This window comes from Emys orbicularis, chromosome 4, assembly GCF_028017835.1.
Source record: "Emys orbicularis isolate rEmyOrb1 chromosome 4, rEmyOrb1.hap1, whole genome shotgun sequence".
Classification (NCBI taxonomy): domain Eukaryota; kingdom Metazoa; phylum Chordata; order Testudines; family Emydidae; genus Emys; species Emys orbicularis.
The window spans coordinates 23,106,436-23,173,572 of record NC_088686.1 but is presented as its reverse complement, the minus strand read 5'-3'; the positions used below and the strand labels follow the sequence as shown (position 1 = coordinate 23,173,572).

The 67,137-nt window shown below is 42.9% G+C and overlaps 1 protein-coding gene across 1 annotated transcript; it reads left to right on the top strand.

Moving 5' to 3' along the window:
• Window positions 1–16,934: 16,934 nt before the first annotated feature.
• On the top strand, window positions 16,935–62,484 carry WDR20 (WD repeat domain 20). The gene is made up of 3 exons (XM_065402911.1): window positions 16,935–17,198; window positions 53,392–53,574; window positions 61,114–62,484. The coding sequence occupies exons 1-3, from the start codon at window positions 16,935–16,937 to the stop codon at window positions 62,410–62,412; spliced, it is 1,746 nt and encodes a 581-aa protein (XP_065258983.1). The 3' UTR covers window positions 62,413–62,484.
• The last annotated feature ends 4,653 nt before the right edge of the window (window positions 62,485–67,137 follow it).

The window sequence follows — 67,137 nt, the reverse complement described above, 5'->3', positions numbered from 1 at the left end:
CATCAACCGAAAGGGATACTTTTCCATGGTGCTGCAAGCACTGGTGGACCATCGGGGACGTTTTACTAATATCAACGTTGGATGGCCTGGCAAGGTTCATGACGCTCGGGTTTTCAGGAACTCTGGTCTGTTTAGACGGCTGCAGGAAGGTCTTTACTTCCCGGACCACAAAGTAACTGTTGGGGATGTGGAGATGCCTACAGTCATCCTCGGGGACCCTGCATACCCGCTAATGCCCTGGCTCATGAAGCCCTACACTGGCGCACTGGACTCAGGGAAAGAACTATTCAACTACCGGCTCAGCAAGTGCAGAATGGTGGTGGAGTGTGCTTTTGGCCGTCTCAAGGGGAGATGGAGAAGCCTACTCACTCGCTGTGATCTCAGCGAGACCAATATCCCCATTGTGATAGCTGCTTGCTGTGTGCTCCACAATTTGTGTGAGAGCAAGGGGGAGACCTTTATGGCGGGGTGGGAGGTTGAGGCAAATAGCCTGGCTTCTGATTACGCCCAGCCAGACAGCCGGGCGATTAGAAGATCCCAGCGGGACGCGCTGTGCATCAGGAAGGCTTTGAAAGCCAGGTTCCTGACTGAGCAGGGTCTCCAGTGACTGTTTACTTTGTGGACACAGATGCTGAACCTGCCCCCGTTTCTTTACCCAGTTACTGTTGACTATCCTTCCAAGTTACATACCCCCTTCCCCACCTTCCCAACAAATAAAATCTGTTCCGTTTTGTTAATGAACAAAGTTCTCTTTCTTACTGTTTTCGCGGGAATGTTTTAAACCGGGGACGCAGACTGTGGCGGGGGGCGGGTTTAGTGTTCTGATGCAAATGATGCTTCTAAACTCCGGGAATGACAGGCTCCGCAGTGCTGGATTGGTTGTTTCAACGCAGCCTGCCAGCAGTCCTGGGCGGGACTGCGTGTATGTGTCGGCCAAGTGACTTTCTGGCAGGGGGCGGAGGGTAACAGACCCCCTGCTGCGTGGCTCTGTGATCCAGGATAAGGACCGCGGCATAAGATCTCTAACTGCCCTCCCCCGCCACAAAGTCACAGATCAACCCCCTCGCACCCCAGAACATGAAAACCGCCTCCCAGACTGACCAGGGTAACTGGTGACTGCACTGTGTATGTGTCCTGATGCTGGACCTGCCCCCGCCTCTGTAGCCTGCTACAGGTGACTGTCCTGTCCAAGTAACAAACCCCTTCCCCCCCTTCAGACAGAATCCCCTCTAAAAGACACTCTCGGAAACAGTACTTAACAGAAACAGATGTTTTATTATGAACCGCACATGAAAAGGGGGGGGAGGAAACTTGGACGTGGGCTAGTGTGAGATGGGTAGGAAAGGACTTTTCAAACTTTGTGGAACGAGAGCCTTCCAGTGCTGCAGCAGTGTGCAGGGGCCGACTGAAAGTTTTAACGGCCCTTGCCGCCCCTCCTTCTTTGGACTTTTGGTGAGGGGGGTGTGGGACTTGGTGGCGGGGGAGGGCGGTTAGAGATAGACAGCAGCAGGGCTCTGTCCTCCTGCCTCCGGTCTTGCAGAACATCCACTAGGCGCCGGAGCGTCTCCGTTTGCTCCCTCATTAGTCCAAGCAGGGTTTGAGTAGCCTGCTGGTCCTCCTGGCGCCACCTCTCCTCCCGTTCCATGACTGCTCGGTGCATTTGTGACAAGTTCTCCCTCCACTGTGTCGTCTGGGCTGCCTGCTCTCGTGAGCAGTCCATAAGTTCATAAAACATGTCTTCACGCGTCTTCCTCTTCCTTCTCCTAATCTGCGCTAGCCTCTGGGAGTGTGATGCCAGGCTGGGTTGGGAGACAGTCGCAGATGTGTCTGTGGGAATGGGAAAAAGGGAGTGAATTCCTGAGACAGATAAATGAAGTTGCTAACAAAGAACATAGTCTTTCTCTGTGAACAACACCATGCACTGGACCTTTCACATGCGCACTCAGGACAAGGTCGAATTTTCGGCCCTCGCCTTCAGTGCCTGGGGTCCTGCAGTTGCGATCAGAGAAGCGTGGCAGGACACCTCTACTTCTGTTGCAGGAAAACATGGTAAGCCGTAGACTTGTGGCAGCTTCAAAATGTAATAGTAGCACTGGGCTCCTTTCGCACTGAATGCAAGGCCACTCTCTGCTGGCAGCAATCAGGGAAGCATGAGCTCTGCCCCTGTCCCACCACCTCGCGGCTGTCCCCGGGAAAGCTCCCTGTATGCTGCCCCTCTGCCGCCTCCACCGCGTGGCTGCAAAGCAGTCCCAATACTAACATTCCCCTCCCTAATTTAAAGCAGGGCGTCATGTGTGATATTACTCTGATGAGGATCTCGGAGACCGAGAGGGGAAGGATGCTTCGGGAGACCATGCAGAGGCCAGGACCGTATGCCGCCATGCTGTGCCGTGCCATGATCCCGGACTACCTAATGGACTCATGGCGTGGGAATGTGTGTTACCACGGTGGACCGAACAAGATCGCCCTGCCGCGGAACCTGATGCGCATGCTTGAGCGGTACCTCCAGGAGAGCTATGCCGAGCTATCCCAGGAGGACTCTCTGTCCATTCCCGGGCACATTGACCGTCTTTTCCTTTAAGTGCAGCATAAGGGACTACAGAGTGGAGCGTCCTGTGGTGGCCTAATCATGAATATCCGGACATTATTTGATTTTTTATACATAGTTAGGACTAAATAGTTGACTAAGCCAAATAAATCATGAACACCAAATTGCTAATAGAGTTAATATTCCTGTTTTGTTATAAATAAAAGTTTCTATGTTTAAATGAGTGAATGAAAAGCCCATTCTTAACAATATAAATATTCCAGTTATGTTAAAATTAAATGTTTAGATGTTTAAAGCACTCACTGCTTGATCCTTCCCCTGATTCGGTGTCCGGGTAACGGCTGTGGACGGTTGGTAGGGGATCTCGGTAAGGGTGATGAAGAGCTCCTGGCTGTCGGGGAAATCAGCGGTGCAAGCGCTGTCGACTGCCTCGTCCTCCTCATCTCCTTCCTCATCTTCCCCGTCAGCTAACATTTCCGACGAGGAACCGGCCGTGGACAATATCCCATCCTCGGAGTCCACGGTCACTGGTGGGGTAGTGGTGGCGGCCGCACCTAGGATGGAATGCAGTGCCTCGTAGAAACGTGATGTGTGGGGCTGGGATCCGGAGCGTCGGTTTGCCTCTTTGGTTTTTTGGTAGCCTTGTCTCAGCTCCTTGATTTTCACGCGGCACTGCGTTGCATCCCGGCTGTATCCTCTCTCTGCCATGGCTTTAGAGATCTTCTCGTAGATCTTTGCATTCCTTCTTTTGGAGCGCAGCTCTGAAAGCACGGACTCATCGCCCCACACAGCGATGAGATCCAAGACTTCCCGATCAGTCCATGCTGGGGCCCTCTTTCTATTAGATTGCACGCCCATCTCTGCTGGAGAGCTCTGCATCGTTGCCAGTGCTGCTGAGCTCTCCACGCTGTCCAAACAGCAAATGAGATTCAAACTGCCCAGACAGGAAAAGGAATTCAAATTTTCCCGGGGCTTTTCCTGTGTGGCTGGTCAGAGCATCCGAGCTCGAAGTGCTGTCCAGAGCGTCAACAGAGTGGTGCACTGTGGGATAGCTCCTGGAGCTATTACCGTCGATTTCCATCCACACCTAGCCTAATTCGATATTGCCATTTCGAATTTAGCGCTACTCCTCTCGTTTTCGAGGAGTACAGAAGTCGAATTTAAAAGAGCTCTATGTCGAACTAAATAGCTTCGTGGTGTGGACGGGTGCAGGGTTAATTCGATGTAACGGCGCTAAATTCGATATAAACTCCTAGTGTAGACCAGGCCTTAGAGATAGAAGGGTAGATGTTTGCTCAGGTCTTGTGATGTAAGCAAACAAGTCTTGTCTATTGCTATAGCTTTGATTCAAAGATCAAAAAAGGAATATTAACATTTAGGAAGATACTTGAGTGAAATAGTATTATTGTCTATATGTTTCTTTGAAGGTTGTGGTAAACTGTATCTGAACTGTTTAATGGATAAATTACCCTGTGCTAATTGCCAGGATGTTTGGAAGAAGGAGAGTTAAGCCTATTGTTTTCTCAGGCCAAAAGGCTGCTGGAAATGTATAAGAACCCTGGGACACGATCCTTCTGCATCTCAGATCTGCTTTGGGTTTCAAGAGGGGGAAACCTTAAGCCATAAGGATTGAGATCCCCAGTCATTGACTGGAGCCACCCTGAATATGGACATTGAACTATAACCTATGCACTATTTCTAAAAGGACTTTTGGCAACTACAAACTCATCTCTCATATGTATCTGAACCTCAAGAATTGAATTCAAGTCTGTATGTATATTGATCTTTTAAACAACACTCTCTCTCTTTTCTTTTTTAGTAAATTTTAGCTTAGTTAATAAGAATTGGCTATAAGCGTGTATTTTGGGTAAGATCTAAGTTATAATTGGACCTGGGTATGTGGCTGATCCTTTGGGATTGGGAGAACCTTTTCTTTTATATGATGAGATAAGATTCTCAGTAATCATCATCATATCTGACATGTGTGTCTGGATGGAGGCCTGAGGCTGGGTACTTTAAGGAAACTGCGTTGTTTGGACTTCTAAGTAACCAGTGAGGTACTATAGAAGCTGTTTTGTGCTGGCTTGGTAAATCTAAGTATTGGAATAACCACCAGCGTTTGGGGTTTGTCTGGCCCATTTTGTTTGCAGTTCACCCTAATTGAGTGACCTCAGCTGGCTCCCACGGGCAGCACCGTCACAGATGGTAAATTCATTCTTCATATATGTGCCTTTAATGTGGAACTGGAAGACCTATTTTTAAATAGGAATGATGCATATACTAGTTTAGAGACAAATAAGAATGGTCCTCCCTCTATTTACAGGTGCTTCTTTGCAATACCTGGCTCTGCCTTTTGATTTATGGGCATTGTAAGAGAATTATTACCATACATTTCCTGTAATCCTTGTTCTCTGAAGTTAGATCTGCGCTCTTGGGTCTGTGCTTCTACTATGGAACCAGAATGCAACTCACACAGCTATAGGTTCGTAGAGTAGCACATTCACTAATGGCAATAACCTGTTTCCATCAGTCCCTTTTCTTAAGCAAAATGACAGACAAACAAACCAACCAACCAACATAAACACATATCCTAACTCTTTGGGGAAGATAGGCAACATGTAAGACAAGAAGTTTCTTCCAAATATATACCTTTGGGTAATTATTTTTCTCTTCATAGGCACCAGTTGTAGTAGATCCACTCTGGGAGATAACAAAACTCAGGAATGCTCCCCAAGAGAAGTATGTTTCAACTGAGGGAGAAATTTGCAAGTGGAAATCTCAGATAATACATCAGAAAGAGTGCATTTGTGGTTAAATTGCTGAAGTGAACATCAACATCTATGGAGACTTCCACTTTCAAAATCTGTATAATTTCAAGGGAAGAGCATTTAAGAAAGTGAGCAAAAGTTACATTTTATGCCAAGACATAGATGCCACATTTTTAAACGGGCATGATCGCCTATCAAGGTATTTGCATACCTAATAGTGTGTACATGTGTTTTAGATTTGGTCAGAGTGCAGTGGAACATGTCAGGGCAGTGCAAAGATGGCTCTGATTCCCTGAGTTGAATCAGTGTCAGTAGTGGTTTACGATTCTGCTTCAACTGTCCAGTGAGGTGTTGATATGTTTTCCTCTGTCTCTAGATCTTCTATTTCAGACACAGGACAGGGTTATCTGCAGTCCCTTTTCCTGACAGCTTGGGCAATTATACTTTGTCTACACTTGACCAGTCATGTTACTTGTCAGTGCAAAGTTCATTTGGCAGCTACCTCATGTTACCATATTTTGGTTGATAGTAATTCACTGATTGTGTATAACACGGTTAAGAAGTTTATGAAACTATGTCCATCGACTGCGTTTGTAATGCCTTGCTTACAACATTTACTTGGAACAGGATTGTGGCATTCTGTACCTCAAAAAAGCACCCTGGAACCTCCATATTCCCCCCTGTCATAATTATGATGATATATTTCATACAAAACATGCCATGTAAGACACCATATGAAAAATCATAATCAGATGAAACCCATTGTTCTGTCAAAATATGTATATTGTTAGTGTGTATAAAGTTATGAGATTTTGCTATATGTTTGTTACTGAAATAAGCTGTAAATTTAAGAGTCATCCACTAGTTCTCCAGTGACAACAAAGGAGATGATCCACCTCTAGGAGGGTGTTAAACGACCATTAATCAGCAGAGGAGTTATAAACAAGGGATTTACAATTCTGTAAGAGAGCTGTGCAAGTATCACACAATGGGGGATTGCTCAACTCTGTGACTCAGCAAAGCCCACCAGGACATTGCTTGGCTACTGATTTCCAGGTGCATGGACTGAGGGTATACAATAGGAGACAGTGGCATCACGCTTTTGCCTTACTCTTCCCCCACCTATGCTGGAAGCAACAAGAATGCTGGGAAAACAAAGACTTGAACTGAGGAGACTGGTCCCAGGCTTAAAGGGGAATCCTGTGTATTAAGAACTGTAACCTACCTGCAACATCTAGTGGGGTGAGAAAAACTGCTTGATCCAAATACTGCCTAGTCTGATAAGATTCAGGATTTAGACTGCATGCTTACTTTTTATGTTCTTTGGTAACTATCTCTGACCTTTTATGCCTACCACTTATAATAATTTAAAATCTATCTTTCTGTAGTTAATAAATCTGTTTTATACTTTAGCTAAAATAGTGTGTTTTGACTGAAGTGCTTGGGAAATCTCAGCTCAGTTTACAAAGGCTAGTGTGTGTCCTCTTCACATCAAGGGAAGAGCGGACTAGGTAATGAACTTACACTAGTTAGGTTTCTGACCAGGGCAAGACAATACTGTTCTGGGATGCAAAGCTGGGGGCTTGGGAAATTTGCTGGTGCCTTTCTCTGTGTGATTCGTGAGTGGCTTAGGGAGCATTCATGCAATTTAGCAGGGTATGGGGTTCCATATGCTGTTGTGCTGAGCCAGAGGGGTTTGGTGCTTGTCACTAGCAAAGCATTGTGAAAGACAACCCAGGCTGGAGAGTTAAGGGGACACAGCGGTACCCCAGTTCCAGGTTGTACCCGGGGGATCCCGTCACAAGTATATTGTGCCAAACCACAATTAAGTCAGTGATCTGGTTTGCCAGGCTTTGCACCTCAGCTTTCCGGCCTCAGATTTACTCAACTGCGCCAGTTCCATCAGGGCGTCATACACCTCAGTCACTTGGTACCTCACTGGCCTTACACTGTCAATGCGACTCTCCCAGCAAGTGCCACTTAGTGGCTTCATGGTCAGATTTGTAACATTTATCCATGAGGTTCTTACACCTGATAGTTAATGCTGAAAACAAGACGTATATCTTTTGCAGTACTCCGAAGAGAGGTACTGAATCTGAAGAAGATGACATTGCATCTGACATAACCAGGTTGAAGGAATGGCAGCCACAAGGCACGAAGAAAGTTCTTGGATTCAGTCATGGGTGGCCGGTGACCTGGCCATTGCGGGAGGCTAGCCCCCGGCCCCAACATCAAGACTAAACTATCCAGAAGATTTATTTTGCTTTCCACTAGCATGCCCGGTAAGTGAGAGTGAAGGTCAATTCCCTACTCCTGCAAGAGTCCCAAGCTCTGCAGGCAAGGATTCCCCTCCTGCTGAGCCAGAGCTCTTGAAGTGCCTCAGGTACTGCTGCTACATCTTACCAGTTGTGATGAGTGATGTTTAACTTCTATTTTGCAATCAGGTATGTCAAAGGATATTCTTAATCCGTTATCAATATGTATGAGACAAGGTGAGTGAGGTAATATCTTTTATTGGACCAACTTCTGTTTATTAGAGACAAGTTTTCAAGCACCACAGAGCTCTTCTTATCCTGGGACCAATATGACTACAACACTGTAAACATTTATGTCAAAGCAATGCTGCTTTCCTTCATTGTAAAAACCAAGCCAAGTTTAAGACCTACAATTTTTACTTTGCAAGTAAAAGACAGGCCAGGTGTGTAAATTGTAACAGTGTCATCTTCACTATGAAATTAAAGCAGTGTTTCATTATGTGATATAGCACATGGACAGGCATATCTGACCTTCAGTTGCTGGTGGCAGACATCTTTTTAGATCTCTCTCCTTGGGTCAAGAATAGTCAGACACCCAAAGCACACAACTGAAGTAGGATCCATTGGTCTTGTCAGCTATTTAGACTTTAGATGTGAGTCCTACTACTTTCACTGCTAAGTGGTCTTCCCAGTCATTGGTCAGACTCTTGTAGAATTCTCCATATTCCTCATTGTCATCTGCGTTCCCAGTACAGATTGACCAGGAAGAGGTCAATAAAACCAAGCCAATTTTCTTTTTCTTGTCCCCATCTCTCTTTTCCTCCTCTTCACCAGAGCCAACATCCTTAATCTCTGGTTTGTCTTCTATCTTTTCTTCCTTTTCCTCTGCCTCACACTTCCTTATCCTGTTCTTTCTCCATCTGTCAATGTTATTAGAAGTTTAAGTGGAAGATGGACATTAATCATAGCATGGAATACATGAGTCAAAGCCCCTGGTAATAAGTTTTAAGGGTATACCAGTGTCCTCAACTGACAGTTTTGGGCTTGGTTTTCAAAGTGATCTTGTATACCTTATATACTGCAGCAGCCAAGTTCTCTCCCCTGACCCTTTCTAACTTCTTAAACATTTAGTGGGGAGATGTGCTAAAAGAAGGGGAAAATTTATTTGACGGTAGCCCCAATCTTTAAATAGTTATTTGGTTTTCTGTTACATAGCACCCCACTATTTAAGCATACTAGAATGAACTGAAGGCAGTAGGACAGCATAATTCTAAATAGCTAGATGTAGATTGCAGTAAAGAGTCAAGTACCTTTGAGAGACTTTAATATTTTGTCATTTGAAGACATTTTACAAAGTGCTCTATAAAGAGATTGAAGTTTATTGAAACCATTAGGTTTATGTCAAGTGAACAGTATCCCCTTAATGAGACTTATGCCACTCACTGCCAATCTTGTGTAGATTATAAATCATCATACATGAAATCACAGAATGGATTAGGAGAACCAAGGTCTGACAGCACTGTTGATTATCATAGGAGTTCCCACTAGCAGGGCAAGGGGTGGAAGAGATGATTCTTAAGCAAGAGTTTTAATGTATTTGAAGTACATAATTCAAGTCAGCCTTAATATATTAATTTAGTCTATGGTATTAGTAAACAGCATCTTTGGAATAGAATTTCTGTACTATGATTAAATTATCTATTGTACCACTAAATTGTAATATACTGTCATTTTAAAATGATTTAAAAATTAGTCTAATTACTATTAACATTCCAAGATGAACACTTACAAAGAGTGTAATTGGATAGCCAATGAACTGCGAGTGCTTCTTCACAATTTCCTTGATTCGTCTTTCCTCCAATTACTCTGTCTGGTCTTCCTTAAGATGAAAGATAACCTTTGTACCACGGCCCAGAGGTTCCCCTAGAATTAAATTTGAGAGTTTTACTGTCAGCACCAGTTAGAGCTGATTTGGTAAGGTACTAGTTTAAAAGATTCAGGTTTTTACATCTTGATCAGAAATAAAATTATGCCAATTAATGTTTAAATATCTTCAAGTTACATGTTTAAGTTTATCCACATGAACTCTATGTCCCCAATTCATTTAGGAAAAATGATGTTTCATATATACCCATCTCTAAAAATATAGTACTTTTGTACTTATTTCCTTGTGTCAGGTAGGTTATCTCAATTCATCAAATGACTGTAGTGAGAGGGTATATTTTGAAAATAATGGATTAAGCCATCATTTAGATCACATGATCGCCAAAAGAAAATTAGGTCCCTACTACACTCCCTAACTACAATCCCTGCAGCATACAAACTATTTAAACAAGATGACATGTTTTTATCTTTTGTGAAATAACTTAATAGTAATGTACCTTCCAAGGATGAAGTGTTTAGAGATAGATGTTCAAGGAGGATATATAAATTTGTTGTGGGGGGTGGGGGCTGTTGAGGAGGGCAGGTAACAAGAAACTGAAGAAGCAAGAGTCTAGGCTAAGTAGTAGGAAAGTGTCCCAGGAGAGATTTGTGGAATAGGTGGGGGCAGATGGATGTCTGTTGGTAGTGGGAGGGGTAGTGTCTGGAGTGTATTGTGCTCCTGCAATAGCCCATTGGACATGGGGGTGCAAGTTAGGATAGCTTCAGGGCTGCCCTAGCCTGTACCATGGGCCACACTGTTCTCTGGCAGCCCGTGAATAGGGGAGGCATAAACCACCAATGGTGGAAGGATCATCTAATAGTTAAGGTACTAGCCTGCAACTGTGGAGGGCTGGGTTCAATATCCTCATCTGCCATGGGTTTCCTTTGTGACTATGGGCAAGTTACTTATTCTCTCTGTGGATATTAGTACTCCATACTTTGCAAGATAAATACAGTACATTAGAGATTATGAGATACTCAACTACTATGGTAATGGGGGGCACTATAGATAGATAGAAAACACCTCCCTTCAGTACTTGCCCTGTTGCTATTGTGGGCACAGAGAAGAATCTAGGTTGCTGTCTCAAAGTGTGTGCAACTGCCTCTTAAAAGTAAAGAGGCTGAACAAAGTAATTCAGTATGAAGTCTTCCTAGTTTGCAATGCAATAAAAATTCACTAGATGGAGCTAAAACAGTAAATAAAGAAATTCTGAGGTATAAAAATAATTCTACTGTACAAAAGCATACCGCATCAGTTTCTTCACCATTTTAATGATGTATTTCTGTTTAAAAAATATTTTTCTGGTGAACCATTACAGCAAGTTCTTGTTTGGATAGTTCTATATTAGTTAAATTCATAATTATACAACAACATTCCCATGCAAAAGTTTTTTATTCTGTCCACCCGAGCCTGCTTAACTTCCCACAGCTCCTCTGATGTTCGTATTTCTGTGTGTCAGCAGCCATCTGAGCAATTCTTTAAACTATGTTAAGCATCTTTAGTCTCAGTTGTTGTTGTTTTTTTCATTTTTGCTCCGTGAAACATTAGATTTAAATAAAAACTGACAAACTGAGAAGCATGCAAGTCTTTTCTCATCTCTAGTTATGATGCTTTTTTCTCTCTTGAAATTAAGATCTAATTGACAGTTTTAAAAACTAATTTATCTTTATATGGTTGTTCAAGTGTGTATGGTTTCCCTTCTTCATATAGTACATAGGTAATCCTGTCTCTTCCTATTCTAGCCTCTGTCTTAACTGGTTTTAGTCCATAATACTGAACCTGCTTTGCAAAACACCTGCGGCTTCCCGACTCCTTTGTCCCACTCAGTTCCCCTTTCAGGATGACAGAGTGGCAAATATAGCAGTGTGCTCCTCCATGAACTGGCTTCCCTGAAAGATCCCACTGGGGTTTGCCACCCCGAAGAGCCAGCAGCCTTGCCGAGCCCCGCATTAGGGATTTGTCCCTAAGAGCACCATGTGCTGGGACTCACAGCATGGAGCTCCATCAGTCCTCTGCACCAGTTGGACTCTGCCCCACCTCATCCTGAGGAAAGAAACCCCTCTGTCGATCTGAGGGGCCCCTTAAGCTGCAGAGGGAGCTGCCCCAAGCTGGAGCCTGGGGCCCAACATGAGGCTGGGGTGGGGGGTGGGGGGGGTGGGAGAGGGCCAAGCAATTCATGGGTTGAACAATGAGGGGATAATACAGGGAGACTGGAATCTGGACACAGGGTGGGGATGGGGGCCTGGACACAGGAGGAGATCAGGACACACGGGATAGGTGAGGTGGGGTTTAGGTTGCAGTGGGAGACAAATGGGGTTGGAGGAGACTAGGACATGGTGGGGGCAGATGCGGGGGCTAGGAAAACAGGAGGCAGGGAGCAGATCACGGGGGCAGATGGTGTGGGGGGAATAGGACATGGGTACAGATGAGGCAGGATGCTAGAGAAGGGGGTCGATGGCATGGGGCGACAGGACTATGGGAGCAGATAGGGTGGGGGGCAGAACATGGAGGGGCAGGACCCTGGATGGTGGGAGAACTGGGGAAAGGGGCAGACCCCAGAGGCCAGATGAGTTGTAAGATAGATGGGGAGGCAGGAGTCAGATGGTCTAAGACACAGGAGGAAATTCAGAGGAAGGAAGATTAGAACAGAGGATTTAGGACATGGGGAAAAATTGGGGGGCTTGGCTGGGCCCCAGGGGATGGGGCAACTGGGGGGGGGTAGGTCATGGGGGCAGGAGAATTAGGGCAGGGAGTGCTACTTACCTGGTCATAGCCCGCCCCAGGGGGCCCCTCATCCTCGGGTTTATCCAGGGAGAGGCCGCCAGGCCTTGGGCTCTCCTCAGTGTTTTAATAGCATGAAATGCAAAGAGCCGCAGGAGACACATTCTTCTTAGCATATGCACAACGTTCCTCAGATGGCACGTGACCAGGATTCATCACCAAATTTGGTCCGCTGGGTTGGACAGCTTGCCCGGGTCGGGTATTGACAAGGAGACATTGAAGAGCCATTTGTGGCTTGCGAGCCTCAGTCTGAGTATCACTGCCTTGGGGTCATACTTATTAACACTAACTACATTTTGCAGCATCTTCACTAAGGGCTACCACGATTGCTACTACTGGTGGAGCTGAAAAGGTGTTAGCAACAGTCAGGAATGTTTGAAATCTACTGTACACATGGCCCATGTTTTGATTTTTAATGGATATAGCTGTTTGTTTAAAATTCGGGCTGTCAAGCAATAAAAAATTAATCGCGATTAATCGTACTGTTAAACAATAATTGAATACCATTTATTTAAATATTTTTGGATGTTTTCTACATTTTCTAATATATTGATTTCAATTACAACACAGAATACAAAGTGTACAGTGCTCACTTTATATTTATTTTTATTACAAATATTTGCACTGTAAAAAACAAAAGAAATGGTATTTTTCAATTCACCTAATACAGGGGTTCTCAAACTGGGGGTTGGGACCCCTCAGGGGGTTGCGAGGTTATTACATGTGGGTCATGGGCTGTCAGCCTCAACCCCAAGCCCCGCTTTGCATCCAGCATTTATACTGGTGTTAAATATATAAAAAAGTGTTTTTAATTTATAAGGGGGGTCACACTCAGAGGCTTGCTATGTGAAAGGGGTCACCAGTACAAAAGTTTGAGAACCACTGACCTAATACAAATACTGTAGTGCAATCTCTGTATCATGAAAATTGAACTTACAAAGGTAGAATTATATACAAAAAAAACCCTGCATTCAAAAATAAAACAATGTAAAACTTTAGAGCCCACAAGTCCACTCAGTCATATTTCTTGTTCAGCCAATTGCTCACACAAACAAGTTTGTTTATATTTCCAGGAGATAATCCTGCCCACTTCTTGTTTACAATGTCATCTGAAAGTGAGAACAGGCATTTGCATGGCACTGTTGTAGCCGGCATCGCAAGATATTTACGTGTCAGATGTGCTAAAGATTCATATGTCCCTTCATGCTTCAACCACCATTCCAGGGGACATCTGTCCATGCTGATGACGGGTTCTGCTCAATAACAATCCAAAGCAGTGTGGACCAACGCATGTTCATTTTCATTATCTGTGTCAGATGCCACCAGCAGAAGGTTGATTTTCTTTTTTGGTGGTTTGGGTTCTGCAGTTTCTGCATCAGAGTGTTGCTCTTTTAAGACTTCTGAAAGCATGCTCCACTCCTCGTCACTCTCAGATTTTGAAAGGCACTCAGATTCTTAAACCTTCAGTCGAGTATTGTAGCTATGTTTAGAAATCTCACATTGGTACCTTATTTGCGTTTTGTCAAATCTGCAGTGAAAGTGTTCTTAAAATAAACAACATGTGCTGGGTCATCATCCGAGATTGCTATAACATGAAATATATGGCAGAATGCGGGTAAAACAGAGCAGGGGACATACAATTCTCCCCCAAAGAGTTCAGTCACAAATTTAATTAGCACATTTTTTTAACGAGCGTCATCAGCATGGAAGCATGTTCTCTGGAATGGTGGCCAAAGCATGAAGGGATAGACGAATGTTTAGCATATCTGGCACATAAATACCTTGCAATGCTGGCTATAAAAGTGCCATGCAAATACCTGTTCTCACTTTCTGGTGACATTGTAAATAAGAAGAGGGCAGCATTCTCTTCTGTAAATGTAAACAAACTTGTTTGTCTTAGTGATTGGCTGAACAAGAAGTAGGACTGTGTGGACTTGTAGGCTCTGAAGTTTTACATTGTTTTGTTTTTGAGTACAGTTATGTCACACACAAAAATCTACCTTTGTAAATTGCACTTTCACAACAAAGAGATTGCACTACAGTACCTGTATGAGGTGAATTGAAAAATACTATTTCTTTTGTTTATCATTTTTACAGTGCAAATATTTGTAATAAAAAATAACATACACTTTGATTTCAATTACAACACAGAATACAATGTATATGAAAATGTAGAAAAACATCCAAAATATTTAATAAATTTCAAGTGGTATTCTATTGTTTAACTGTGTGATTAAAACTGCAATTAATCGTGATCAATTTTTTAAATTGTGATTAATTTTTTGAGTTAATTGTGCGAGTTAACTGCGATTAATCGACAGCCCTATTTAAAATGCAATACAAATTAATTGTATGCAAAACTGTACATCAGCTGGTACTTAACTCAAATCACTGATAAACATTGGGAAGTGAATCATGGTAATTCTGTGATACCAACACTCAGCCCTAGAAAGATGGAGGCTAGGGAGGAGGAGTATCACGTGCTTGTGCAGAACAGCACTGTGGCATACACATACTAAGTGCATGCACAACTGGAGTGTTCCATGCACACACATGGACGCTCTCTTCTGTGAGATGCTATTGGTTAACTACAGGGCTAGTTTAGTCACTTCATGTTGGCTATACCAGAACGGAGGACCCAGCACCAACATTTTATGTAGAGAGTTGGGGAATCTGAGTCCAATTAAGATAATTTTGTAAAATGGTTCCTAGAGAAACACTTCTTTTAAGATTTTTTTGTTTTGTTTTGGCAGGTTTCAGTTGTAACTTGTTACTTCTGTAACCTACCAATAAAAGACGACTAAACAAATCTTTGAAAGTTTAAAATAATAGTTTTCTTACCAAACAAATTGTGTGAAATCTTAGATTGCTTTCCCTATGTACCATATAAGAAGATGTTATATTAATCACTTATACCTTCACAACAGTGTTATTTTTAAACCTACCATCCAAGCAGAGCTAACATGTAGGGGCAAGATCAGTACAATACTATTATCAAAAAAGGGTGATGAGAGGAGTAATTCAGATGCTGTGATAGCACTGGGAGCACTAGTGCAGCAGAACTGTGAAAAAGGATGCTGCCTTAGCAATATATTATCAACCAATCCACTTTCCATTTTTAAGATTCTACAAAATTTTATAACCCATTGGGAATGTTTTCATAAAGATATCCTCTAATTCACAAAAATAATCTCATTGTTTGTTATAAATGTTGGAGTTTATCATGGAACTTAAATAATAATCCTATAACCTTCTACGGTGCCTTTCATTTGAGGATCTCAAAGCATTTGACGCATCAGTTTGGGTTCACTGTATATTAAAACTGGTGGATTTTCTGTTTAGAATTTTTGGCCTTAATTCTCAGTTCATTTCTGCACTTAGCATTCATGCACCTTTGTGATCCTAGGCTCTGAATCTGGGTTTTGCCAGCAGAGAGGAGCCATGAAGCTGGCAAAACCAGACACTTGAGGATCCCTCAGCATAAGGGGGTTTACCCCAGTGGCATAGGGCCAGTGGAACAGCCCTACACTGCCCTTCTTTGCAGACCATGGCATAGGTGTGTACTCAGGATCAACAGAGGGAGTGTCAGTGGTGGGAGGAGGCATGACTGGAGCATACCGTGGCCCAGCTATTTAGGGCTGTTGCAAAAGTGAATATTAAAACCATCTGGCAGTGCTCTAATTTATGCCAGGAACTAGACCTGGGTGGCTCCAGAATCCAGGATGTGCAGAGATGAACCAGGACTGGGAGAGAAAGTGGCATAGAACCATTCCATCAGTCCTGTGCTGGCTGCGAACTTGACCCAAGGGCCACTCCTACCCAGTTTAAGGCACCTTTATACATGCTGCTGGAGTGACAACAGAGGGCTGTAGGGCAAATGAGAATCCCTTTGCTTGTTATTTGATTAGATGCCTATTGATAAGGTGTAAATTTATTCGATAAATAATTATGCCTAACATCACCCCTCTGAGGTAGGTGAGAACGATTATAGTCAGCAGGTGAATTTAGGCCCAGAGACATGAAGTAATTGTCCATGTTCACAGACAAGAGTCCCAAGACTCCTCCTGACTCTCACAGCTGACAATTTTCGGAGGTGGGAACAAAAACTGTGCATGGTGATAACAAGTTACCTGGGGGTGCGACACTGGCACCTCATAGTGCCGCAGGATGCTGTTAAAAAACCCTGCCCTGAACAATTAAATCGCCCTTCCCCTCGCCCTGCAGAGTCCCAAGCCCATGGCATTAAGCACTACCCACCCCCTCCCCGTGGGCTTTGATCCCCCTGTCTCCCCGCAGCACCCCCTAGCCTTAAGACACTGTGCTGCTGGCCCTCCGCCCCAGAGGTCTGACACCCGTCTGACGACCACCCCTTGTAAAAGCACTGGGTGCGCGAGCCCCGCTCTACCCCCTGAGCAGCACCGCCATCCGCTCGCTCGCCTGGGGGCCACCCCTGGCCCTGCCTCTCCCAAGAGAAGGCTCCTCCCCCTCCCTCACTAGGGGCCGCACAGATTTCAGGCAAGCTGGCACATGCGCAGAGGCGCAGTAAACAAGCGAGCCAGCTCCTCCCCCTTACGGCCTTTGCGTGCTGCTCTCGGGTAGAGAGAGCGAGCGGTGGCGGCTGCGCAGTGGGGGCACATCCGGGCACTGGGGCAGGATGAATGCTCCTTTCCAAGATGGCGGCGGAGGGAGGAGGGAAGGAGATGAACGAGATTAAGACCCAGTTCACCACCCGGGAGGGGCTGTACAAGCTGCTGAGCCACTCGGAGTACAGCCGGCCCAACCGGGTGCCCTTCAACTCGCAGGGCTCCAACCCAGTCCGCGTCTCCTTCGTCAACGTCAACGACCAGAGCGGCAACGGCGACCGGCTCTGCTTCAATGTGGGCCGGGAGCTCTACTTCTACATCTACAAGGGGGTCCGCAAGGTACCGGGGCAGCCGGGGGGAGGGAGAGACCAGGGCCCAGACCTGCTCGGAGCACGAGGGGCGTGCCAGGGGCGAGCTGCTTGGCTTCAGTGTGGTCCGGGAGCCCTACCTGCGAAGGCCGGAGGCCAGGCCAGGGGAGTGGGCTTTGCCCTACTGTGAGCTCAGCACTCTTCAGGGGGGCGGGATCCCTCTAGGCGAAGGGTGGGGGAGTCGCTCTGTGGCCGGGAACTGTACCTGCTCACAGAGCCACGGGGCTTGCATGGTGTCGGACCGTGTGGAGGGGGTGTAGAGGGTAGAGGTGTGAGGGGGAGAGCCCTGAGAGAGAGGAGGACTAGTGTTGGGGGTTACCTAAAGGATATAGGACTGGAAGTGACTTCTTGGGTTGTAGAGTCTAATCCCCTGCTGTGGTGGGCAACTCTGTCCTATAAGCCCATTCATACATTTATAAAGCTACATTTAAAAACTAGTTAAGTTAAACAACCCAGAGAGTCCTCACCAGTAGCTAAAGTATGTTCCTGTGCAGCCCTTTCTTTGGCTCGTTTGGGCAGGTTTGGTAATGGCATAGTAACTCTGGGCCTGTCTCACCTGCTGCTACAGGCTGAAGATTATGGGACTCTCTCCGAGGAGTGTTTGGTGTTCGCATGGGGCTGCCAAATCTCTGACAGGGTGGGGTTTTAAGGTTATTATTATTAGGGTTAACCTTATTTGGAGAAATTTTTTCACACCTAGAGTGAAAAATTAGAGGTCTAACGTTATAAAGTGTGAACTAACCCGGACTGTCTCCAGATGTGTCCAGTACAGTGAGCTGAATCCTCTAAAGGCTCTGAGACTTTAAATTTCTAATTATAACAGCAAAAGCTTTTATCACGAGAGAAGTACTAATGCAAAATAAGGCTCCCAACCTGTGAATGATATTTGGTGGTGCAGGTCTAATAGCTTGTGCATTAAATGGCTAGTATACTATATTAATGGGCAAATTGTACCTACATAAATATATGTAATTGCTGTTTTGACTTTTTGGTACTACTTGGTGCCTTACTTCCTGGTGTTTAGTGAGGCATTCTGATAATTTGCATCACCAAGTGAACAGATGTTACTTTTAATATATGTAAGCATAGGCATAACCAATCTCAAAGTTTTATTGAGATATTATCTGTTTATCTTGGGTACATATGAACCCCCCTCCCAATTACTAGAGTATGTGAGCACCTTACAATATTTAATGTATATATTCTCTGACAACCTTGAGATGTAGGGAAGAGTTGTTATTCCCACTTTACAAATAGGATTTGAGGCACAGAGAAACTTACTGACCTGCCCAAGGTCACATGGGAAGTTTGTAGCATAGCAAGGAATTGGACCTGGGTTTACACAGTTCCAGGTGAATGAATGTCCAAACCACTCTTTCTCTTGCTTGATAATTCATGTAAAATGTAAGCACTAGCTAATTGCTGAGGAAAGTTAAGCCTAGTAAGGATCAGTTGGTAATGACTAGCAACCGAACAGATGCAACTTGTGTTGTCTAATTGTATGCATTTGTTTCATACACACATTTGAATTGACATTTACATAATTTAACTTAATCATGTGATGAGTCTTGATAATTTGGGGATGTTTTAAGTAATTGTGAATTAAATTTAAATATTAACTTGGTATTTAAGCACTTAGAATGATTGATGTTATTGAACAGTTATCTGTCTACTCATGTTAACAAATAATATTTGTAATACTTCCATTTTATAATCCATAGTGGCCTTTTCTACATAGGAGTCAGTGTAGATGATAATTCATATGGTTAAAATCTGTCCATCTTCCAACCCTTGTAACTGCTAGGAGTCTATCATCTTTGACTTAGTTTTCAGTACTAATAATTGCAAACTTCTGCAACTGTTTTATTTAGAGCAGCTCTTAATGCAGCCCGGTTACAGGACATGTGACTCTTACCAATCTTTTTTAGTCATTTGTTATCACACTTAAAGTAAAGAAAAATCTAGAGGCTGAAAATATGCCATGAAAATAGGGAACTGAGGAATTTTTAAGTGCCAACTTACAACTTGTAAGTCTTATTTGCATTCTTCTAATAGCTTTTCCAATATCTTCAGTAAAACAGTATTTAACTTTGTATTTGTGGGCGTAGCAGCAGTTGAAAATCCTACTGTACCTACCTGCTGGATGTTTGTTTTGGGTTTTGAGACATACTATAAATGTTCTAAATATACTATTCTTACTTCAAATAATACAGTAAAATATACTAGAAGTTTAGAATAGAATTTGTGTTGGTCAAAGCAAAGCAATCCAATCTTATCAATGACCTTCAGAACAGATACTTTTAATACCATAATTACTAACTTCAGTTTAAAAAGCCTTAAAGTAACAGCTGAAATATATTAAACGTATCCAAATGAAAGAAAATATTATAGATGAGAGACTAGGGAAGTTGATCTGCCATACATTTGGAATATTGTATTCATTATGAATGTATCTAGAAATATTGATGAGCTTGAAATCATTATGGCCTGTGATTCTGTAGATTGGGGCCTATGGCTTTGGTTCTCTTTGTCTGTGTAGAAAATTGGCACTAGCATAGGGAAGATTGTCAGCTGACAGTTACAGCTGTCAGAATTGTTAACATAATTTTCATAAAGAGAAATGCTGTTTGTTATAAAATTTGCTACTGTTTCTTGATATGGTGTATAAAATAGGTGAAAGAAGGAGAGCTCAATGATAGATTAAACTAGAAGTGTAAAACACTGTCTTAAAATGAATAAATATAAACTGCTGTAAACTTCACATACAGCATGTTTCTAAAGTTGTCTCTAGACTAGAGAACATTTAGCCAACACTAGCTAGCTAAGACTGATTAAACTTGGCTACTTAGCTTGTGTCTATGCCAGGAAAACACCCTTAACTCAGTTTTAGCAGGTTGAGCTGTAGTCTAGCTTCTGCTAGTGAACAGTGTTACTCTGAATTTACACCTGGAAGCGAGGCTTGGTTTTGTTTGTATGTAGTTTGGCTTGTGTTATGTAAGCCTGACTTAAACTTTTTCTCCTGATCAATTTAGCTAGATTAGACCAGTGATGATAGTTCAGGTACTTTAAAATGTTAACTACAGCAAATGCAGGTTTGTATTTTAAAGCTGCAGTATAACTTAGGTTAAAAATAAATTGTTAATTTTATTACCTCTTCCTGCCTGTTAAGCAGTCTTTAAAAAGCCTTGTTCCATTAGGTTCTGTTCCTGTTGAAGTTAGAGAAGGAATTGCCATTATCTTAAGAAAAAGCAGGGTCTTATTCCTCAGTTTTAAGTAACTACCTGCAGTAGGAACTTTTGCAGGTAAAGAACTTTTATTTGGTATGTACCATGCTTTATTTAACCATGAAAGAGCTAGCAAAGTAAACAGATACTGCAACGGCACACAATATCTTTAGGGGAACATATCGTAATAAGTTTATGTTATTGTGGGCCAAGCATATGTGCGACTGTGCTCTACTCCATGGGAGAGGGTTCCACAACTCCTTCAGGAACTAAAACTTTGATTACAATATGATTTATTCACCTTAAACACCTCCAAAGAGGTACCATCCCCTGCAAAGGTACATATATACTGGTTCAAAGTGAGTTTCCACACACGAGGAAAACAAAGAATATTTGGCTTTAAAAGGCTACATGTAAACTGTCTCAAGGCTGCCTTTCTGATCCAACAAATGGATAAGATCTTCTGTCCTAGAGCCTCAACTCTTGCGGAAGAGTTGAAAAGACTTTGGCCTATCAGAGCCCCATAAGACTGATGGATGACTTCTGGTAAGCCTTTAGTGTGCATATAGGCACTCTTATTGATTTTAATGTTTTCTCTGTAATGCTTTTGCCTTAAGAATAAAGGTGCTTGCTTAGAAAGAACTGTGTGGTAACTTGTAACTGCTGGAAATACACTGTTTATATCCCTCAGAGAGAAAGCAAAGCACAGGCGCTGGCCATTCGGTGACTGGCTTGCTGGGGATATCACAGTGTAAGGCACGGAGTCATGCAGCCTTAAAATTCTGGTCTTGAGGGAGAGATGCAGGTCTCCACCCAAGAGAAGTGATGGCTGGGAGCCGGAAACTTTAAATGCGTGCCCTTGAGTGACCAAGGAGGGGGAATACAGGTGCAATTACTGTGAAACTGTGACAACTGTCTGCACTGGGAACTTCTGCAGGTTATGAACTTTTGGTATGTACTATATTTAATTCAGCCGTGGAAGAACTTGGAAATAGTTAAAATGTTTTGAAATCCCAATCTGAATGAGTCCAAATCACATTCCTAAAGGGTATTTATTCCTTTAGGTTACTTTTCTTTATCTGGCTGCTTCCACATCCCAAATCAGTTTTGTCTGCCATTTCTGTTTTGTGAATTAATCTTTAGTTGTAAGTCTCTTTACCCAGGCCACTGAATTGTTTGTGTTGCTTTAGAGATGAAACCTATATAAGGATTGGTATTCCTTGTGACACTGTGATGCTTTCTTAACCTGGTTTCTTGAGGGTAGAATCAGGAGTTGGGTCCAGTGTCTAAGATGATGTAAAAGCTTGGAATGCTGAGATAGAGAAAGTTTGGAAGAACCTACTTGTTCGCTATGAAAAGCCTCCAAGGCAGTTTGAAGGATTTTTTCCCCCCAGACTGAAAGTCTCTATCACAATATGTTTAGAAGTGAACTTGAGGAAGGTAGCAGGAAAGAATGAAATACTGGAAACTTGAGAAGAGCAGATGAGTTATATGCCAGCTATTTGACGTAATGAGGCTTTTATGCAGTATTTTCTGTCCCGTTACAACAATCCAAAGCTCAAAAAAACCTGTTAGTAGATTCTAACCTTGTCTTAAATTTAGATCCAATGGACAGGGGAGTGATACTGTATGTTAGTAAGGAGAAGTTAGGGTTGTGATGCAATGAGGTGTGGCCATTTTAATGAAATACTTGGCTAGTTAAGTATTCTTGGGAGTGCTGGTATGTTCCTGTGGTTTTTGTTTTCACCTCAGCTTCTGGACTGAGTGAGGCTAGTTATGTAGAACAATCTCCTGTTAAGGTGAAAGCTTTGCTGGAGGTGAAGTCCAGAGTTGTTTTGAGAGTGATCCCCTCTTTGGGTGGGGAGTGCTATCTGAGGCTCACTTGGGAGTGCTCTGGGTTGTATGTTTCAATCTTCAGAATAAATTTCTGTCCAAAAGATGACCTTTCTCCTGGAGGTCCATACTTGTGAACTTAGCTGCTGCAGTAGTTATGACCTTTCAATGGTTGCTATGGTAGTGTGACAAAGGGTTAAATAGTGTGTGGGTTCTGGTTGGATTGGCAAGTTCCTTTGTACCTTTATGGTGAGCATGGGAAGACTAAGCAAGATATAATTTTTCAAGTATAGACCAGGTAACTAAGACTTGCCATCAGATACATCTTGTTTGTGGACCACAGGGCATTCTTTGATAAAAATGTTGTTCGGTTCATGTTTACAAGGTCAGAGGTGAATGAAATTAATGCCATATATGATCTAATCATAGATGAACTCTCCTGGCTTTGTACATATTACCAAGTTATAACTGAATTTAGCTAGGCCTTAAAGGCTAGACTTAAGCATTGCATCACCTAACCCTGCTGCTCAGTGGAATCCTCAGCTCTGAGTTAGGCTCCCTATACAATAATGGGGAGAGTAAGGTGCCTAAGAAAAAGATTCACAAAAGCCAGCAAGCTCAGTCGTCAGATGCCTAAACTAGCCAGTGGGAAATGTTGAAGAGAGTGGCATGGCCTAAGCCCTACCATCCAAAGGAAATTAAGTGCCTAACTCGAGGCCAGAGGGAGGCCTTGGATTGGGGTTCACAGCTGTGAACCCCCTTCTGGAGTTAGGCACCTAAGCAAGATTAGCCCTTTCTCATGAAGAGACCCCTTCCCCCACCTCCTTATAGCCAGTAGTCCAGTGGTCAGGGCACATGCCTGTGATGTGGAAGACTGATTTTTCAAATTCTTGCTTTGCCTGATTTGGAGAAGGAATTTGACTTGGGTCTTCCATGTCCCAGTAAATGCCTTAACCACCAAGAATCTGTCTCTCTCTCTTTGGCACAATAAATATTTAATTATACTAAGTGGAGCAGTTGCAACAAGAGAGATTAAGATCTATCACAGAATACCCAATAGCTTGGTGGTTAGGGCAGTCGCTTGGCATGGGGGAGACCTGAGTACAAGTCCCTGCTTCAGATCAGGTAGAGCAAGGATTTGAAAATGGGTATCCCACATCTCAAGTGCCTTAACTACTGAGCTACGGGGTATTCTGAACAAACATGTCACAGTTTCAGGGTAACTGCACCAGTTTTTCCTCTTCTGGGTGCTTGCTGTTGGTGGACCATGCATAAGGGTTTCCAGCTCCCAGCCATCACCTCTCCTGGGTAGAGTTCTGCATCTCACTCCCTTCTGATGTGAATTTTTAAGGCTGTACGGCTCCCTGATTTACACTGTGATTCCCCGCAAGTTGGATTGCCTAAACAGTCTTTGCTTTGCTTTCTCTCTAAAGACTATGACCAATGTATTGCCCACAGTTACGTGTTACCCCACAGCTTCTTCTAAGTTAGCACATTTATTCCTAAGGTAAATTCATTAGAGAAAACATCTTAAATCAATAAAAGAACCTACATGCATGTTAGAAAGCTTACCAAAGGTAACCCCCAATTTTGACCTAGAGCTCTGTTAGGTTTTAGACTTTAGTCATTGAGTTTAAAGCCAGTAGGGACCATTAGATCATCTAGTCTGATTTCCTGTATATCACAAGACACTTGCACACTAAACCCAACAACCGAAGTGAGGCCAAAGTATTACAGCCTACAGGAGACTAGGCTATTATGTGCCACAAGAAGAGAAAAGGAGAGACTGAAGTGCACCGTCAGAACCCACAACTGGGTTTTCCCTGTGGTTACAAGTTTATCTGCCTTAAATTCAGAACCAAAACAGAGGCTGGGAAGATTACCCATTTCTTTATACAGCCCAGGCCTTTGATCTTGGCCTTCTGTAACAGGTAATCAACAGACCGGGTTACCCAACGAAATTAATAGGCAACAGGTTTAAAACAAACAAAAGGAAGTACTTAACACAACGCAGAGTCAACGTGTGGAACATATTCCCAGGAGGAGATGTGAAGGCCAAAAGTATAACTGGGTTCAAAAAAGAATTGGATAAGTTCATGGAGGCCATTGATGGACCTAACATAGTCAGGGACACAACCCTATGCTTTGGATGTTCCTCAGCCTCTTGACTGCCAGATGCTGGGATTAGACAAAAGGGAATGGGTCACTTGATAAATGCCCTGTTTTGTTCATTCCCTCTGAAGCAGTTGGCACTGGCCACTGTTGGAAGACAGGATCCTGGGCTAGATGGACTATTGCTCTGCCCAGTTTGGCCGTTCTTATGTTCTCTCCTTGGGGGAGTAACTATAAAAGACTGGGGTTTTGTATAACCGGAGTTGGGTAATTTGCATTAATGTCTCCTTAGTGATTACCCAGAAAGTCCACTTAACACTACTTATCCCAAAAGTCCATACTTGTCTGGCACATATTCTGTATAGTCTTTTGAACTTCCAGGTCTCACATCTCCTCCCTCGAGAGGTTACATACAATCTTGGCCCACCATAATAGATTAACTTAACTTCCAAGGACATTGCAGGAAATGGCCGTATCTGTCACAACACACACATCAATCACCCCCAAAATTCTGAAACTGGTGACCCCAACTATCTTGTGTGGGTTAGGTGTGCTCAGTCTTCTGAGCTGACTTTTGTCGTAGCATATCTACAGTACAATTTTTTTTTAAATGGTTGTACTTGTACTTAAGAAACAGTGGGTTCATGTTAAATGTTAAAAATGCTTAAATTAACAATTGGCAAGCTTCAGAACTGTTTCAAGGTTGGGAAGTGTATGTTGGAAATACTTTAAAATCTGTTGAAATGTTGCATAAGTATCTCAATTACTGTAGTTATACTGTTTGTTATGGTTTAGGATGATAGCCAACATAGTGAAAACAGATACTGACTTGAAACTCTTGTGCAGAAATGGTTTTAGAAGCAGATAGGTTAGGGATCTTACTCCCAGTTGTAACGTAGGACAAAAGTTGTGGAAGAACAGAATTTACTGTGCAGTTGAAATGTAATTGACATAGTGTGAGTTATCGGAAAGAATGCTCTTTCATTATGCAAGAAAGCAGTTCAAGAGGGAGTTAAATTACAAACCTAAAAGGTACAAGTTTCTAGACTTTCTGCAAATCTGTCTCGGTTTTGACTGTCCAGGTCGAAATTAGACTGACATTTTTCAAATTGGACTTAACCATTTTGTCTTGACCAGTGTGTCCTCTTGACAATGTAAATCCTAATGTTCGAGGTTGTATGGTGTTGAAGAGTTCAGTAAGGGCCACATGACACAGTTCTTGGCTTACTGATATCTAATTTTAAGTATTTGGGTTCACCGGTGAATGAAAAGATACAATATAATGCCAAATGCTATTCTGAACAAGAGCGTCAACTTCTTAAAATGTACCGCAGTGTACAAATTGCATGGGATTTACTGTGTGTGGCAGAATATAGACCTACCTTATTAAGCAAGAGGCGATGTCCCTGAAGATTCTCCAGACACAGAGCATGATTCTTACCCACTTCTATTAGGAGATCACTTTCATTAAGCTACCAAGTTATGAGAGTCTCTTGGGACATGTTTCACTTTGTAAAACTTTGAGAAGTTAGATGTCCTTTTATATCAATGTTCTGTTATTACTGCTAGTTCTTCACTAGAAGATGCTAATAAGGGCTCCACATACTGAATGTCTTTAAAAAAAAAATTCATGAGTCATTTGTGGATTTTTAAATTCATGTAATAATGCCTTAAGGATACGTTGGCCTGCAACAAACAATATAAAGAAATACTCTTACTCAGTAAATCTGTTAAGTTATTATCTTGTACTAGAAAACATGGTGAGAGACAAATCAAAGTACAAGGAATTTTAAATGTCAGATTGTGTTGAAGGTCAAGTTTTTATTCTTTAGAAAATTGGTTTTGTTTTGTTTCTGTGTAAGATTAGTGCATACTGAAGTTTTCCCAATAAATTCAAATGTTTTTTTTTTTAAAGATAGTTCTATAAAACACTAGCTGTACATAGAAGCCACATAACCTTTCTGATTAAGAGTAGTGTTTATGTATATTCATACTACCATGAAGTTAGTGTTTTACTGCTATAGCGGGGTGCCAAACTAGTCCAGCGGGACAAGGGCCAAAGGTAAGATGCATCAGAGGCTGGGAGAACTGCATGACTTCAGATCTGCCCTGCCCCACAGCTCTAGGACCATAAATAGGGCCCTACCAAATTCATGGGCATGAAAAAGGCTTCACAGACCGTGAAATCTGGTCTTTTGGGTGCTTTTATTGTATTAAATTAAATTAAAATTAATGGAGATATCCCATCTCCTAGAACTGGAAGGGACCTTGAAAGGTCATCGAGTCCAGCCCCCTGCCTTCACTAGCAGGACCAAGTACTGATTTTGCCCCAGATCCCTAAGTGGCCCCCTCAAGGATTGAACTCACAACCCTGGGTTTAGCAGGCCAATGCTCAAACCACTGAGCTATCCCTCCCCCCAATGTATACTATATGGATTTCATGGGGGAGACCAGCATTTCTCAAATTGTGGGCCCTGACCCAAAAGGGAGTTGCAGGGGGGTCTCAAGGTTATTTTAGGGGGATCACAGTATTGCCATCCTTCCTTCTGCGCTGCCTTCAGAGCTGGGTGGCCAGAGAGTGGTGGCTGTTCGCCGGGCAGCCAGCTCTGAAGGCAGCGCCCCCCTCCCCCTCCCCATCAGCAGCGCAGAGGTAAGAGGTAATACCATACTGTGCTACCCTTATTTCTGCGCTGCTGCCTTCAGAGCTGGGCGGCCAAAGAGTGGCAGCTGCTTACTGAGGGCCCAGCTCTGCAGGCAGCAGCGCAGAAGTAAGGGTGGCAATACCATAGCACTAGAACTCTGCATGGAAACAAATTTATACCTGTGGGTGCAGATATCTGCGAATATAAATCAGTATCCATGGAACTGCAGGGCTCTCCTGGGAACTGCAGTGGCAAAAGGAGCAGAACGTTGGGCTGTTGCTCCCAGGAACCAGCACGCTGCACTGGCAGCTCCATTGGCATGGCTGTACTGCCCCCGACCCTGTCCATTGGGCGGGCACCATGCTCATCGCATCTGTCTCTGGTTGCGATAGTGTGTGCAAGTGGCACACGTGCCCAGACAGGAGCCACAGACAGTTGCATGGCAGGGCTGGGGGCGGTACAGCCAGGCCGGAGAAGTTGCCGGTGTAGGGCACTGGCTCCTGTGAGCGGTGACCCCACGTTTTGCTCCTTTCGCTGCTGCAGTTCCTAGGAGAGCCCTGCATCTGCGGGTATACATTTGTATCCACACAGGGCTCTACATACCACAACTTCTGCGCTGCTGCTGGCGGCGGTTCTGCCTTCAGAGCTGGACTCCTGGCCAGCAGCCACTGCTCTCCAGCTGCCCAGCAGCAGCGCAGAAGTAAGGGTAGCAGTACTGCAACCCCCACTACAATATTTTGGGTCAGGACTCCTGCAATTACAACACAATGAAATTTCAGATTTAAATAGCTGAAATCATGAAATTTACGATTTTAAAAATCCTATGACTGTAAAATTGACCAAAATGGACTGTGAATTTGTTAGGGCCCTAAGCATAAACAACTGATAACTTTTCTAGCAACAGCCTACTTTCCCTGTCTGCTCCTGTGGAGGGCACTCAGCCACAGGTATAGCTCAAAAGTACAGCTCTATAACTTCTTATAATCAAGTTCATTAGAAACACCTGCTCACTCAGGGCTAGTAGCAATCTGTAGGGGCCTGAGTGGGACTGGGAACTGCTGTATTCTTTCCCAGAGAGGAGGTGAGATCAGGGGAGCAAAACACCTGATGCAACTACTTTTTTCTGCAGGAGAGAGAAGCCAGGTACAGGGTAATTGGAGCTACTACTGTTTATCCTAGGGGGCAGGGTGTAACTGTAGTTGGGAGAGAGTAAGACTGAGAGCATAAAGTAAAAACACATGTCTGAAAGCTTAAGAGGAAGGAGGTAAAAATGTATTGGGGGGGGGGAAGTTAATGTTAAGGGTGGGGGGAGAGAAAGGAAAGAATATACAATGAAAACACAATATTGATCATCTAGGATAGAAAAAAAGTGCAGTGCAGGCAGGAGTGGAAAGGTATCAAAAGCACAGGAGACATAGGCCTGGTCCCCACTAACCCCCCACTTCGGACTAAGGTACGCAAATTCAGCTACGTTATTAACGTAGCTGAATTCGAAGTACCTTAGTCCGAACTTACCGCGGGTCCAGACGCGGCAGGCAGGCTCCCCCGTCGATGCCGCGTACTCCTCTCGCCGAGCTGGAGTACCGGCGTCGACGGCGAGCACTTCCGGGATCGATTTATCGCGTCTAAACCAGACGCGATAAATCGATCCCAGAACAACGATTGCCTGCCGCCGGACCCTCCGGTAAGTGTAGACGTACCCTTTGTAAAATACATTTAAAAATACTGAGATTGCCTATAGGGCAGTGTTCCCTCTAATTTTTCCCACATATGTGCAGAATGAATTTTATGTGCACCAATATGGAGGTGATGTGAGACACATCACCTCCATATTGATGCACATAATAAAACTCATGTGGTGGGGGTGGGGCCGAGGGGTTTGGAGTGTGGGAGAGGGCTCAGGACTGGGGCAGAGGGTTGGTGTGCAGGGGTATGAGGGCTCCGGCTGGAGGCGTGGGCTCGGGGGGGGGGGGGGGGTTGGGAATGAGGGGCTTAGGGCTGGGACAGAGGGTTGGGGTGTAGACTCTGGGGTGGGGTCCAGGGTGATGGCTCCGGATGGAGGTGCGGGCCCTGGGGCTACGGTGGGGAGAGAGGACTCCCCATTGGGGATCTGCAGGTCCCCACACTGCCTGACGTGGGGCTGCTGCGCAGGGGCTAGGAGCCACCTGCAGCAGCTGGGAGCTGTGGGGTACCCCAGCTGCCTGCATCTCTGGGGGTCCCCCCTTTGCCCATAGGGGCTGAGAGCTGTGGGGTGCCCCCGCCTCACCTGTCAGCCACAGTGACCGGGAGCTTGGGGGGGTTCCGCTGCGGCAGCTGGGAGCTGTGGGGTACCCCTGCTGCCCACAGCTTGGGGGTTCCCCCATGGTGGCAGGTGCCTCCAGAGGCGGCAGGGGTACCCCATAGCTCCTGACCACCACAGGCTGAAGTCACAGAAGTCACTGGAAGTCATGGATTCTGTGACTTCCGCGACCTCTGTGACTAAATCGTAGCCTTAACCATGAATACAACAAAAGCTCCATCTTTTTCACTTCCATGACAAATGTGACTTAATTTTTCATAAATCATGGTCTTTGTAATCTACTGAGCAAGATTCCCATGAATTGTAAAAGTCTGGTTCTAAATGTCCAGGTGCATGTAGGAGAGTTACCTTTAAGTTTTAAACTTTTAGTTTGAAACCATTTTTATAGTCTCTGTTTTGCAGTAAGTTATCTAGCTGAAAATGTGACCTTGTGACTGCATTTTTCTATACATGTTTTCACTTTGCCAGTATTTTGCCTTAACTTTTGCATTATGGACACTAGTCCTCTAAAGATGTGCTAAATAACTTTAAAAATTTTATTGCAACCTCATGCATATGTTTCAAGCAAGTGTTCAGTTACATAATGCAGTGATCTGAATGCTTTCAGGGGTTCTCGAACTGGGGTTCGTGACTTCTTGGGGTCATGAGGTTATTACGTGGGGGTCACGAGCTGTCAGCCTCCACCACAAACCCTGCGTCAGCTCCAGCATTTAGAATAGTGTTAAATATAAAAAAATGTTTTTAATTTATAAGGAGGGATCACACTCAGAGGCTTGCCGTGTGAAAGGGGTCACCAATACAGAAGTTTGAGTACCACTGTGTTTAACAGCTTGGTTTACTAGGGTAATTATTAACTATAAAAATAAATTAAACATTACAAAAGTATTACAGCTCTACATGTGTTGCTAGACTGCCTCTTTCAGATTAGGACAGAAGTTTATTAGAATGAACATAGATGGATTTGTTATATTTTACTAACCGTTTCTAAGACTTCATTTTGCAGTTGTAGAATTTTTTGAGTACATGGAGCCTTTTCTGATGATGAGATGAGCCAAAGCACTGAAGTAGGAAGTTACTTACACCCTGACAAAATGAAAGGTGCATGCCAGAAAAGGTTATATTCAAGAATCAGGCCCCATTGGGATTCACAAAACCCCTGGTCAGCTACCCCTGAATTTTGTAGATGCATAAACTTGCTCAGCACTTAATTATTTTCCAGTAAAAGTTCCATAGGCACCTATGTTTCAGCCTCTAAGCATGTGTGCTGCAGCCCCATGCCAGGCATTTGGATGGCTGAGCCCCAGAGTGATACACAGGGCATTCCTTTGCCTGTGGGGTTCCAATCCAGTAAGTATACTCAGACTTTGCCTACTGGATTGGGTCCCTATAGCAGAGCTTACACCAAATGGCCAGGGGAGGAAATCCTCCCTCATAACTTCTAGCCAAGTGCTTAGGATTCTCACCTGAATTGTGGGAGACCCCTGGTCCAAGTCCCCCTCTGCCTGAGAAAGAAAGATTTGAACAGAGATCTGCCACCTCTTCAGGGAGTGTCCAAAACACTGGGCTATAAGCTATTCTGATATCGGGCTTTCTCAGTCTCTCCTGTTGAAACCGTTGCACTGTAGATAATAGATAAATTATAAAATTCACTGGAACAGGGGACTTTATCCTGGGTCTCTTACCTTTCAGGTGAGTACCCTAGCCTGAGCAAACTATGGTGTACACTTTTTCAAACCTTCTAGGGAAGAGGACAATGATGCTGAGCATAGGGGTGAGTGAAAGCACATGTGAGGTTGTAAGGCTAACTTACCATTCCCACTTATTGCTCTAGCAACTGCATTGATGCATACAGATTTTTAGGTAGGTAATACCTGTTTGAAGTTAGATGGCGGTACTCTATAGCAATGGAGTATTTGTCAATCCTATTCCATGTATGATGTGGCCTGGAGCCGCCTTATGTCATGTATCAAAATATTACTTTGTAGTCTTTACATCTGTATAAACTTTTTAAAGGGGTTTTGTTTTTAGTATGGTACCAGTAAATATTGTGGGTCTGGTGGCACCTTAAAGACTAACAGATGTATTTGAGCATAAGCTTTCGTGGGTAAAAACCTCACTTCTTCAGATGCATAGAGTGAAAGTTACAGATGCAGGCATTATATACTGACACATGGAGAGCAGGGAGTTACTTCGCAAGTGGAGAACCAGTGTTGACAGGGCCAATTCAATCAGGGTGGATGTAGTCCACTCCCAATAATAGATGAGGAGGTGTCAATTCCAGGAGAGGAAAAGCTGCTTCTGTAATGAGCCAGCCACTCCCAGTCCCTATTCAAGCCCAGATTAATGGTGTTAAATTTGCAAATGAATTTTAGTTCTGCTGTTTCTCTTTGAAGTCTGTTTCTGAAGTTTTTTTGTTCAATGATAGTGACTTTTAAATCTGTAATAGAATGACCAGAGAGATTGAAGTGTTCACTTACTGGCTTATGTATGTTACTATTCCTGATGTCCGATTTGTGTCCATTTATTCTTTTGCGGAGGGACTGTCCGGTTTGGCCAATGTACATGGCAGAGGGGCCTTGCTGGCACATGATGGCATATATAACATTAGTGGATGTGCAGGTGAATGAGCCCTTGATGGTGTGGCTGATGTGGTTGGGTCCTCTGATGGTGTCGCCAGAGTAGATATGGGGACAGAGTAGGCAACGAGGTTTGCTACAGGGATTGGTTCCTGGGTTGGTGTTTCTGTGGTGTGGTGTGTAGTTGCTGGTGAGTATTTGCTTCAGGTTGGGGGGTTGTCTGTAAGCGAGGACTGGCCTGCCTCCCAAGGTCTGTGAGAGTGAGGGATCATTTTCCAGGATAGGTTGTAGATCGTGGATAATGCGCTGGAGAGGTTTTAGCTGGGGGCTGTATGTGATGGCCAGTGGTGTTCTGTTATTGTCCTTGTTGGGCCTGTCCTGTAGTAGGTGATTTCTGGGTACCCGTCTTGCTCTGTCAATCTGTTTCCTCACTTCCCGAGGTGGGTATTGTAGTTTTACGAATGCTTGATAAAGATCTTGTAGGTGTTGTCTCTGTCTGAGGGGTTGGAGCAAATTCGGTTGTATCTTAGGGCTTGGCTGTAGACAATGGATCGTGTGATGTGTCTTGGATGGAAGCTGGAGGCATGTAGGTACGTATAGCGGTCAGTAGGTTTCCGGTATAGGGTGGTGTTTATGTGACCATCACTTATTTGCACTGTAGTGTCCAGGAAGTGGATCTCTTGTGTGGACTGGTCCAGGCTGAGGTTGATGGTGGGGTGGAAATTGTTGAAGTCCAGGTGGAATTCTTCAAGGGCCTCCTTTCCGTGGGTCCATATGATGAAGATGTCATCAATGTAGCGCAAGTAGAGGAGGGGCGCTAGGGGACGAGAGCTGAGGAAGCGTTGTTCTAAGTCAGCCATAAAAATGTTGGCATACTGTGGGGCCATGCGGGTACCCATAGCAGTGCCACTGACTTGAAGGTATAAGTTGTCCCCAAATCTGAAATGGTTGTGGGTGAGGACAAAGTCACAAAGCTCAGCCACCAGGTGTGCTGTGACCTCATTAGGGATACTGTTCCTGACAACTTGTAGTCCATCCTCATGTGGAATATTGGTGTAAAGTTCTTCTACATCCATGGTGGCCAGGATGGTGTTTTCAGGAAGAACACCAATGCATTGTAGTTTCCTCAGGAAGTCGGTGGTGTCTCGAAGATAGCTGGGAGTGCTGGTAGCGTAGGGTCTGAGGAGAGAGTCCAAATAGCCAGATAATCCTGCTGTAAGAGTGCCAATGCCTGAGATGATGGGGCGTCCAGGGTTTCCAGGTTTATGGATCTTGGGTAGCAGATAGAATACCCCTGGTCGGGGTTCTGGGGATGTGTCCATGTAGATTTGTTCCCGTACTGTAGCTGGGAATTTCTTGAGCAGATGGTGTAGTTTCTTTTGGTATTCCTCAGTGGGCTCAGAGGATAGTGGCCTGTAGAATGTGGTCTTGGAGAGTTGCCTGGCAGCCTCCTGTTCATAATCCGACCTGTTCATTATGACTACAGCACCTCCTTTGTCAGCCCCTTTGATGGTAATGTCAGAGTTGTTTCTGAGGCTGTGAATGGCATTGCGTTCTGTACGGCTGAGGTTATGGGACAAGTGATGTTGTTTGTCCACAATTTCAGCCTGTGCACGTCTGCGGAAGCACTCTATGTAGAGGTCCAGTCTGTCATTTCGACCGTCAGGAGGAGTCCACGCAGAGTTCTTCTTCTTGTAGTGTTGGTAGGAGGGTTTCTGTGGGTCAGTGCACTGTTCACTGGTGCGTTGAAAATATTCCTTGAGTCGGAGACGACAAAAGTAGGCTTCCAGATCACCGCAGAACTGTATCGTGTTCGTTGGGATGGTGGGACAGAAAGAGAGTCCCCGAGATAGGACAGACTCTTCTGCTGGGCTAAGTGTGTGGTTGGAAAGATTGACAATGTTGTTAGATGAGTTGAGGGTACCACTGTTGTAGCCCCCTGTGGCAGGTAGGAGTTTAGATAGCTTACTGTCCTTTTTCCTCTGTAGAGAAGTGAAGTGTGCATTGTAAATGGCTTGTCTCATTTTTGTAAAGTCCAGCCACGTGGAAGTTTGTGTGGAAGGTTGGTATTGTATGAGAGTCTCCAGTTCTGAGAGCTCATTCTTGATCTTCTCCTGTCTGCTGTACAGGATGCTGATCAGGTGGTTCCTCCGTTTCTTTGAGAAACTGATAGTAAATATTGTGTGGCTGTAGAATTCAACTGCTCACTCGCTACTAAGTTTTAATGCTTACTTACGAAAGGTGATATGGGTCAGATCAATGGTTCTCAACCTATTTATCATTGGGGGCTGCATATGCAGCTCTCTGTTATGTAGGCCACATCCACACACTATATATACTTGTACATCTACCCCCCCCAAAAAAAGTTAACTATTTGTTATATGACGACAATACAATTCAAATCAATATAGCACCTTTCATTTCAACACTGGCAAATGTCTAAGAGCATTTTAAATTAGCCAAATAAGTCAAAACATTACCTGCTAAAATTAATTTACTATAAGGGTGGCATGGTATGGTGTACTGCCACCCTCACTTCCGTGCTGCTGTTGGCAGGGCGGCTGGAGTGAGCACCCAAAGAGCATGGGTGCGGAGCCCCAGGGACTGCCACCCAGCACTCAACCCCCCCATCCAGGGACTGTGCCCCAATATCTACTCCCATCCAGGGACTGCCACCAGTGTGTCCCCCATGCATCAGCTGTACCCCCTTGGCAGCCTGCCCTGCCCACCTGCCGCTGTGGTCCTAGTGCCGAGGAGCCTGCTCCAGCCAGGGTTACTGGACTTGCGATCCTGTGGTGTTGGGAGGAGCTGAGCACCCTGGTCTCCTGCTGATGCTTCGGGGCCCGATCCTGTGCCACCCTATTCTCCCCCCACTGGCTCTGTGCTGGGGCAGGTGCCCCTCCTGCCCCACCCTAATTACAGCCCTGAGGATGTCACATGAGCCACAGCTGGGTGCTGATTAGGTCACAAGTGTCCCATGGTTTGAGAACCACTGGGTCAGATGAATACTTAAGAAATTACCATTCTGTAATTGTTTAGTATTAGCTCTGTATCTCAACAAGAGACTTTAATACAAACAGCTAGAATTTCCCTAAATGTTTTTTTCTTATGTTCAAATGCAAAAACCATCTACTTATATCCACATCAAATTAGCATATTATGCTAACCTGCTTTTCGTAACTTCATCAGCTGAATTTTGACTCTTGAACAAATTTGCATATACCCGGATGAAGCAAAATGTGTATGCTAAAAAGGCTCTTCATTTGAAGTAGTGACTTGTGGGTGCAGGCGTTAAAAATTCACTTACCTGGGGCAAGTAGGAAGCTTTCCCAGATGAGTTAGACAAGAGTTAAGTCTTTCACATCCATTTTCCTAACATGGGTTGCAAAACTGGGGCCTCTGCCTAGTTTTAAAAAAAACCATTAACAGGTTCTTTTCCCAATCCTGATGATGTATGCCAGAAGCTTCTAGACATATCTTCTAATTAACACATGTCCGTCCACCCTTGTATCTGGTATTAGGTCAACCTTAGTTCTGGCTGGAGGTCTTTGAACACTGCTTCCTTTATAATAGCTTCTTGCTAATCTTGAGTTGGTTAGAGGGTTTAGTACAAATCATTGTAAAGTGGAGTGAAGGAGGCTGCTAGTGAGATCTGTCAGTGCTCTGAGAAGTCTAGTCCCCTGCCATCATAAAGTGCTGGAAAAGGTGAGGCTACTTTAGTGTCTACTCATGTGCTGTCTCTTAGTCTTGCTTTGGAGCTCCATTAAAAATTTTATTTTGTTTGTTTGGTTTTTGTGCATTAGCCCACATTTAGTGTTTGACAGATTTTAAGCTCCATGTCCAAATTGCTGGAAGGAGAAGGATCTTGGGCCTAAGTCTACACTAGAAACTTTTGCTGGCATAGTAATGTCGGTTATGAGTGTGATTCTTTTTGGCAGTCTTTCTGTGCTGGCAAAAATCATAGTGCAAATGATTATACTGGTATAAAAGTGCTTTTGCTGGTATAAAGGAAAGATGGTTCGGTGATTAGGGCACTAGCATTGGACTTGGGAGACCTGCATTCAATTCCCTTCTCTGCCACAGACTTCCTGTGTGACCATGGGCAAATCACTTAGCTGCTCTGTTTTCCCAGCTGTAAAATAGGGATAATGTTCGTTACCCCCTTTGTAAAGTGCGTTGATATCTACTGATAAATGTGATAAGAGCTGGATATTAATTTCACTCAGCTGCTGTTTGGCAAAGCTATGAGACGCCGCAGAGGTACTGGAGCAGTTGGCTTGCAGAATTGGGAAGACAACACTGCTTTGTGTACGTGCAGTTCTTATTCAAAAGACTTTCTTGAAGGACTAAACTTCATTTTTAAAGCTTTAATTTTGCAGATGTTGGCTTAGCCTCTCCCCACATTTCCCAGGAAAACCTTCCAGCTTATTAATGTGGGCAAATGGATTTGTTAGGCACTAAGTACATAACCATTGGGGGAGGAATAATTCCAGTGCCATCTTTTGTTATCTTGTAAATAGAAATATAAAATTATGCTTTCTGCTGCTCTTGTAAATTGCAAAGCAGCAGACAACTTATTTAACTGGAATGCAGTTCTGGCTTTGATTACAAGTAACAAACATGTTGGGTGAAAGTAAAGTAACAGTTCTGTATGTTGGGAGACCTGAATTGTACTTGAGTGAGACTTTCTGCCTTCCACTCCTAGAACTTCTAAAATAAGATTTAGGCTTCCAGTTTAGATGAAGTGCTTGGTCTGTCCGACATGGTAGCATAGCTCAGATATATGGTTAGTCCCATCTACTCTACAGGATGAATGTGTATTGCAGCCAGGTCCTCAGTACATGTTTTTGCAGGTAGTTTTTGTCTGCCTCAGGTTCCTGCTTGTAAAATGAGAATATTTACTTGCCACACAGGGATGTTAAGAGAGCCTTTTGAGAGACATGGAAGGAAAATGCTAGAAGTGTGAAGTAACATCAATACAGCAATTGGCAGTGTACAATATTGCATCTTTTCTGACTATGACCAGATATGGCTTGGAGTAAAAGCATAAACCAGTTGGGCCTATTTTTGGTATTGAAGTAGTGGCTCCTCCTTGGCAGATATTTTATTTATTCAAACTACTATCATCAGACTGTTTTAGACTTCTAGAATAACAGGGAATTAAAGTTTGTTTATAGAATATTAGTAATAATCCGATTTTTACACTTGTATTTTTTTTAACATGCTGCAACATGATGGAATTATTTGGGTTGGTTATGTGTAAGATAACACCAAAATTCCCTGGTATTCCTGTGAGCCAGTAAGACCTAACAGTCCGAAAAGATCCATATTTACAGTATAGTAATTGGTTCAAAATCAGAAATTGACTCATACTGAGCTTTGTAATGAAGAGAATATAACGTGATTATCAAGCACTGTTACAGTGAAATAAGTTTCTATAGCAACATCAGATGCAATACAGGGTGCAGTTATGCTGACTGCTTTGTAACAGAATTTTCCCCTCACAAATATCAAATGTACACTGTCAGATTAAAATGCTATATTTTATTATAGCAACAAATGATACTGAAATCTTGAGTGCTGGTTTTTCTGGTAAATTTCTGTTGTGTATTCCCTTTTTTTAAATCATATCTCAAAGTTTGATACCTAAACTGTGAGCTCTTTGTGGTAGGGACTGTCTTTACTGAATGTCTGTACAGTGCTTAGTACAATGGGGCCTTGATCTTTGATTGCTATTAGGTATTTCTTCAGTACAAATACATAGTTCAGTTCCAACTGTGGGGAGTTAAAATTGGTCTGATTTGAAAAGGAATATGATCTTCCAGTCAGTTTGCAGATTCCCATTAGTATGAGGCTACTGGAATGTATTTTTAGTGAACTGTATAGCTTTGTTTATGCTGGCTGATATAATGAATTAATATGGCTTTAAAAATGTTAATTACACACAATGCTTAATTACTTTTTTCTGAAATGTCAGGATATCCTTAAAGAGGGAAATATTCTTATTCATTAGGCTGCTCAGTTTCTTAACATTTTAAAAATTTCAGATGAACTGCAATTTTGTTTGTCACAGATACTTTAAAGAACTACAGACCAGTAGAGTATTTCTAATATCTGGATAGATTTAAAATTAGAGCAAAAGAAGTCTTCTAACACCAAAATTGCATTCTAGCATGCTTACATTGTTCCTTAACAAATTATCTTAATTTTGTGTAATATGTAACTAAAAAAAAACTATTTTGCTTTTTTTGGGGGGGGAATCGTATGAATTTCTCATTATACTTAGCTGTTGGTTTCTACTTGTTTGTAGTCTCCAATACATACCCAGTCTGTCTCTTAAGGATTGAAAACCTCTAACATCCTGATACTGCTAACCTCCCATGTAGCAGTTTGCATATGTTTCATAAGGCCGCCTTTTCCTGGTATCCCAAGAAAAAGAACAGCATATTCACTTCCAGTCGAAATGTGAACTTTTCTAAAGTTTTAGAGAAGAAATAAACTGGCTTGTAACTAGCAATGGCTTAGTTTATGTACTAAACTTTGCACAGCACAGGAATGAAAATTTGTATGTATTCAGTTGTTCAGCACAATTATGCTAAATATAATGCTGTGTTTGGTACTATATGATGAGCTTAACAAAAGACACAAGTTTTACAATACAAAATATGCAATGGTGTGTAATCTTCATAGAAGATGGCAGATGGTCTTCAGTCAATGGGGTTGATTTCAAAGGTGAGCAGAAGCCATTGAAAAGAGAAGACTGGAAAAATTTGAGAATGACAGGAGAAGATGAAAGGGAGAAGTTGTATGAGAGTTAGAATAGCTAAAGTGAGAACTATTGACTGTACAAAGATAATAGCAGTGTGGCTGAGAGGAGAGGACTAGTCCAACAGGTCAAGTAACTTTTGTGTGGGAAGGAGATCTTCATAGACTAGATGCCTTGTGAAATAGGCAGGTGGCGTTCCATCTATGGGATAGATGATTGTCATGCTGAAAGTAAATACCATTTCCAAACTGCTGCATATTTTTTGGCAATATAAAAGCAGTTCAGCTGCCTTTGTCTAAATGAGAAGTGCAACTTGTCAAAGGCAGCATTCATTGGCAAATCTTAACAGTAGTTGTAACTTCCCACTAGTTTTACTTGTGTTACCAGTAAATCTCTCATACTAATGTGGGGAGGATGATCCAATTTAAAATGTTGTGAAAATAAGTAGTTTAATTCCTCTGAAAACATTTTCATGTCACTTTTGTTGACCCAATGAACTAACTAGTCAAGAATATTTGCAGAACTACATCAGAATACTTGGTTTAGCTGGGATCTATTTGGCATGTTTTTATTGACTTATTTTCCATAAATCTAGTTCATCTAGTTTGTACAGTACCTTATTCACTGTTACATAATACTTTGAGAGGGCTGGCACTTCTTCCATGGGAAGAGAGGCTGGTATAAGTGTAGGGGGTTGCACGAAAGAAGCTATGACTTCAGGAGTGGGAGGAGACTAAAGGATCCATTGAAGGGTTGGGTGTAATGTAGGGAATAAGAGTAGGGTGAGAATTAATACCCTCTATTTCAGAGAGGAGAATCTGCAATACCCATGTTAAGTTTCTGGCTTTTGGGTAGCTGGGAACAGAATTAAGATGCAGTTCAAACTTTACAATTACATTTAAGCTTATTGATCAAATTACTGTGGAGTAGTCTAGGAAAAAAATTCTAAATCTGTCAGAATCCACTTAATTGGCTCACAGAAATGGTGTACTTTCTTAATTGGAGATTGTAAAGGAACATACTGCAGTGCATTCCAAGGATTTAAATAATGTATGAATAAATAGACTTGTGAGTATCAAATGGTACATGTGGTTAATTGTAAGCAGTATTAGTAAGCGTAGTTCATACTTCCAAACATCAGCTGACACCTGTAAATATTCCATTGTAGTGCCTTCTTCTCATTTCAGGCTGACAAACTGTAGCCTGCTCTATACAGCTCTGATTTGGATTGTTTCCTACTTCAGCTGTGTTTTTACATAGCTACATCAAAAACTGGTGCTAGTTTATGCAAAAACAACAACAAAAAAAACCCTCTTCACTCCCTTGTAACTCAAAGACTGCAGGCATTTTCTTCAGACTTCCCATCAAATCACTTAAGCAGAGACAAAGGCCATGTCTACACTACCACAGGATCACGCTGCTGTGATCGATGCACCAGTGCTCGATTTAGTGAAGACCTGCTAAATCAACGGCAGAGCACTCTCCGGTTGATTTGCCTTACTCCTCTCGTTCCCAGTGGAGTACTGGAATCAATAGGAGAGTGTCTCCTGTTGACCCAGTGCGGTGTAGAGACCACAGTAAGTCGACCTAAGCTACGTTGACTCCAGCTACGTTATTATAGGTGGAGTAGCGTAACTTAGGTTGACTTACCGTGGTAGTGTAGACATAGCCTAGGCGTGGAAAAACATCAGTCCAAAAGGCGAATGGTTTAGAATTCGGAGCATGTGAAAAAGGAGGCAGGGGGTGGAATAGAAACTTTCAATCTTAGCTGTAGAAACTGCTATAGTTATGAATAAGACAACGTTGCTACTATATGTAGTGTATTTAGTATTTCAAGAGATAAAACTGAGGATATTGGATTTTTTTTTTGTATGAAGCAAAACTGAAACTGTCAATTCATCTCAACTTGTGTCCCTACATTATAGTCTGATACAATTACATGAACAATTAATGCTGTTACATAATCCAGTGCATTTGACGTTTAGGTGACACCAGACCTCTTTGGTCTCATACTTTCACAATGAGGAGTGGGAACTGTAACTCTTTAATTTAAAATTCTACTACTTCTGTGTTAAATCCCTGTCTACCCTACAATTTCAGGCTGAGTTTATAACTAGTTAGTGGCTTTGTTGGCTCCAAACATAATTTGTTTCTGGGCACACTGGCCTGGTCTATGCTGACAGTTCTTGGGAAATCTCTCACTAGTGTTAGGAACAATGGAAATACTAATGTGAATTGGCTGCTGACTAGAGCTGTGAGACTTTTCTGGGAGAAAACAAAATTATTTTAATTCTGTTACATTAAATATGTAGAAACAAACATCCTGAAAAGATTGGTAGGTGTCTGTCAACTAGTCTCTGCTGACTTCATCTCTGAAACAAGTTCTTTGGTTATAATGCAGTTGGGGTTTTTAAAAATTCCTTGGAAAACTTCCCAAGCCTAGACACCGCCTATTCTTTCTGCAAGGCCAGCTGCAGTGCACCAGGGATCTTTGAAAATCTCCCAGAATCCACTGCTTACTGAGCTATGTCTGGAAATGTGGTATAGATGTCTGGAGAACTTTGGACCTGATATGGTTAGAATGGTGCTATAACCATGTGGATTCACTGAACAGTTTGTGCTTTAACTGATTCTATAGAAGGTTCAATTGAAAAAGGATAAAATGTCTATTGTAAACATAGCTTTGGATCTAGTTGAGACTGCCACTCTACCATATTGCAACAGGTGCAGTCAGCATTGGCTCACAGTGCAAAAGGTAGTCTTTTTCTGTGAAGGTCTTCAGAATTTCACTCCTTCATCCCCTTTCCTGGTTTGAAGTAAGCCAAGTTTGTTAACCTTCGTGTTCTTCTGCAAAGCCCTTTCTCTTTTTCCAGCTTTTAAGGGGAGAAAAAGGGTAAGCCAAGGGTTTGTAGATGTGTGCATACGCTGAGTTTTTTTTCCCTCTTCCAGTTTATGGGGGGAGAGGTGGTTTTGATTTTGTACCCTTACTATTTGGCAAGGCTGATCAGAGCTTTGGATAAATGTGTTCCAATTTTTATAGAAATTGAAACAAATATTTAGAATTGTTAATGTTTAGACATTTAAAAAATAAACCACAACTCTTCACTTTAGGTGCCTAAAAATAGGCACATAGTCTGATTTTTTTTTCAGAAGTGTTGAATATCACTGCTCTATGATATAAAGGCTTTTTTTTGCTTGTATTTACAATATAAATATTGGGAATATCAATTGTTTTCCTTAATTTTGCTGTAGAACTTCTGGGAGGGGGAATGTGTGTCAGGTGTATATTAGATTACACCTTAATTGAAGGGGTAGGAATGTTGAATCTTTAACAATGTTATCACTCAAGTTAGATCTTTAGATAGGCCTTTTTTTTTCTTTTTTAAGTCTGAATAAAGTCTTCTCTTTTGTCTGTAAGATCAATAGAGCTGTTATCCAATGGGATGTCAGCCAACATGCATCTATATAAATAGAACTAGAGCTGTAAGTTAGAGGGAATGGTGTGATCAGATACAGTAACTCCTCACTTAAGGTTGTAGTTATGTGCCTGAAAAATGCAACTTTAAGTGAAAGTGTTAAACTAATCCAATTGTCCCATAAGATTTAATGTAAACGCGGGGGGTTAGGTTCCAAGGAAATTTTTTTGGGACAGACAAAAGGCATTATACTGTATACTGTACAGTACTGTACTGTGGTTGGGAAGTGCCCCTGGCTTACCCCACACAGGCGCAGCCCGCTGCAGACAAGGACGCTAGGAAGCACCGTTGCAGCAGCAGCAGCAGCAGCAGCAACGTCCCCGGAGAACAGTCTCGGATTTTGCCGGGAATGCTCCAGGCCTGCCTCTTCCTGTCCCTGCTCCACTCCAGGCCCACCTCTTCCCATCCCCACTCCACCTCCTCTCCGGAGCACGCCACATCCCGCCCCCCCCAAGTCCCAAGCATTGCCAAACAGCTGTGCTTCCCCGCTCCTGCCCCTCCCTCCCAGAAAGTCCTAAGCGCTGCCAAACAGCTGTTTGGCAGCGGGGGAAGCGCTGAGAGGGAGAGGGAGGGGGAGGAGGCGGAGAAGCGGAACTTCTGCAATGCTCCCTTGTAAAGTCGCTGCTCTTTCACAGAATCTTACAAGCAGGCAGCCAAACGACGTTATAAGGGAGCATTGCACAACTTTAAACGAGCATGTTCCCTAATTGAGCAGGGACGTAACATTGAAACAACGTTAAATGGGACAACGTTAAATGAGGAGTTACTGTACACTGAAGAGCCTGACAATTTTTTGTTCGCCTCCATACCTCCAGGAAGGTTTACCTGGCCTGCTGCAGAGCAAAAACACTATTTAAAGAGTCTATAAATTTACTTTCTATAGCTGTCTCTTCACAGGGAAAGTCTGCAGATCCATACGCCCCTAATTGTAGATCCTTGAAGGTAGAAACCAGACCTTGTCAATCAGGGCATTGTCCTGGGAGTTGTTACAGCCCTGAAAATCCAGCCAGCCAGTTTGAACTGCCTCCCGCAATGGTTTCTCAGATTCTTTGTGAGACAGCCCTGATGTAACTCAGCCAGGCTCACTATGGGATCCAGTGAGGCAAAAAGTATGGCCGTGTTAAGGCTTCCCTGGCTCTTTCCTCAAATGGGTCTGGAAACATCAGTAAAATTCAAGGAACCCACTTAGGGACCATCTGAAAAGTGTTCACTTCAAGTGTTACTTATTTCTATAGCACAGCAACAGATGCAGTGTTCCCTTTAGATTGCCTCTTCAGTGATATATTATTATATTAAGACATAGAAACCACTCTCCTTCTGTACTAGAACTAAGGGGGGGTGGAGACCCTGTAAGGTTATGGTATACTCGCTGGCTGGGCTATGAGTGGTTAATTATGCTTGTTTTCCTCTTATAACCTGAGAAACTGGGAAGGAAAGGTAAAAGACATCAGGGAAAGACACTACAATTCTGACTAGAATGTCGCTCCTTCACAGAGGAGACTTCTAAGGCTTAGTTTTTCCAGTAAAATCAGGAGTGCAGGGACTCTCTTCCTCTAGTTAAGTATTATAAAAACCTTCAAAGGGAAAAGGCTCTAAAAAGAGCAGAGAGTGGGGGAGGGGAACCTGGTAAGTCTTCAGATTTGTTAAGGGCTGTTATAAAGAGGACAGTGATCACTTGTTTTCCACATCCACTGAAGATAGGGCAGGAAGTAATGATCTTAATTTGCAGCAAGAGAGATTTAGGGCACGTGTTCACTGGCAATGTTAAAGCGGTGCTGCGGCAGCGCTTTAACGTGGCTTGTGTAGTCACGGCAACAGCGCTGGGAGAGAGGCCTCCCAGCGCTCTTAAAAAAAACCCCACCTCAACAAGGGGCGTAGCTACCAGCGCTGGTGCACTGTCTATACCGGCACGTTACAGCGCTGAAACTTGCAGCGCTCATGGGGGTGTTTATTCACACCCCTGAGCGAGAAAGTTGCAGCGCTGTAAAGTGCCAGTGTAGACAAGCCCTTAGGTAGATATTGGGGGGGGGGGGGGGAAACTGTAAGGATAATTAAATTCTGGAATAGGCTTCTGAGGGAGATTGTGGAATCCACATCCTTGAAGGCTTTTAAGAACAGGTTGGACAGACATCTCTCAGGGATGGTCTAGGTTTTGTTCGTTCTGCATTGTTGCAGGGGGTGGAGTAGGTGACCCCTCAAGGTCAACCCTATATTGCTATAATTTTATGAAAGGAACAAGAAAGGGCCCAAGAAGTGCAGAGAGGCTCCTCATGTTCATCTTCCAGGGAGCAGGGTCAGCTCTCTTCCACAAGTAATTTGTTATGACTTATACTCCCCAAATTTAACTCATTTCTGGTTAAGGAACTGACGACAAGTATTTATTTAAAATAATAATAAAGAGACACTTCTTTCATACACCTATTGCCTCCACAACTTGTGCAAGAGCCATGAATGCCTGATCACTCCATATTGCCCACTGTCATTCAAGATCAGAAGATCCTCTGGACTGGGATCCTTCTTTTGAGAGAGATTTCCTTAGCTGTGGTAGGAGATAGTGTGCCCCCTGAACAGCCTGAGATTTACAGTGAGCAAAGAGCTTATTGTTACAACACCAGCTTTGCCTGAGGCGGTGGAAAGCCAATCCCAGGCAAGACAGGTATTGGTAACCATTGAGTAACCTGGAGGTATGTGCGTTGACTGTAAATGGAGCTGCCATGGAAACTTCTTAAATTTAAAAGAAAAAAGGGAAGAAGGCCTTGTAGCTCAAAAGGAAATATACACCCTACTATCATCTTGGTGCTCTTTTGATATAGCTATATCATCTTTCAGGCAAGTATGACTACTGGCTGACAGATGTCGTTTCCCAAATAGAGAAGTTTTCAGTTCCCGCCAATCTCAGTTGAGTGTGGTAGTGAGTGTCAGATTCTGGGATTTATTGTCATGGACCCAGATCTTGCAGAGCAACTTTTCTCCCAGGGTGAGCCTCTCTGTGTAGGCTTGGTCAAAGCCTCCCTCTCTGGACATGCAGGCAAGGGATTCAGTGCGGGGCAAATGAAGTATCAAGTCCAGGGAATCTGAGTACTGCCCTTACTAGGGAATTCTCTGAGCTTTCCCAACAACAGTTTTCTCTGTCAACCTCAGAATCTAATGGCAAGCACCCACAGGGCAAAAGAGAGAGAAGGAAATGAAGTAAATACAGCGATCTGTCGCTATGGTCACTATCATCCCCAACTCATCACAGGAAAAAAAAACAGCATTCCTAAAAAGATTCTACTACTCAGGAAAGCTAATCCAGGCAGAGGTGTCCTTCCTGTTTGTTTCAGTCTTCTGATGCTGATTCCTCCAAGGAGGGGCAGGTCTAAGAAGGAAGCACAAATCCGGATTTTGCAGGTACAGGAGTCCTTCAGTGTCATCCTGCAAGGGAGGGACAAGCTTCAGAATCGGAAGAGGAAACAGGAGGGGAAAAGAAGGAAGAACTCTTTCAGTTAGAATTTTTCAAATCTGTGCTTCAGGACAGCTTCCAATTTAGATCTACCTCCTGAGGAAACGTCTAAGACTAAGAGGAGGAAGTAGGTCAGAAGAATGACTACACCACTCGGAAGTGTTATTCCTCAGATCCAAAACAGCTGTATATTGCCCTCAATACGGCCTTGATAGATGTGATCAAGGAGGAATGGGAATCCCCAGAAAAAAAGAAGACCAAGCAAGGTTGTTTTGCATTTCAAGTTCCTGAAAAATCCCAGACTCAAGAAGAAAATGTTTAATGTCCACGCTGGTGACAATCAACGAAGTAGACTTTCTGTCATTTGAAAAATGGGAACTACTACTTCCCCATTTGTCAGTCTTGCTTGTGGATGTGCTGTAGTTGGCCAGAGTGCACACTAGAAATCTCCAGTCATTTCTGCTGTCCCTGTATCACCACACTTTAGTTTAGGAGAGTCCAAATTCCTTGGAGCCTAACAATTTCTAAGATGGTACTCATGGTTCAAGAATGGATTACCTAGAGCCAAGGTGGACAGAATAGTACTTGCATCCAGTGCCAAGTTCAAGAGATAAAGGGCCCACACAGATTAATTCAATACAGGGAACTTGGATGGAGCAGGAGAAGAAACAGTATAAATAGGTTGGCGCTTAGGACAACTTGCTTTGAATTCAGAGCTCTCCCCATAGATCAGTGGTTCCCAAACTTTAACAGCCCGCAAACCCCTTTCACTAAATTGTGAAATCTCGTGAACCCCCTCCTAAAAATGAATATTTTCAGGGATTTAAGTTTAAATTTCCTCAGTGTGATGGATGCCCCAACTGCCGGGCCCGGAATCTATGAACCTCTGAAAAATAATTTTAATTGAAACTTTTTTTAACGAACATAGAAAAACTAGAAACCAAAAATGTTTCTGTAAAATGGTTTTTTTGGCTTTTTTTTTAAAAAATGGTTTCGAATAAAAATTCATTTTTGGTTTTCAAAAATCAGAAAATGTTTCATGAAAACAGTGTTTGAAAATGGACCATTTTTTCCGTTTCAGTTTTTTGTAAATTTTTCTTGGGGAATTTTGAAAAATGTGAAAAAAATTCAAAACTTTCTGTGAAAAATGCTTGGTATTTTTCACCCACCTCTAGTTTCGGGTGAGGTTGTGGCTGGTGGTAACAAGGAGGGCTGTGGTTCTGGCTTTAGATGAGATTTGGCAAATTCCTGGGGCTCGGGCTGGGGTTCGGGCTGCCGGCTCCCCCGCTGACGGGGGCGGGGCTTGGGCTGCCAGTCCCAACTGCCTGGCCCCGCTCTCCCTGGGGCTCGGGCTGCCAGCCCCGCGCAGAGCGCTGGGGTTCAGGCTGCCGGCTCCCCTGCTGACGGGGGCAGGGCTCGGGCTGCTGGCCCCAATTGCCCGGCCCCGCTCTCCCTGGGGCTCAGGCTGCCAGCCCTGCGCGGAGCGCTGTGGTTCAGGCTGCCAGCTCCCCCAGTGACCGCCAGGACTCGGGCTGCCTGCCCCAACTGCCCGGCCCCGCTCTCCCTGGGGCTCGGGCTGCCAGCTCCCCCGCTGACAGGGGAGGGCTCGGGCTGCCGGCTCAAACTGCCCGCTCTCCCCAAGGCTCGGGCTGCTGGCTCCCTGGCTGACGGGAGGGCTTGGGCTGCTGGATCAAACTGCCCAGCCCCACTCTCCCTGGGGCTCGGGCTGCCGGCTCCCCCGCTGACAGGGGAGGGCTGGGGCTGCCGGCTCAAACTGCCCGGCCCCGCTCTCCCTGGGGCTCGGGCTGTCTGCCCTGCAACTGGGTCCCAGCAGAGTCCTCTGGCCGCTATTAATGAAATTTTTCTTTCGAACCCCCTGAAACGTTCTGCGAACCCCACTTTGGGAACCACTGCCATAGATGAATGTCGTATATGCTAATGGTGAGGGACAACACTACTACAGTTGCCTACATCAATAAACAGCGTGGGACAATGTTGTCATCCCTGCCCAATGAAGCCCATCTTGACATTCTGGGTGGAGGAAGAACCTACAGTCCCTCAGAGCTCTAAATACTGGAGCAAAGAGGAAAATGGGTGCCAGCTGGCTAAGCAAAGAACAGCTACATCAAGCAGAGTGGAATGTGAACCCAGAAGCTTCACTTTCTAAAGAGGAATTTCAGGGTCCTTTCAAACCTGTTTACATCTGTAAGGTCCCCTCCTTTCTCTCCTGAAAGAGAGAGAGATCCAAAGATAGTAAGCATAGGTGCTCCCTGAGGTGGCCAGTAGCCCTCCTGTATGTCTTTACTTGTCTGTCTCCTCCTCCTCCCCCCCCTCCCCCCCCACTACTCAGAACTAACCAGAAGACAAGGAGGGAGAGTGCACTGGTAACATTAGTGGCTCTGCATTGGTTGAGGCACCCCTGGTTCTCCAGTCTTTCAACATGGCTCAGTCTGATCTTGTTGTCCTCCCTTTTAAGACAGGATTTGCTTTCTATGGGACTGATGTATCAGTCAGAGTACAGAAGACTGTGTGGCTTTTGAATGATCTTGTAGGAGACATGGGATATACAGAAGCTGTAATCTCCACTCTGCTGACATCTAGAAAAACTTCCACGAATTCTTTCTATTCTGTGAATCTGGTGGAAGTCCAAGGGGCAGTGCAAGAAACATTGCTTTTCTCTGAGTGGCTAAAAAATTAATGAGAAAAACAAACTGATTTTATTAAACTGCATTTTTTTTATTTAAATACATTTTTCTTTTTGAAAATAAAACATTTAATTTTGAAACTTGTATCCAATTTTAAGGCCAAACTTACTATAATTTTACAATAATTTAAATTAAATAAAAATATTTAAGCAGTATATGCTTGATGCCAAATATTAAAGTCAAACCATTGAACTGGTAGAAGTTGCTGAGTATGCACCTGGGACCAGAGTTTACTGAAGTGCTAAACCAGCTTTGACAGCAGATGCCTCTTTTACAGATGCATAAAATACTTTCTTCGTTTATTGAATAATTAGTTCATTCAAAGTTGGAAAACCAGGTGGAAGATGAAAAAGCAGAAAATCTTGTTTTCCTCTTCCAATCTCTGAATAAAAATAAAGGTGTGAGAGGATGAGATCTAGTAGGTCTAAAACCCTGAAGGGACATGGTGACTAGAAATAGTACAATTCACTAACTACAGATATTTCCTTTGTTTCATAAATCAGTTTTAAATACAAAACGTGTTTTTATAAACTTAGGTTTTTTCTGCTGTATTCAGCATCTTTATTTAAATAACTGTTAAACTGTTTTGTGCATTTTGATTAAATTCCAACTTCCATCCAGATGCAACTTGACACACATCATGAATACATTAATCTAGTAAATCAAATGATCATTTGCCATTTTCTAAAATAAAGTAAAACCTTTAACATAATTTAAGAATCTGAAAAACTATATAATTGCTTAAATGTGAAAAGATAGTGTTATCCTGGTTAGTAAAAAGTTCCAAATTTAGTTTAAAGGCAAATCAACATGGCTTTTATGATTACTAACCGCTGAGAATCAATTTTCTTTAGAAAAATAAATACAAATGCAAAAGATTAAAATCAATCCTTTAAATTAAGATTTCCTGCTTCCTGATTTAAATTATGGTTAAAATTGGTGATTTAAATTACTTTGATTTTAATAAATTCACCCTGTTTTCTCCTCTGCCATCTGTTTGCAGATTTTAGAATTCTTACAGGAAGGTCTGATCAGGGATTTCAGTGTCGACATTTTAACACTGAAAAAAATGGCTGCACTGTATAGCATACTTTCCTCCAAAAGCCAGAAGACTCTCTTTACCTGAGATCTTGAGCATTTCCTCAACGTTGCATCTTTACTTCATTCTCCTAAGATTCATCAAACAGCATCATGGGACCTCAGTTTGGTTGTTAATGCCCTGATTCTGCATTTCTTTGAGCTCCTTGGGAAAGTATCCATGTATTTTGTCTCCAGATGGTTTTCTTGGTAGCCTCCAGGTAGAAGTAACTGCTATCAGAGGTAGGGGGCTTCCTTCTTGAGGAACTACTGCACATTTCACAATGATGTGGTTCTCTGAACAGACCTGGTCTTTATCCCGAAAATTAATTTTTTTTTTCTTCACAGTCCAAGAAATGGTGCTTCCCTCTTTGTCCAAAACATCGCATCCAGCAGAGATGCTTGGACATGCATTGAATGTTTATAGAGCCCTCAATATCTAGATCAATCACACACAGGCTTTTCACGAGTCCAGTGCTCTAGATATTCTCTACCATCAGGATGTAAAGAAAAGCATTCAAATTTACTATTTCAGGTGGTTGAGATGATGCATCCATGAAACCTACAAATCAGTCTGTCTCCATTAACCAACAGCATAACCCTCTCTTGAAAGGGTGGCCACCTGGTTGTCCGTTCATACTTTCTCAATTTTACAACTGCATGTTCAGGTATCTATGGGTATCACCTTCAATCGGAGGGTGCTACAAGTTATCCTCTCCCAGTAGAGGAGGAGGAATTTAAACACAACTATACCCATTTTAACACCCCCCCCCCCGCCCCAAGGGTTGCTGCTATAAAAATTCCATTGGTTAACAGATGTATGGACCTTGTAGATGAGAGGATAAGAATTTTATTCTGAGTTATAAGGCCTAGAGATCTGATGAAACTGTTTTCCCCCACCCCACCCTCAAAGTTTGGAGCTGGATTTTTCATGTAAAATAAACTGGAAAATTAAGGCCTTGCACATCAAAAGGGCACAAGCCCTTTTGGGCAAGTCACATAACTACAACATATACCTGTGCCAACTCAAATATGAATATTCCTGTAGTTGTCATAAGTTTTGAACCTTCTAAATAGCTGCCTTTCCATAATATGAAGGCAAGCAGAGTGTCACTGAAACAAGTGTAAAGGGACAGCTACTTTCCTGTCAACTTGAAGTCCCCAACTGCATCTAACTTTGAGGATGTGGTATGATTTCATATCTTAATTGAAGGCATGGGTGTGCTGAATCTCTAGCATGGATCTCCTTCCTCAATTGTTCTCCATGTCTGCTGAAGGTAGGGTGAGAAGTAACAGTCTTCAGGGGAGATTGAGGTTAGATATTAGGAAAAACTTTATAAGGATAGTTAAGTTCTGGAATAGGGTTCCAAGGGAGGTTGTAGAATCCCCATCATTAGAGGTGTTTAAGAACAGGTTGGACAAACACCTGTCAGGGATGGTCTAGAGGTATATTTGAGCCTGCCTCAGTAGAGGGGGCTTGACTTAGATGAGCTCTTGAGGTCCCTTCCAGATTTACATTTGTGTTCTATGGTTGCTCGATCAGTATCATTTCTGGAAGTGAAATGGGTGTAAAGAGAAGGGTTTTAAAAACAATTTAAAATAGATTCTTTCAGCTGCTCATCTTTTACTGTTGAATCTTGTAATAGAGCCAGAGAACAATGAAATGACAATCAGTCTTCCAGGACAGAAAAGAGACTTTAGGGGAGACAAATTAAATAGTCTCAATGTCTCCAGTCTGTTACATGGAAACTACTCCATGCCTTTAACTTGCTTTGCCAGCCTGAGCCCTTTTATTTACCAAGGGTCATGGGGGATCCATTTCTTCCTCCAGAAAAAATGTTAAGGTCCCAGTAGTCCAGACAGCGTGTGTGTATAGACTATATGAGATTCTTATTGTACAGAACAATGATAGAGAATAGAGTCTCCTACAAATATCTTTATGGTATAGGCACCATACAAAAACCCTGTGAATTACTTGTATTGCCATAGTGCCTAGGAGCCCAAGTTGCAGACAAGGATTCCATTGTGCTAAGTGCTGTACAAACACAGAACAAAGAGAGTTCCTGCTCTGAAGAGCATACAATTTTAAGTATAAGACAAGAGGCAACAGATGAATTCAGGCGTGACTGAGTACAAGTAAACAATGTGACAATATTTGTTAGCATGGTAGCTGTGGTCTCAGCACAGCAGCAACCAACTATTGTCAAGTTTTTTGTAGGCATCACAGCAAAGGAAGGATTTGAAGGAGGGTAATGAGTGAGTTTACAGGGAACTGCTCACAAGCACGTGGGGCAGAATGTGAAAAAGCATGAAAGTGCTTGTTTGAAAATTTAACAATCTAGTTTCTATATGATTATGTAGGAGCAAATATTGAAGAGTGTGATAAGGAGCTCAAAGTGGCTCCAGAGTTCACTAGTGTAGAAATGGCCTAGGAGACCTGCTGGCTAAAAATGTTTCCTGTGCTGTAATCTGTACCACACACAACTCTGCCTAGCAACAAGTACAGTAACTCCTTGCTTAACGTTGTAGTTATGTTCCTGAAAAATGCGAAACGATGTTAAGCGAATCCAATTTCCCCATAAGAATTAATGTAAATAAGGGGGGTTAGGTTCCAGGGAAACTTTTTTCACCAGACAAAAGACTATATATTTTTTCACCAGACAAGACACTCTGTGTGTATGTGTATGTATACACACACACACTGTTTTTAAACAAACAATTTAATACTGTACACAGTAATGATGATTGTGAAGCTTGGTTGAGGTGGTGAAGTCAGAGGGTGGAAGAGGGTGGGATATTTCCCAAGGAATGCCTTAGTGCTAAATGATGAACTAGCACTGGGCTGAGCACTCAAGGGTTAACACATTATTGTTAATGTAGCCTCACACTCTACAAGACAGCACAAATGGAGGGAGGGGAGACAGCATGGCAGACAGAAACACACACCGTGTGTGTGTGTGTGAGAGAGAGAGATGTGCATTGCCCCTTTAAGGACGCTGACCGCACTCTAAGTACATTGCCTTTTTAAGTAGATCAGCAAGTTTGAGACAGCAGCCGCTGCCTGCTCCCTCAGTCCTGAGCCCTGTCATGTTCCCCCTGCTCTATAGAGATGGGGTAAGCAGGGGGGAGGAGGACACCCTGACATTAGCTCCCCTCTCCTGCGCCGCCGCACCCCCCCACCCCCCCCCGGCACAGCAAGCAGGAGGCTCTTGGGAACAGCTCCAAGGCAGAGGGCAGGAGCCCCACATGGCAGTGGGGGGAGGGACAGCTGAACTGCCGGCAATTGGTAGCCTACTGGGAGGCTGCTGCACAGGGGAGTGGGGAGCTGAGGGGGGGCTGCTGGTCCACCCTGGTTCCAAGCCCCCACCAGCTAGCTCCAATGAGCTGCTCTTTCTGCAAACAGTGGACAAAGCAGGCGGCTGCCAACAACGTTATAAGGGAGGATTGTGCAACTTTAAACAAGCATGTTCTCTAACTGATCAGCAGTGTAACAAGGAAACAAAGTTAACTAGGATGACTTTAAGTGAGGGGTTACTGTATGTGGGAAAGCTTTTGCCAGAAAAGTTGGGGGGGGGGAAAGGAGACCTTTCCCCCCGTCCATCAGAGCATCCCTTCTCAAAGGAGCCCTGGTGGAAACGTGGCTATGTAGAGGCTGGAGCCTAGATATTATTCTTTGAGTGTCATTAATCTTCATGTGGGATATAGTGTAACCACAATGGGTGGACATGATTCAGTATTTAGTAAAACTGAAAGACATATGTAATAGATAAACCTGTGTGTGTGTGTGTGTGTGTGTGAAATTGCTGAAAGCATCTCACCTTTTGTGCACACAGCAATGGTAACTTACTAAAGCCAAATTGATTAATATTTAAAGTTGCTTTATAACTTCACTACATTTGTTGATCATCTTGCTACATACAGCAAACTTGTTCACTAATATAATTTAGTTTATCATAAAAAGTGTATACATAACAGACTATCTTAATTTTTGTTTTCATTGCTCTTTTTGCAGGCTGCTGACTTGAGTAAACCAATAGACAAAAGGATATACAAAGGAACGCAACCTACGTGTCATGACTTCAATCACTTAACAGCCACAGCAGAAAGTGTCTCTCTACTAGTGGGCTTCTCTGCAGGCCAGGTCCAACTTATAGACCCTATTAAAAAAGAAACTAGCAAATTATTTAATGAGGAAGTAAGTAGGAATCTTGATCTTTTTGCATGGAAACATGTCCTATTTTAAAAAGTTATTATGTAAGTAAGCTCAAAGATTGCCACTAAAAATATGTGAACTCTTGCACTATAAGGTGTTTTTTCACCAAAAATTTGTCTAGACTAGTTATGGTTGTATTGTAACTACTTAGTTGATTGCCTGTTTACTTGAGTTAACTAGCATGAATGTAAATGCTACTGTAGACACTCCACAAACATTTTGTTCAAGGGTGAACCACAGACAGAAACAAACATTTGTGCATGGTAACACATGGTCATTGAATGGCTGCACAACTAGCATAATTGCCAAATGACTTGAATTTAGAATTTGCAATTAACTCTAGCAATCAAAAGCCTTATTCTAGACAGCCTGAAGAAGAGGTCTAGCCTGGCTCAATTTGGGATTAGTGGGAGGCCCCCCTTCCCCCATCCCCACTGATAGCTGTAGAGTAGGGTCTTGAAAACAGTCTCATTCCCAGTAGGGTGCTGCTTTAGACCTATCTAGTTCCTCTTCACACCTCTAGGAGCAGCTACAACTAGATCAGGAGAGGGAAATTCTCCTTACCCTTTCCTCTTCCACTTCCCGCATCTTCTCCCCAATTCCCCTTGTCTTGCTGAGTGGGGAAAGTTTGCGTTTTCTTGGAATGCACCACTTAAAGGTGCCTTTTGGTAGAAACCAATGTACAGCAGAGTGAAGCTTCACTATGCTTTTGTCTATACTAGAAAAAATGGGACCTATAATTCACCACTGGTACAGCTGCATTGGTGTGAGCTGTAGTTTAGAAAAGGCACAAGTAGCCTCTGAAATTTTATCACTTTCACATAAATTTGTTAGTTTGACATAATGGCAAACTTCTGTGACCTTGTCGGCACTTGAATTCCCATTGATAAGGCTACGATTTAATCACAGAGGTCACGGCAGTCATGGATTCCGTGACTTCTAGGGCTTCAGGAGGTGGAGTGGGACTGTGCACCCCTATCCTGCAACTAGGGCTGACTGGAACCAGTACCCTGCAGCCCAAGCCCCCCAGCTCCCACTGGGGGCTGCAGCTGGGGCCATGCGCCCCAGCCCTGTGGCATCCTGGGTTTGGCGGGGACTGCAGCCGGAGCCACATGCCCAGTCCCGCGGTTGCCGGGGGCTGCAGCCGGGACCATGCGCCGCAAACCTGGGGCGTCCCGTGCTTGCAGGGCCAGCCTTAGGGAAAATGGCACCCTGGGCGAACTTGTGTTTTGGTGCCCCAGCCCCTGTGGGCGAGCCCTCCCCTTGCCCCTGGCCCTCATGGGCTCCCCAGGCTCCTCACCCTCCCTCCACCCTAACTCCTGCAAGGTGCCCCCTTCGCCCCTAATGCCTGCTCCCCCTCCTGCACCCCTAATCCCTACACCCCTTCACTCCTAACCTCTGCCCCCTCCTGTGCCCCACCCCCTGCACTGTGCCCCCTTCACCCCAACCCCTGCACCTTCCTCCTGAGCCCCTAACCTCTGTACTGTGCCCCCTTTGCCCCTAACCTTTGCATCCCCCTCCTGCACCCACGTGGGGAAACTGACCTGGATGCACAAAGCAGCTGGCATTGCTGCTTGCTCGCTCCCCCACTGGATGGCTGCTCATCTGCCCCGTGCAGCCATAGGGGGCTGGGGGGGGACGCAAAAGGAGTGATGTCGGGGCTTCCTGCATCCAGGTCACTTTCCCTGTAGGCTGCGTAAGGGGAGTGCAAGAGAGCAGCAGCTCCTGATGCCTCAGCACAGCCCAGGTGGGGAAGTGACCTGGATGCAGGGAACCCTGGTGTGTGTGTTGGGGTGACTGTGTGTGTTGTGTTGAGGGGAGTGTGTTTGTGCCTGAGTGAGTGTGCTGTCTCTTTAAGAAAGCACTCTGGGTCAGGAGCCTGAACTAGGCTTGTTCAGACACAAGCAGATGCCAGCAGCTCCGGACCCAGAGTGGCAGCAGCACACACAGATTCCCTCTGCCCCGTCACCCCAGCTTAGTGGAAATCAGGTACATGGGAGGAGGGGGGACACGCTGCTGCTGCGCTGCCTCCCTCTCCCCCGGCAGAGCAGAAAGGAGGACACTCCCAGTCCAGGGCGACTTCAGGGACGAGTGGGCAGTGGAGGGGGACAGGAACAGCAGCAGCTGCACATGTGGAGGAGTGGCACCCCTGCTCCAGAGGAGTCACCTGGCTCCGACGACAGGTCGTCTAACTGCCCCCTGCAGCTCGGGTCTCTCCCCCCTCCCCCACTCTGCTGCTCGCTTCCCTGCCGTGCTGCCTCTCGGCAGCGGGTCAGGTGGAAATCCAAACCCTGCGCATGGTGCACCCTTGGGTGGGCCATCCTGGGCAGGTGCCCATACAGCCCACTCCAAAGGCCGGTCCTGCGTGCTTGGTGGGGGCCACGTGCTTCAACCCTGAGGCTTCCTCCAGGGGCTGCAGCTGGGGCCGCGCGCCCCTGCTCGGTGGCTTCACCCGGGGACCATGTGCCCCCCTTGTGGCTTCCCAGGGCTTTGTTTATTGCCTGTGACCTGTTCGTGACTTTTACTAAAAATAACCGTGATAAAATCTTAGCTTTACCCATTGATGTAGAGGAAATGGCGATAACATCAATGGAGACTTCGTGCAGACATAACCCATGTTGTCTAACCATGAGTAAGCCAACTCCATGACAAAGCCTGCATTCTACCTACATGACTCTTTCTAAAAGGTGAAGGTGCACTGGTGGTGAATTAGTTCTAGTTTTTGCCAGTATATATGGTAAGCATAGAATAAAAGTTGATAAATGCATTCAAACAGCTTGGGACACTCTCCCCATTTCACAATAACTGGTTCCATTAAAGTGAAATGAATCGCCTCTCATACCACTGAGGCAATAAACAAATGAGATGGTATTTGGGGAAAAAAAAAAAAAAAAAGACTTATGGCAGAGGAGGTCACTTAATACTAGCAGTAGAAGAGATTGGAAATGCAGCTAATAGTGACAGGTTTGGTTGCCTGTGCTAACCTTAAATCTTAAAATTGCCACCATTAATTAACCACAATTTTTTCAAGCTGAAGTGTGGTTAGCTGCAACTAGCAGTGTATCGAAGTGTAGACTTTTACTTGTTCTCTAATCCTGGTAGTTTTAATTGTAATAGGTTCCTCAGCTATTGCTGCCAAATCTGGGAGCCACCAAGGGGCAGACAAATTGACACCCCCAAGAGTTAAGAAATGTTTGCATCCAGTTCAAGACTTGCCCAGGCTCGTATCTCTTGCAAAATACACTTGTTGTCACCAGTGATTTGAAAGCACTTGGGTGAGTGGTCAAAATATTACTGCCTCCTTTTTTAAAAAAAGAGGCAATCAAGATGGCAGATTCCTTCTGACAAATACCTGATTAGTAAAGTAACCTGCTGATATCCCAGATCTTTACTCTCATAGTTGCCTAATGAAACAAGTTCAGTAAGATAAAATCAGTCCTATTACTTTGATCAAAATATAAAATCATTGGAATATGCAAGACGTAGGGACTTGAAAGGCTCAAGAGGCTATTACTTTTGGGGGAATTCTGTGCCAAAAAATTAAAAATTCTGCATGCAATATTTTAAAATTCTGCATATTTTATTTGTCCAAATAACACAATATAAACATGCCAGTTTCAATTATTTTGGTAATTTATTTCAAAATAACTGTCAGCAAGTATGTCTGTAACAAAACAGACAGACTCACAAAGATTTAGGAAATGTTTTTTTGACAGATTCCTTACTGGGCATATTAATGCAGAACTTTGAGTAATTCATTTAAACTACGATACAGAAATGTATTTCCACACCCCTTAAAAGCAGTGCAAAGGCTTGGGGGAGTCACGGGGTAATGGAGGAGCTGAGGGAGAGGAGAGGAGCTTTGGAGTGAACCTGGAGGGTTGTTAGGTGTGGGTGGGAGAAATATGGAACGTTCTTTTTTGGGGGGGGCAGGGGTTTTTAAGGAGTTGGGGAGCCTTCCCCATGCAGACCCTGGCTGACCCCGAGCCTCTCCCATTCAGTCAGGCACATCTGCCCCTGTCCCCATGTGGCCCAGAGACCCCCTTCCCATGCAGCCCCTGGCTCAATGCTGTCACCTCACTAGCTACTGAGCCCGCTCCCCAATCTGTGACCCCATAGCAGCCCTGTGTGCCCCACTCTGCCTCCTAACCTGGCTCCACTGGCAGGCTGTTGTAACGAATACAGTTGGCTGCTAGCTGTTACTGCTGGTCAGCCAGCTGTTCTGGGGCCACAGCTGCTTCTGGTGGGCGAAAGGTGAAATTGCAGCACTTCTTGGGCAGAATGTACTTTCTACTGTGGGGGGAAAATTTCACACCAGACATTAATTCTGTGCATGCGCAGTGGTGCAGAATTCCCCTAGGAGTAGACTATGGAACCTCTTGCTTCTGGTTGGCTGTTCAAATCCAGTCCATTTTTGTAGTGGTGGAAAATTTAGTCTTAATTGTATGTGAAATGAATTGGTGGTGGTCTTATTTCCAGTGGACAGGTCTGTAATCCAATTACAGCACCCTCTGGTTGGGCAACTGAACTATTAACTATCAAGCCTGTGGTCTATGCATTATTTTTGATTCTCCCCTCTCTTTCGACCCACACATTAAAGCCAGGTCTGAAATCTTGCAGGTTCTCCTTGCACAACATCTCCAAGATCCAACTTCTCCCTTCTACCCACACCACCAAACTTCTGAGCAAATTCTTTAATCTCCTTCTCCAGCTTCTCTGCCTGTAACCGGGTCCCCTTTCAAGTCTGTTAATGTGGCTGTTAGGATTATCTTCTTGTCTTACCTTCCCGCCTTTTACTCTCTTAAGTCCCTCCACTGACTCCTTCATTTACTGTATCAAATGCAGACTTTTCCTTGCTTTCAAAGCCCTCCACAATTTAGCCTCACCCTACCTGTTCAACCTGTTATTTTATAGCACAGTCTCTCTGCCAATGTTACCAGCCACAATTTTCTGTTTCTCCCACAAGCATTTTAGTGCTTTCTCCCATGCTGTACCTTGTGAATTGGAAAAGCTTCCAGTCAAAAATCCATAAACCCATCACCTTATTCTCCAAGTCTCCCTCAAAACTCTGCTCTTCCTAATGCATACAGAAAACTGCAACCTTGATGGTTAAGCAGGTGGCAAGTTGTGATCGCTCACTAAGATTTGTACACCTCCCATTTTTGTTATCTTTTGTCATCTGCATCTCCACCTCAATCTGCTTGTTTCTCATCCACCTATTATGTCTTGTCATCTTAGATTGTAAGCTTTTGGGGGCAGGAACTGTCATCTGTTTCTGTACAAAACCTTCCATTAATGTAGTTGTGGCCTTCAGGTGCTAGTGTAATATAAACGTTGAATAATATTCACCCCCTGTAGATGGGGTCTCTTGCCCATTCTTGGGCCACATTAATAGAGCAGTGTGAGAGCGCTTCCATTTTGCCATCTCAGTACTTATTCCATGGCTAGAGGACAGATGTGGCCTGTGGCAGGCAGGATTGATCCAGTTTCCTAGCATCATACTTTTAGTAAAGGTAATTCTCTAACTAATATTTTGTTGGGGTCACAATACAGGCATGATTGGCCAACAACAAAACAATTACCACAATTAAAATAATTAGCACACAAACCAACTCCTTAGTTCACCACAAAAAACGAGCAAAACTGCTATTTGAAGATGCTTGTTATTTCAGAAGAAATTTTGCTAGATGAAATTACTGTTCTGAATCTTCAAATACAAAATGATTTAAACTCATCTTTTTGGTAGTCCATAATAAGTACTTGGCATACAGATTTTGGCTTTCATCCTCAGGTTGACAGCAATAGAAGTGCTTCAAAGCATAGCTTGAAATGTTCATTTAACTGCTGCTTTTCAGTGTGGTAGATAAATACACGTCTACTGCCTCATCCTTCAATTCATTTTTTTCTGACAAATAGCTAAGTGCACTCTACAGCCAGTCAGTCCCTGTATGTTTCCCTGGGAACTCCTTTTTTACTTATTGCAATCTTGACTTTTTGTATATCTTAACTGTTCTTTCAACCTACAAACTGTGGCCCATAATACTTTCACTTATTTACTGCTGTTGCTTGTTTCTGCCCTAGATCACATTGGAGGTGTGGGTGGTCAGGTGGGCAGCGTGATGGATCAGCTCAGAGTTTACAAATATCTATTGGGCACCATGGCTGGACTAGCAGGCTCAAGCAGCCAGGTGAAATTTGCTAAGCAGCTTTCAATTTTTTCATCACTAAGACACTCAAAATATCGTACATATGCATATTTAATACACATGGTCACTCATTGGCCTGGTCCACACTAACCCCCCACTTCGGACTAAGGTACGCAAATTCAGCTATGTTAATAACGTAGCTGAATTCGAAGTACCTTAGTCCGAACTTACCGCGGGTCCAGACGCTGCAGGCAGGCTCCCCTGTCGATGCCGCGTACTCCTCTCGCCGAGCTGGAGTACCGGCGTCGACGGCAAGCACTTCCGGGATCGATCCCAGAAGATCGATCGCTTACATCCGGACCAGGAAGTAAGTATAGACGTACCCTTAGTCTCTCGATTTGTGGAAGTACTTAATACTTTAAATGAGACTGCTTGTTGTACAGATGGTGATCATAGAATAGCAGGGTTGGAAGGGACCTCAGGAGGTCATCTAGTCCAACCCGCTGCACAAAGCAGGACCAATTTCCCAACTAAATCATCCCAGCCAGGGCTTTGTCAAGCCTGACCTTAAAAACCTCTAAGGAAGGAGATTCCACCACCTCCCTAATGATCTAATGGACTTCTATGTTTCTCTGATATGTGAAGGGTAACTTGGAAAAGGGATGCTCTGATTTAAATTCTCTGACCAGTACTTAATTACAAGCCATCAATTTTCCTTCCACCTCTGGGAATTTGGTTATTGTAAGTCAGAGGAAGTAATCATAGCATATACCTATAGTATATATCTTGGCACACGTTCACTGCAGACTTTAGTAACTCTAGAATCTTCCACTGGGCTCCTAAAGCTGCCGTGTTTTTTTTTTTTTTTTTTTTTTTTTTTTTGAGGGCAAGTCCCATGTGTGGCTTTTGGGATTTAATCTGAACTCTGGTCTTAACTTTGTTTTGATTTCTAACTAAATATAAGCTTAATATAGAGTGTAGGTGAGTAACTTCTATTCACACAGATTGCATACTATTTTTGAGACCGTGTTCTTTGGCTCCTTAAGTAAACCTCTTGTTTTTGCTGAGCTTGTAGAGGTAAATCTAAGAATGTTAAATTGTGATCTATAACAAATTGGCCTAGTTACTGAGAGAGATTTATTATTGAATAAAAATTGGACCAGAAAGAATAAAAGCACCTTTTCCCCTAAACAGTAATTCCTCCTCTTCCTAACTGCCTATCTTAAGCTGACTGGAGCTTCTTTTGCAAATAACACCATTTTATAACTGTCAGAAGTTTGACAGTATTCAAAATTCAGTCAAATTTTATTTTAATAGATGTAAACTGTAAAACTGTCACCCTTCTGATGCATATCTTGTTCTTTGTTTTTCACAGAGACTAATAGACAAGTCCAGAGTAACCTGTGTAAAATGGGTACCAGGTTCGGAAAGCCTTTTCCTAGTAGCTCATTCCAGTGGAAATATGTACTTATATAATGTGGAGCACACTTGTGGTACCACAGCCCCACACTACCAGCTACTTAAGCAAGGAGAAAGTTTTGCAGTCCACACTTGCAAGAGTAAATCCACAAGAAATCCTCTACTTAAATGGACCGTAGGCGAGGGTGCCCTGAATGAATTTGCTTTTTCCCCTGATGGGAAATTTTTGGCGTGTGTGAGCCAAGATGGCTTTCTTCGTGTGTTTAACTTTGATTCAGTGGAGTTACATGGTACAATGAAAAGCTACTTTGGGGGCCTACTATGTGTGTGTTGGAGCCCAGATGGGAAATACATTGTAATAGGTGGAGAGGATGACTTGGTAACGGTTTGGTCTTTTGTGGACTGTCGAGTAATAGCTAGAGGCCACGGACATAAATCATGGGTTAGTGTTGTGGCATTTGACCCATATACCACTAGTGTAGAAGAGAGTGACCCAATGGAATTTAGTGGTAGTGATGAGGATTTCCAAGACCTCCTTCATTTTGGTAGAGATCGAGCAAATAGTACACAATCTAGGTTATCAAAAAGGAACTCTACAGACAGTCGTCCAGTAAGTGTTACATATAGGTTTGGTTCTGTAGGCCAAGACACACAACTCTGTTTGTGGGACCTTACAGAAGATATTCTCTTCCCTCACCAACCTCTATCAAGAGCAAGGACACACACAAATGTTATGAATGCCACAAGTCCACCTGCAGGAAGTGGTGGAACTAATCCAGGAAGTAATGGAAACAGTATCACAACACCTGGAAACTCAGTACCCCCTCCTCTTCCACGGTCAAACAGCCTTCCACATTCTGCAGTCTCAAATGCTGGCAGTAAAAGCAGTGTCATGGATGGTGCCATTGCTGCTGGTGTTAGTAAGTTTGCAACCTTATCGCTACATGATCGGAAAGAAAGACACCATGAAAAAGATCACAAGAGAAATCATAGCATGGGACATATATCTAGCAAGAGCAGTGACAAACTGAACCTAGTTACTAAAACCAAAACGGACCCAGCTAAAACTTTGGGAACACCTCTCTGTCCCAGAATGGAAGATGTTCCCTTGTTAGAGCCTCTTATTTGTAAAAAGATAGCACATGAAAGACTGACTGTGTTAATTTTTCTTGAAGACTGTATAGTCACTGCTTGTCAGGAGGGATTTATTTGCACATGGGCAAGGCCTGGTAAAGTGGTAAGTTTTAATCCTTAATGCTGCATCAAAGAACTAGAACTTTGAATAGGTAGTTTTCTCAATATACCTGATTATTGGATATAAAATTTCTTTATGCTTAATGTAAAAAGGTTATTTCCTCAGAGCCATACTTTTGGATACTGCATGCCATATTTCTGAATGATTTGAAGTGTCTTGGGGTACATTTCTTAGTTGCCTTCCAACCAGAGAAATACTGTATATCCAAAGTTTGTGTTCCTATATTTTCAAACTTTTTTAGTATAAACACATGGTGAAGACAAAGATTTAAAAACTAGATTAAAAGTATTCAATCACTAAAGTAACAATATTAGTCATTCACACATTTTCCTGTGCTGCCGTTTTCCTGTGTTTTGAAATACTACTGCTTTGAGTCTACCATGAAATGCTAGCTTTTTTAGAATTTAGGTATCCCATCTGAAAACTTAAGTGTTTAACACTACCTTTTTATGGATTTCTGGAATATTAATAAATGTCAGTCAACTTGTGAGCAAACTTTTTAAAACTCTCTGCTGACCATATTGGGAATAATTTGCAGTATCTTGCCTGAAATTGTGAATCAGTCCTAAATGCATAATACATTACTAATGAGATTTTATGAACCTGTATAAAGATCTTAATTTTTATAGGGCTCATTATCATGAGAAGAATCATGGCCACAGTTTTTTTTTAAAAAAAAAAATTCTGCATAAACAGCTTCATGTTTGGTCCAATAGTGTCATTTTTACTAGTCAAATATGCAGGCAAAAAAGAATTTTTAGTGGGTTTCTTTCAGGCAATCACTTCTATCAATTTAAGGTAACACATTTCTAGGGTTTTTACCCTCCCTTGTAAAAGCCTCTTAATCTTGAATACAATATTTATCTTGTCCATTGCATGGCAAATTTGTTTTCTTGTGTTTTCTAAAACTAATTGCCAGTTTATAACCTCAAGCACCTTCTATGCCAAGATAGCTTTGTTTAACATTCTCTGATGAAATGCAGTTCTGAGAACCAGCAGGGGCTTGTGTAAAAATGCAGCACTCATTAGGCTATTGCATTCCTGGAGTATTGGTCTTAAATTATTTGAATATTTTCCTAATTGGACAATATAGATATATGTAGTTCCTTAATCCTAAACTACTTGATTCTCTAGAGTCATGTTTGTAGTTGGAGCAACCACTGTGTTCCAGAAAACTAAAATACACCACAACTAACTTCAGATTTCTGTTGCAAGGAAGTCTCAGAATGAATGATCAGAATTATTCCTTTAAAAAAAAAAAAAAAAAAAAAGTGGTGATTCTAGCTGCTTTGAAACCCCAAGCACATATTGAAAAAGCTCCTCCAGTCTGGTTCTCAAATCTGTCCTATTATATGCACACATTGAGAACCCCTTCCACTCAGCATCTGTGCACACTTAGTGGCTAGGTCTACTAAGTCTGAACATAGTGTATCTTTCTCTTAAAGGTGGGGGAAAGGGCATTACTTTACCTTTAAAGATATTTAGTACATGAGAATCATTAACTCAAAATAGTGAAACTACATTACACTGGAACTACTTTAACTTCTGTGAATCAGTGCAAGTCACAAACATTCTTATGAAAGTAACTTTAAACATGTGCATCAGTGTCTCAGCTTTCTGGAGTAGAATATTGCCATTTTGCATAACTGTTAACCCAGATTGCGTGTGTATTACTAAACACTACCCCTTTACATTTCCTTTCTATGAACTTATAAATTAGGTTTCCTTAAACTGCTGAGTGTAACTTAATCCGTTTTTGTGCATTGATGGTTTTGATTTAGAATACAACATCTCAAATATTTCAGATATAGAGTATGCAGTACCCAAAATCAGGATTTATGTATTTGGCTAATATGGAAAACTTTAATTACAGGTAAGTCATTTCCATGCTGAAGTTATCACGATCTTTCAAAATTAATATATTGCACACTGATGTAAATGCCATATTATTTAGGATATATTTACTTCCCTAGAAAGATATTTTTCAAATGGACTTGTTTCTCTGATTTCTTCATTTGCATTTACAGTGAGTTCACTCTGCTATTTAAACTAAGTTTTAGTGGCATGTTTACAGGAGTTTGATGGGGAAGTATCCGTGCCAGAAAGATAAGCATCTTTTGGTTTATAGGATAGAGCACTTATAATAACTTTATGCATATTTAACGAGAATGGTCAAAGTATAAAAACACTGATGGTAACGTGTCACTTCTGGGTTATATACCACACATTTCTATACTGCCAGTAGTTTTATCCTTGGCTAAGTCTGTCACTTTGGAGTTTAAAGCTGCTATCTTTTGTCTTCCTCCCATTATCTGGGTTCCTGACAGTCCTGGAAGACTGCCTTCCCTACCATTTTTTCGTGCTAAAAAAAGTTCTTCCACCATTGCCTCACCAACAGCCTCAGTTGAGTGCCAACCATAACCAACCCAAAGAAAGACTGAACAGAAAATTAAACTAACCTTGCAGTAGAAAGCATCTGTGCCAGTGAGCCATCTCTACCTTTCCCTCTCATTTGCCTCCTTTTTGGAAGAGCCATGAAAGCACCGACGACCAGGCGTAGGGTGGTCTTCCTCATTTTAGACCTATTGAATCTCTTGCCCACAGTGTTTTTGTCTCTACTGGCCTTGGCTGAAAATCCAGAAATGGATCTTCAACCTTGATTCCATTAGGCCAGTATGATGCACTGCCATCCCAGCCCCATACAGCCTACGCACAAACTTTATGAATTACTTCAGTTTACCCATCATACCTTGAGCTTTCTTATTGGCTACTTTATTCTTGTAAAGTATGTGATCCAAACACACTTTTAAAATGAACATACTAACTCTTGGACAAAAGCAGTGCAAGGGATTTACAAAATCAGTAAAACAAATTGGGCTGGGGTGATGGGGAAGCATGCTTTACCTGTCTGAAAAATGAACGAACAATTTTTCCTTTCAGTCTGATCCATTCATTTGTGAATTTCACTTTCTCTCATTTTAGGAACTACAATTTTAGTCCCCTCTTCTTGAGGGTTTGACTTTTGAGTGTTTTTTTTTTTTTCTCCTTAGTTGAGTAACTGTCATCAGATTGGCCATGGGGATTGCTCCCTAGGAAAACCTAGCTGGGGTCATGGAAATTTTCATCTTATCCCTTAACATGTCTGAAAACAATTTAAATAGGAGAGAATTAGAAAAGTGAAATTGCATATGAATCACATTGCCAGTTACTTCAAGCCAAATTGCGTATACTACAGATGCAGTAAAAATGCTTCGTATTTACATGCAAAGGAATTTAATAATTCTTTTACTTTAAACTGTTTTACTAGGCATGAATGTAGCTAATTACAATTACTAATTTTATTACTAAATTACAATTACAAAAGTTATTTCAATTCAAAATAAACTGTATTATCTAAATGTTTGAATGATACTAAAATTTAACCTGCTTATCTTGTACAACCACTTTGTTTTAATTTAAGGGAAACTTACCACTTATTTCTCTTTTCTGAGAGAGCTCAAGGTAAGATTGGACAAAACTACAAAGAGTGAAATGGCAGTATATATCTGGCAGACTAAATACGTTACCATTTTGTGAAACAATGCACATGAAATTTAGAATGTTTTTGATTCTTATTGTACATGAAAATCTTAAATTATAACATCCTTAAATCTTCCAACTAACTACAGTTGTAGTACGGTATCATGTTTTAGTATGACTAATGGTTTTTGCTAAAAGTACTTAACAAACATTCATATATTATACTTTGGCGAGTGGGAAGACTGGCTACACATTAATTCTTCCTCAGTGGAAAAGAGCATTTTTTTCAATACAACTGAAGTTCAGTTACTGGTATTTTGAAGTACTATCAAATTAGAATTATTTCAATGTGATAAGGGTATCTGCGTAAATTCTACAGTAAAACTGAATCACGGCTATATGATTTCAGGTTACCAAGGTGCAATTTGAAGCTTCCTGTAATGTGCATATAGTAGCAAATGAAATTGCACATATAGTACACCTTCATTAGCAGAGTGAATTTAAACTAATACACTGGTTTGATAATGTATAGCAAGGTGTGCACAATGGAGGTGTGGCAAAGTGACTTCAGTGAAGCCAGGAGAGATCATAACCCTGTATAAAAGGTCTTATGGGTGAGGGTTTCTGTTTCATGTTAGGAAATAACATGCCTTTTACTAAATACTTGCAGAAATCCCATGTTTTGAACTATCACCTTTTTCAAACTTGGTTATGTACTTGAAGAGACTGTGTATACATCTGCCCCTTTAGCAGCTTAAATCAACTAAATTGATACTGAAAAAAATTGTTGGCCTGCTTATGTTACAATAATGAATTTCATGTCAGTTAATTTACTGTGGCACAACTTAGGTGTAAAAGTTAAAAACAAGATTTTTTTTCCCCTCCATTTTTACCAATTCTGTATACTTGAGTTTGTTAAAGATTGATATGTTAGGTGATACTGTACAAAATTGTATTGACTATATCTTTAGTGCAAATCAAAAGAAAATTCATATGTATTTCCTTTTTACACTTCCATCTAATTTCTTGACAACTTGAATAAATTTCATAGAGCCTTTCTAACATGAAATATTGTTAAATTAACTGTTGCAATAATTAAGCTTTAATAAGTATTGTTGGTATATTTATAATTTTAAAAATTCAAGTTTGTTTCATACTGCTTATTTTTTAGCTATTCTGTTGTCACTGTTACAGCTGAAGAACCTT

Bases quoted from the DNA above. Each gene is read 5' to 3' on its own strand.
- WDR20 (XM_065402911.1), top strand. From the start codon at position 16,935: ATGCTCCTTTCCAAGATGGCGGCGGAGGGAGGAGGGAAGGAGATGAAC. The intron at 17,199-53,391 runs GTACCGGGGCAG...CTCTTTTTGCAG, and splicing joins TCTACAAGGGGGTCCGCAAG to GCTGCTGACTTGAGTAAACC. The intron at 53,575-61,113 runs GTAAGTAGGAAT...TGTTTTTCACAG, and splicing joins GCAAATTATTTAATGAGGAA to AGACTAATAGACAAGTCCAG.